Source organism: Agelaius tricolor, unplaced genomic scaffold (assembly GCF_023055355.1).
Source record: "Agelaius tricolor isolate 1412-34295 unplaced genomic scaffold, bAgeTri1.0.p SCAF_8, whole genome shotgun sequence".
Classification (NCBI taxonomy): Eukaryota; Metazoa; Chordata; class Aves; order Passeriformes; family Icteridae; genus Agelaius; species Agelaius tricolor.
The window spans coordinates 8,330,302-8,402,390 of NW_027269268.1; the positions used below are offsets into that span (position 1 = coordinate 8,330,302).

The 72,089-nt window shown below is 41.9% G+C and overlaps 1 protein-coding gene across 1 annotated transcript; it reads right to left on the reverse strand.

Annotated features, from left to right (window-relative positions):
• Window positions 1-3,295: 3,295 nt before the first annotated feature.
• Window positions 3,296-32,175, reverse strand: RASGEF1B (RasGEF domain family member 1B). The gene is made up of 14 exons (XM_071431582.1): window positions 32,013-32,175; window positions 18,282-18,464; window positions 16,718-16,840; window positions 15,802-15,939; window positions 13,025-13,240; window positions 12,851-12,925; window positions 11,457-11,552; window positions 10,774-10,876; window positions 9,986-10,065; window positions 9,503-9,598; window positions 7,985-8,080; window positions 6,163-6,286; window positions 5,455-5,527; window positions 3,296-4,655 (listed from the first exon to the last, which is right to left on the reverse strand). Exons 2-14 carry the CDS (start codon window positions 18,456-18,458, stop codon window positions 4,631-4,633), a joined length of 1,422 nt encoding a protein of 473 aa, XP_071287683.1. The 5' UTR covers window positions 18,459-18,464; window positions 32,013-32,175; the 3' UTR covers window positions 3,296-4,630.
• Between the last annotated feature and the right edge of the window lie 39,914 nt (window positions 32,176-72,089).

Genomic DNA, 72,089 nt, shown 5'->3' on the forward strand with positions numbered 1-72,089 from the left:
TTAAACTTTTATTGCTTGCCCTTCCCTCTATCCAATACTGCTGGCTACAGTTATGTGATATGCCTCAGGAAAGGAGTGCCAATTCATTTCTTACCAGACTCTCTTTTCTATTACTCCATAGAATAATAAAATAGAATACTGCATAGAATACTCCATATTGCTCTTCTAACTTTTTTAATTGAAAAGCAGAATTCAACTCCTCTGAACCGTCTGGAGGAGAAAAGGACAAGGGAAAGTCTAACTTCTGAAATAATTTTCTCCCAGCCCTAATTATTTCTGACTTCCTACATATACCTTTCTCCCAAGAAAAACTAATTTAAAAAGCAGTGAGGCATTCCATATGTAAATGCTTGTGAGTTGTCAGACACTAAGGACTTGTTAACGCCAGGAAAGTTATTTAACCTTTTGACCACTATGCCAGACTTGGGGGCCTGCAGAAGATCCTTCTGTAACACCAACAGATATTTTTGCTTGGTTTATTGTTTCCTGGAATACACTGGCTCCAGATGCTGCTTTGCCCTGCAGCTGGAAGTCCACATAAGAATCATTTCCCCTTCTAACCTCTGGACTTCTCAAGACGGGAGAAAAGCATTAGGACAGAGCAGGTAATCTGGCCCCACAGAATCACTGGTACTCAGACTTCTTTGGCTACATAAATAGCTGATAAAAACCAGCTGCTTTATTCACAATATCTTTTGCATTTTTCTTCCTGAAAAGTAATCTCCATGAAGGAGGACATGTATTTAATTGGCTTACAGTGAGATCTCCTTTTGGGTCACACTGTAGCTAAAACTTTCTACTGAAGGAGAAAGAAAAAAATCCTATTCCACAAGAACTTTATGCATCACAGTGTAGTGATAATGAAGTGTCAGTGGGTATCAAATGATGCCCTTGCTGGCACCAAACCCTCACTGAACTTTATTAGTTCTTGGAGTATGAAGTGACAGCTTAGCACATGCCTTCCCTTTAAGCAGGAAAAATCTGCTACCAAGACTAGACAGAGGAGCTGAGAGAAAAAGCAGACATTGGTGCACTACAAAAGGATTATTCTTCTTTTCCAACAAAAATACTGCAGGAAGCCCACAAAGGAGCATACCACACACATGTAGTAAGTGTAAGTGTAGTGGTTTTGGTTTGCTAATTTGAGATTTTTGGCTAACACACTAATTAATGTAGTAGGTTTAATGCTGGCTAAATGCCAGTGCACCTATTAGAATTATTTATTTATTTTTTGCTGTGAGATTAGAATTAGGAGGAGAGCAAAGCAGGCTTAAAACTTTAAAGGGCATAAAGAAAACTTTATTAATAGAATTAAAAGACAGAATAATAAGAATTAGACTTTTAGAACACTTTTCTTTCTCCTATACTTTTTTTTTAAATTGATAATTTAAAGAGACAAAAATCTGGGACTTCTAGTTAGTTTACTATTTTTAGAATAGTTTTTTTTAGTTTTTTAGGGAGAGAGGTGTCTCTTGTTATGCTATGGAGATTTTTCTACAAGAAATAGTTTTCTTGTGGTTTTAATGTCAGCAAATTAGCTGCTTGGGAAAGGAAAATTTGTTTGCAGTGTGAAAGGTTTTTTATGCTTTATCGTTTTAATATGGTTTATGTTAACTTATGGGGTATTAATTTAAGGATAAGCTGTTTTAGCATAAAAGTTCGTCTCATCTATCTCTGAGAAACAGAGATTTTCTTTACTTTTGGAGCAAGCTTTTTGGTTTTTTTTTTAAGCTTATTAGATCATAATTACTTTAACATCTGTTTGCTTCAGCACTAGTGCTTTTACTTATAGCTGTAGTTAGAATGTTAGATTGCTCTAATACGTTTTATGAGTTATAATAATCTGATAAATCTATTATATTTTAGTATAGTTTTATAAGAGAACTTTAGCTTGAGACTAAGGCATCTTTTTATTTTCTTATCTGCAATTTTGACTTTTTAAATTGACTTTGTTTTTTTTATGTTGTTTTCCATGTGTTTTTATTTTGTTTTTTTCTTATTTATGTAGTAAGGAAAGTCTCCCAAAATGACAGAGAATATTCCCTTGAGTAGCAGAAGTCTTGGAAAATGAATGATGCTTTCCCTGCTGGCCTATTTGCCTGTTTTAGTGCTAGATCAAGTAACAGTTTCAGCTCTGTCAAGAACATCTGTCTGGGAAGGCTGACAAAATACAACACAAATGCAAAATACCCACGTGGATGTAAAGGTTCCTACTTGTTCTTTTAGACATGACAGCTGCAGATAGGCTCTTGCACGTTTTCACATTCATCTGACTGCTCTTTTCATGGTGACACCATGGAGATTTTCCAATTGGGAGAGCAGGGAAATAGCTGGATGGTAAGGACAGGTATTGCTTTTGTGGGCTTAGCCAGGCATCTGTAGATTCTTTTGAACAAGCTGGCTCACATGGGTCTGTAAGAGGCAGATTTTGTCTCTGCACCATGAGAAGAAAGTGCACCACAAAGAAATAAGTAATGTTTGAGCCATTTGTACAGGAGACATCGTTGTTGCCTCTGCCCCCATTAAGCACTGAGCATCTGTCAGCACTGAGCTGGAATTTTCAGTCCTGCCTGAACACTCAGCTTGTAGAGTTAATGAGTTCTTGTGACTCCTCATTTCTGAGAGTCTGTGATGTTTCCTTTGGGAGCTGCTCGACCATGGAAGAATGAGTCCTTTTCTCTCCCATTTGCTATAGACAGGTGTGAATGGCCCTTTCCACGCCAGTGGTTCAACAGCCTGACACAGCCTGGCATGCTCAAAATTAAAGCCCAGCATGGTTTGGCTGCACCAAATGATGGAGCAGAGGGCACAGAGCATGGCAAGGCTCTAACATCAAACACTAAGTTAAATAATGGCTGAAGGAGCAGCTCTGGCTTGCCAGAGTTTGGGATTTGCACTCCCCTCTCAAGCACCAGACATAAGCCTCAACAACAGGGGAGGGATGTAGAGGGGAGGATGGGAAATACCTCACCTGATGAAAGCTGGGAGGCAAGCCTTGCACAGCAGAAGCAGTTTTCTCCTTTCCAAGAGCTGGCCTCTTCTTCCTCCTTTAGCCCAACACAGGGAATGGGAAAGGAGGAGAGGAAACCTTCTCTGGGTGAGAAGGGAATTCCTTATGGAATATATAACTCAGAGACTTCCAGTACCTTGTTTCAGCAAACAGGCTGTAGTTAAGGACAGTAATCCCATTAACAAAGGCTACCTCAACATGTTACTATGGAATTCAAAATAAAAATATATGCCTGAAAAGGTACAGACAGAACATAAAAATCACCTCACCTGAAAACTCAAGAGATACAGTGCAACAAATAAATATATTTATTCTTAATTTTTTTTCTTTTTTTTTTAACAACAGCAGCAGAATAATTGCAAATAGGGGTTTTTTTGCCAAGTATGTATTTTGCTTATTGATTTTTGCATCCAGGGTGATCTACAGCTACAGCTTAGTTTTGTATTTCTTTTTCAATCAGGTTCCTTCTAGGATAGATAGAGTGACTAAGTATTCAGAGCTACTAGAAACTTATTAGGTGTGTAACACAGTGAACTACTTCACAGTCATAAACATAATCCCTAAAGCAAACACACAGGAAGACTGTTTTGTTCATAGCTGAGTGGAGAAGAAGACTCTTTTTTTCTTTTCAGCATCTTGCTGTTTCAGTCAAAGTAGATTGTGTTCTCCACTTTTACCCTTTCAAAAAAAAAGCAGTTATAAAAATTACTTAATAAAAACATACTCTCATATTTCAACAGTTTTTATGCCAGTTTCTCAATGACTATTCTAGAAAAGTCAGCTTGTTCAACCTAATATAAGAAGAAGATCAAGTATGGAAAATCAAGAGTAAGAAAACCTCACAGTAAAAATAAGTGTGTCTGTAGCATGTAGTGGTTAGTTGTAAAGAAGTGAACAAAAGAAAAAGCCTCCCTAGAAGTTGTAGAGCTACATAGCTACTACCTTTTTATAGCAGGTGCATTTTCTACCACAGCTTAGATTTTTATTAACTTTATATTTTTTAAAATAACTTAAAATAATAATGAGTTTGCCTGCCAGCAGCCAACTCAAAAACACATTGGAAAAAGACAAAAAACCCAGCCACCATTACAGTGGTTGGGAGAAATTCTCCTCAGCAGCCAATTTTTGTGTCCAGTCCTTTCCCTTCTTAGCAATCCCAAACTTTTGGGATATATTCAGCTTATTAGGAATGAGAGCTCTTCAATGCAGACTTGGGTTTCACTGAAAGGAATTGTGAACATTTCCCCTCTGTAGCCTCCTGTGAGTCCTTCCAGCAGCTCTGCAGAGTCCTTGTAGCAGCAAGCTGCAGCAAAAGGAAAGGAAAGAATATTCCATCCAGGTGTGAAATGATTCATAGGCAGCATCTGAGATCTTCAAAGGATTCTCAATCAATACTTCAGCCTGAATGCCAGATGAGTGGGCTGTGATTTTATCTCATCTGTCAGATGGGAGAAGCTGCCTGTTTGTTCTTGAATTAACTTCTTTCATCTTTGCTGCCACAATATTGCAACTGACTGCACATCTTTCATCATTCTGAGTGCCACTCAGTGCACAGAAAAGTAAACCAAGCCATGGCCCTTGGCAATCCATGTAACACAGCAACAGCAGACGGGGTGTGCTCTAGACTCTGCCCAGAAGCGCTGACCTGAAAGGCAGAGGGAAATGCAAATGGGTAAAGCAACCATTAGAACAATGTAAATCTTCTCAGACAGAGTGACTGTGATAAGGAAGCTGTGAAACTGAGATTCCAGTTGCTGGTTTTCACCTTGTCACCCTGTGGAATGTCTGTGCCCTGATGTGAGTAACTCTCTTCTTGTCTCCTCCTCAAAATGAGTGGAATAAATCAGATGGAATTGTTACATCCCCAGCCTCAATGGTTCATATATCCTTCCACAATTAGTAAAATCAAAGAGCTGCTGAGGCTGCATTCTAATAGAAGAAACACCAAAAATATGACTTTGCTGAATATTTTTCCCCAGCCTGAACTCTAAATTGTTAAATGGCTTCATTAATACATTTGCCCCAGAGTGATCTTTAGGCAAACCTCAGCCCTGTCTGAAAGGCTGGTGCAGAAAGGGATGCAGAAGCTGTGAAAACATCAGTGGCATCCAGAGTGCTCTGTATAGTACTTGTGAGGAAGTAGGGATTTCTTGGAGTTTAGAAAGCACTTTCTTTCTTGACTAAGTAACACAAGGCATTAAAATGTAAAATTACTTATTCTAATTTCCATTTCCTAAGGGAAAGAAGGACTGAGAGGGTTTAAGACTGATTGTTCTATTTTTTCCAAGAGTCTAAGAGATTGGAAGGGGGGGGGGGGGGCATTTACAACCATGCTGTACCCCATCTGTTGAAACATGTAACACTCCATTTGGTTTTAACTGCTTGATGCTTGCTCTGTATCCCATTCTATTTATTTATTGATCTGGGTAACCTCTGACACAAACCTTAGTGTCTTCCATCTGTCCTTTTCAATGTGGTTCTCAGGACCTTCACTTTCATAGGAAGCCAAGTAAAGTGCTGCAATCAGAAGCAAATACATTATGTTAGGCCTACTGGCATTTTAAAATTTGTTCTCCCTGCAAAGCAGTCTGAGTTAAATGAAGCAGGCATGTATTATCCATCCCTCAGTTTAGGGCTTCAGAATCCCATTAGGAAGTATAGCATTGCTTATAACTGCACCCAGACAATGCTAACAAACTGTGCATGAGAACAAAGACTACCCTGAGGGGGGAAAAAACCAACCAGCGGAAACTCAAAAGCACGAAGAGAAGAAAGCACTCAAGAGAAAATAAACTGAGCCCAGGGACATGGTGCTTTGTAAGCAGCCAGTGAAGTCCCTATTTTCTTCCTTAAGCAGCACCCTTTAGTGCACAGTATCCTGAAAGTCCACATAAATACATTTCATGTGACATTTACAGGGACCACATCACATTAGTTCATTCTATTTCAGAACCAATGTTGATCCTCATGTGCACATAAAAGAAAAATCTTATCTTCTCTGTCATTTGTAAGGGAGGAACATTTTTCACTTGCCAGACAAGAGATGTCCTCAGGACAGTCTCTCCTTATTGTGAGGAAGCCACAAATTAACACAGAAAGAGTTTAAGCAGTAGCCAGTGACACCATCCCTGCAGAAGCCCAGAGCTCCTTACCATCATCACTGAAGACTGGGACAGAGAGCAAGTACTGCAGAATCTTCCAATCCCTTTCAAAAGGACACTCCACTTGCTTCCATGTCATAAATTCACTGACCTGTTTTGCCAATTCCCAGAACTTCTGTGAGAATACAAAGCAGAAGAGGTTGCTATACATTGAACAGCACTGCTTACCCTGAATATTTTTTTTAAAAAGAGGGAGAGATCTTGGTTTGGAGACCAAGGCTTCGATTGTCCTTGGCTTTTAAGATAGAATTGAACACGATCTGACTCAACATCTCAGCTTCTAACTTGTGTGTTCCTGTTTCAATCTATGGTAACTTCCCACTCCTTCACCTTGTTAAAATTGCTGTTGTGAATACAAATATAGTAGATCATGAAGTACACTTAATTTTTTTCTTTCAAGGAGCTGGTACCACTCCTTATGCCCAAATTGTAACTTCATTGATGCTTATGCTTTTTGTTTTGCAATTAAATACATAGTGATTTTCACATCAGATGCTTAATACTGACATTTCAAAATCCAGATGTTTCCTGTCAGTTAGCAAATATGAAATGCTCTATTTTCTTGCTGGAAATGTATGCCAAAAATAAACACTCCCCATGTAGTGTGCTGATGCCATTATTTGATAAGCTCTTTCAATTAAAGTTTAACATGCCACAAGTGCAGGTGGATTCCTTGAGCAAAAGGGCATTGCACAGCCTAGTTTTAGATCCTTTAGGCTAATTCAGGCCTATGACTACAACTGAAATGTACTGTACTTTTGTGTGGATGACCCAGCCTTCTTGAAAACTGAAAATACCAGGAAATAAATCATTGGGTAACTCCCCCTGTGTCAGATAACAAGCATGAAATCAGAGGCAGAGAAACTACTGGAAGACAAGAGAGTCAAAACTCCCTCGCTGCTGCTCTATCACATATTTCTTCAGAGAAAATCTGGGACTCACATGCATGAAAATGCTGCCTATATATCTTGATAAAGGAAGAATTTGCTTTTTATGTGAGGAATTAAAAGATAAAGCCCTAAAATACTAATTTGAATGTCACCATCATATTTTCTGGAAAAATCTCTTTGCCCAGGATTCTTCTCCTGGGAAGCTGAGAAGCCTCAGAGAAAAATGAAAACAATAAATATCTGATTTGCTTCTCCTGTGTTTTGCTGCTTTGGAATGAGGTTTTGAGATTGTTTGCCAACAGGTGGTTGTTTCACTGGTTTCATGTGAATTGTTTTGACTTAATGACCAATCACAGTCAGGCTGTGTCGAGACTCTGGAAGGAGTCAAGAGCTTTTCATTATTATCTTTTAGCCTTCTATAAGTATCCTTTCTATTCTTTAATATAGTTTAGTGTAGTATTTTTAATATAATATAATATAATATAATATAATATAATATAATATAATATAATATCAAATTAGCCTTCTAAGAACATGGAGTCAGATTCATCATTTCCTCCCTTCGATGGGGGACTCTAAAAATACCACATTTAAACATTTTGTCATTAACTATAAAAACCTGTGAATTGAAATAACCATGAATTGAAATGTTGAGACGAATCTGAGTACGGGGAAGAAGTTCTGACTTTTCTTCCCCCCACTAAAAAAACTGGGAATATTGAAAGTTTCTATAAACACTCCATCTTTGATAAAACTGCTTTTTTCTGACTACCTCCCAGCTCCCTTGAGAAGTAACAGATATACTCAAATTCCAGTCTATGTTTGCTCTCCCAGAACCCAGAGGAAATTGGACAGTGATCTGCTTTAGTTTTCTGTTAAAGGGGCTGAGCCTGCACTAAAACCCCACTCAGTGCTCCCCTTACCTCAAAATTGACGTGGCCATTGGGAAGGCGATTGGCACAACCCTCATTGAGGAAGTAAATATCTTTGATCAAGAGGCTGAAGAAAGGTATCACGATCTAGGGAGAGAGCAGCATTATTGTCAGTCTGGTCCTGAATCAAGACACAATGGTCTACAGAGAAAAATTAAAGGAAGTCAGGTGACCCAAAAGATAAGCACAATTACACAAGGACTAAGGATTGTACATCTTTACACAAAAGCTGTGCATTCACTACATTTTAAAATACAAGTCTCTCCATGAAGTCCTCCATTTCTATGTCATGTCCTTCTTGTTTTCATTTTTTCCTTCTTCCTTGCAGATTCCAGATGATAAATGGTCAGAGGGACCTACTTGCATGTAATTCCTGCAGGATATCTCATAGTGTAGCTCTTGACAGGACTTGCTTGGTAAACAAAGGGGAGAGGCACATTGAAGCACGGCAGGGAATGCTGGGGTAGCAGCACAAATGGCTTGACCTACAATTCCCTGAAATCATGCAAGTCATGGAGCCTTGGTACTGATTGGCTTAAAATTAAGCATTTCATGCCAAATGAACAAAGTATTTTCTTTGGAGAATGCTGGAGAATTTTACTTTCTTAAAATGGTTCTCTTTTAATTTTCATCCTATGGAAGTTTTCACAGCTACACATTCTTGTTACAACTGGGGATAAAACAAATACCACTTATTATTTCCGTGGAACACTTCACTGCACCATATTTCAATATCTCTAAGTTCTTTCTTTGAAGTCTTAAAACTGACTTTTCTCTGAAAAGAAGTAAGCCTCTTACATTTAGACTTCTGGTACTTTGAATGATATGTGAACAGATCCTGAGGACTCAGAAACACATTGCATGTTTAACAACAGTATAGATCAGCAGACTGCAGGTGGATTTACTTCATCTGCCTGGTAGTTTATTCCATGAACTCTAAGACCATGTTTATTCAACACAACATGAAGTCCTAATATCATAAGGAGTTGATGAGCAACTGCTTCCAAGTGGGGAGCAGCTGGGAAGCTATTTGCTTCCTTTCCACAAGAACTACCACTGAGATTCTGCATCTAAAGACTATACACAGGAAGGGAACGCCACAGCTCTGTCTAGATTTGAGGTTTAGAATACCTTTTATGAATAAGTTTTAAAGCCTTTCCACCTTAAGCCATGAATTACTGGAAGTTTAGCACAAGCAGCAGCTTTAAGAACAAATTACTAGCAACCTCATGTCAGTCCTTAGCCTTTCTGTTTGTGGTATGGGTTTGTGAGATAGAGGTGTCTGTCAAACAGAAAGGAGCTGAGGGCAATGTACTTCTTTCACTTTAATCAAAGTGATCATTTAATGTTTGGACTTTCAGCCAGCACCAAACTGATCTGGCAGCTTTTTATAAATAAGCCCACCAGGGGCAGAGTCGCTGAGAATGAGAATTCCAGGAATAAGGTTTACTATGCAACTTAACAAGCAGATTTCCCTTTTGCCCACTGCCAATTCATTTGCAAACACACCTTCTCCCTGTTGCTGTGAGCTGTCAGGGACCTCTGAGTCGCTCCACGCAGAGCAGTTCGGTAATTGTAAAAATTGCTGGAAGGGTCCATCTGATGCTGCAAGGCATGAAAAGATGCAAATAATGAGGTACACACAATCCTTTTTCAACTGAGCAACTCTTAAATAGGAAAAGGTCTTTTGAACAGCCCCACAAATGCAGCTTTGTAGAGGACTGTGGAATCGCTTTTGTTTGATGAGAAGAGAACCTTATTTTAAAAAATGTCTATTCAGCACAACAAGGGATCCAATACATTCTCTTGGATAAATCACAACCTCATATAGTGCTGCACCTGCATGATCTTTGACAAAGGTCAGCTGGACAATATCCATTAAGAGCACAAATAAACTAAATTAAATGTCATAATGAAGCCAAATCACATTTTTGAGCAGTTAAAAGTAACATGGTATTAACAGCCTCCTGTCCAAATATTAGCCAAACTTACCTCAAGAATATCAAATTTGGCTGTCTTCACTTTTGCCCAGGTTTTCTTTAATCGAGACACTGGACTCATGTTCATGCCAGCTTGATATAAAAGAAAGAGATTTTTGGAGTATTTAAAAGAAAAAATCTTTCAGGTAGCTTGGACCAGTAAGTATTTATAAAGCAAAGAATATATTACCAATAACAAGTATTTTCAATGGAGCTACTCAAGAAATCAGAGTCATTGTTTCCTTCAAATTCCAAAATAACCTTGGAAACAAAATCTTCATCTCTTACAGAATGAAAGCTCCAAAAAGTTGCTATGACATTATTTAATGTGGATTTGATAAAACATGTATATACACCAGGAAAATTCAAATGAGTGTTCTGAACACCATCTCTTACATAATTCATTGAAAACTATGCTTAACTATGAAGCTGTCATATTTCAAATGAAAGAAAAAATATTCCCAGTATTTTCCTACCAGATATAAAGAGGTGTGGAATTTTTAAACTACTAGGATGTGACAGAAATGATGGAAGACGTTTCAGTTCTCCATATTAGAGGGAAAGTTACTATTCCAATTAAGCACTGAAGTTGGTTTAAAAAATTGGGGATTGAGGTCTCTGAAGAGTTGCAAAGAAAACTTTGGTTTATACCAACTTTATACTACACACATAGCACTACAGCAGTGTTGAGTAACTTCATGCTGCTGACCAAGCTCAGCAGTAGTCTTCTGTGAGAAGCACTCTGCTTCCTTTATCCAGATGTAAACAGGGATAAAACAATATCTCAGTACACATACTTACAAATAATAGCCATTAAGGAGTTGAAGTTGCCAATGTTAAAACATTCCCGTGCCACATCGATGAAATATTCTATCACTCTTGCTCTGTGCTTCTTCTTCACAGGCTGCAAGAGATGCATTTGTAGGGTTATGCTCAGCAGGAAACAGCACTTGGACACATCCCCAAGGAAATAAGACCCCTGTTAAAAGTCTTTTCCATATGTAGCACAGCTTCACACTATCCTTTACGTGTAGAAGAAGTTACACTATTGTGTTCAAAAGCATTCAGGATGGCAAGGACAAACCAGATCCCTGGCAGGCAGAGAGCAAGGACAACAGGCAAAGAGACTGCCAAGAAGAAGGATATGAAGAGCAGCAGAGCAGAGCAGAGGGTCAGCCAGAGGAGAGAATGTACCTCAATTCACAAGGGCCTCCCAGAGAAGAGAACAGCAGGCCAGACGCACTCACGTACCAAGAAGGGCTAACCCAGAATAAATCATCACTGTCACACGAACAAGGCTGAGGCACCAGTATAATGCTAAAAACACTGCACTTATTTCCTCTTCAGACTTGCTCTGACTGCATCCAAATGTCAACAATTACAGAACCAAGTGAATGGAAAGTCCAAAAGGCACCAAACTAAAAAAGGCTTCACAGTTTTGGATAACTAAACAAAACCTTTCAGCACAAAGAGTCCTTGCTCACCATACAGATTTCTGTTGCAACCAAGTAACTGAGCCTGTTAAACCACTCCACATAGGCTTCAAGATTCCGAGTCTTCTTTCGGTCTCCGTAGCAGCTCTACAGACAGAAATAAAATAGCAACTTTTAGCACCATTTTTATCTTTTCCCTGGGAGACCTTTTGGCTTTCTGCCTTTCCATTCCCAAACATTGTCAAGTAACCAGGAATAACTCAAATTAGCCAAAGTGACAAAAAACCTTAGAGGGAAAGCAGCAGTGGTAATATTCAAGCATGTGTAACTTCCTTCTGAGCTGCTGGCCCACTAAAACACTCCAGCAGGCACGTGGAATACTTTAAGTCCTACTGGGATGCTTTAAGGACCTAAGACAGACTTATGCAAACAATCAGGGATAAATATCTGTATAAAGCTCCCTTGAATATGCACACTGTTTCAGTCCTTACTTCTGTCCCTCTGATAGAGTAGATAAAACATTAGGCCCTCTGCAAGTACAGCAGGAAAACAGATGTCAGGCACATTATGTTTGGCTGTTGATGATAAATGGACATACTGCATCCTAACTTTGGGAGATCAGCTCTACCATTTTGATGGGATTATCCCTTTCCTGAGCAGTGCTATGCTGTATCACCTTGCAATCATTCCCACACCACATCTCAGGGCTGCCTAAAAAGGGATAGACAGCAGTTTCAGCGATCTCTATCTGAAAAAACAATTATAGAGACCATCTGACTGAACATCAAATTGTAAACTTGCATCATTCTATTCTGTTTGTCAGTTTAAGGATAATTCAAGTTTTAATGGACTGACTCTGTCACAGTTTATTTACAGAGGTTAAGTCATCTTGAAAAACATAAAAAAATTAAGTCATTTTGAAAACAGCACTCAAACAGATGACAACTCCATCGTGGCTGGTTAAAAACACTGCATATTTGCCCTCTATCTCACATAGACCTAGAGCCCTCTGTGGTCTTTTTGTTATGTCTATTTGCTCTACCTGAAAATTCCCCCATGTGCCACTTGTCTGCAAAGAGTTCACTTTACTAAAAAGGAAGAACAGATCTTGAAAATGAGTAATGCAGAAGGCAAAGTTAAACTCAGCTTCTTCCAGCTGTTGGCCACATAAATGGCCTGGGGAAAACACTCACAGATTAAGTTCTCCCTTAGCTTAAGTCAGAAAACCCAGGAAATGTGTTCATTTAAGTCAATTTGTTGGCCGAGTTCTCGAGCTTCAGGAGTTGTACTCCAGAAAGAAAAAAAACATTAACAAAATATTTAACTAAAGGTTGTTTTCTACTGGTCCTCAGGTCCTCATTTATTGCTGGATCTAACTTCTAGCTCATGGTGCACCTGATGGCAAATGATGCATTTCAGAGCTGCTCCAGATCTGCTCCCATTACCTTGTCATTATTCAAAGGATCCTTTTGCACAAACGCCTGGATAAATTCTTCTGGTCCAATATAATTGAGTCTCTCCTAAACAAAGCACAGAAGCAGCCAGGTCATATCCCCTGTCAACCTGCACTTCAAAAAGAGGGGAGGGACGAAGTCATCCCCGGGAGTGTAACAACTCACGAGCTCTATGTGTGTCAGCTGCTGAGCTAACACATAGGGATCATTGCAGACTGTGATTATGTCCCTCTGCACGGATTGGGGCTTGGTTTTCAGGAGTGTGAGGCGATCTGTGGACGTGGTGGCATCGATTTTGGCCAGCACCTCCTCGTACTGGGTCACCGCGGCCAGCTTCCGGAGCAGGGTCTGGAGGAGCTGCTGCACGCTCTTCCTGTACACCTGTTAAACATCAAACTGTCAGAAAACACTTCCAAAATGTGAGAATACAGCACTAAAGCCTGCACAACACCACAACAGATGGATGCTGATACCTATTGTCAAGATAAGCTCTATTATGTGAATTTGTAATATTAGCATCTCATCAGACTAAAAGGAATCCAGCTGAGGGTTTAAGCAGTGATTGTCTCACAGGCTCAATATTGACCCAGTCAGCTCAAAGAAAAGATGTGTTCAATCCACTCCCTGAAAAGTACCAACCACCACTGGAGGAAATACAAGAAATGAAAATACTCCATCTTCTGCTTAAAACCACAGAAAAAACCATGTGGCCATTCAGTGATAAACAAAGGGCCTGCTTCTCTCTGCAGCAAATCATGACCAGGTTCACCAAAGTCAGAGCTCAAACTTGCAGTGAATCTGAGGAAAAGGAGAAGATAATAAAACCATCTCTCTCTTCCTTTGCCTTTGCAGGCCTTTCCATGCAGTGATTTAAGTTACCAGGAGGGGCAATTTAAAGTAGGAGCAGAACTCAACTCTTAAGTAGATAGATCTGTGTAACCAAAGGGGTTACTTTTCCAGATTCCTCATATCATCCTAAAGCCATTAAACCAAAACCTAACTGGCTTCAAAAAGGATCATCCAAAAACTATTGTCTGCACACTATAGTATGATCAGTCCAAGGCAGCAATATTTCCTTTATTCTGATGAATTTCCTTTTCTCCAAAGATTTTTCCAAATAAGTTGTTTTAAAGGAGCAACATGTTACTGTGGTGAGAGGTTTTGGTTGTACTTTTACTACCAGCTCTTAAAAGAACTGGAGTACAATAATTCAGGAAGTGAAATAAGAAGCTATAAGTAGAACTGTAGTGAACAGGAGTAGGAAACTGCTTCTTTTGTAATGACTTAAGGTAATGACTCACAAAAATCCAAGTGATCTGTAGAAAGGCAAGGTCAAGGAAATTGCCATTTACTGTTCCAAGCAGTTCACAATAAAACAAGTCAATTTATTGCAGTGCTTGGTTTAACTTTGTCTTTTTAAAGGAAACATCAAAGTCAAAAAACCCTCAAAGCTACCGCTAGAAAGGATTTATAGTTCTCTCAGTAAGATTGCTCCCTTTGCACGGTTTCTAGCAGCTTTGTACATCTGCCTTTCCCTGCAGTAGACGATTTCACTGTTTAAATAAACTGTCTGTAGTGCCAGAAACTTCATTGCAAACAACCCTTCCCTCTACTCATTTCATTCTTCCATGCACCAACTCAACTTCCTCCAGGCTAAGCAGCTCTTTTTCTTTGTGCCAGTGAGTATTTCTCAAGTGGGTGTGAGCCCTCAATCGCAACTACTTTGCCTGGAACTGAATTCAATTTCCTACCTTGCTATGAAGAGTATCTGGAAACAAAGCAACCTGGCACCCCTGGAGTGAGGGCACACCTCTTGCCCCTTCCCAGCCCAGAGCTCCCTGGAGCTACCTTGCAACTTTCAGCTTGCACATCAAATTGTGTCTCTTTTTCATTTGTATTTCATACCACATCTCACTCTTTTGTCCCATCTTCTGTCCCTCCCCACTTTGACAACATCAAAATGTATTTCAGCTTCCAAGTTCAGTTTAGGTTTGTTCTTTTCCATGCTTGTGTACAGCCTCTCAAGGCCCTTCCAGGCCTTTGGCAGCACTCTCAGCTTCTCTGAGGCCAGCTTACCTCCATGCCTGTTAAAGTGCTGTTTGCTGCCTCATCCACACCATTACTTAAAAGCTTATATAAGGAACACTGGTCCCTGAGGAACACTGGAAACACAATGCCATTTAGCAATTGCTACTTGTGTTTATAGTTCTTCCAAATGCCACTCCAGTGTCTTTTGCAATCGCAGTATTATGCCAGCTACACAGGATTTACTGACTGAAACCTTGTTAATTTCCCTTCCACTAAGTAAATATAACTCTTGGCTTTTGGCCGAGTTTATTTCAGTACTTAAAAGACAAGCATCAGTTAAGTGTCAAAATATTTCATAATACTCATGTGGAACTTCCATCTGAAAAGTGGGATTTTGAGATTTCCTTGTGTGCTCCATCCACAGGAAGGAATAGGAGACTTCTCTGAGTTGATACGTTAAGCTCAAGACAATTCTTCCTGGTCCATTCCTCTTTTGGAAATTTCTCCCCAAACCTGCTCTAACTTTTCCATTGACCTACAGGTCAAAGGCCCAATTCCAACACACCTTACTCAAGAAATGATCAACACTGATAGGGATTGCTCAGCTATTGTCCTAGCTAGCTTCTCCCAAGTAAAATGATAAATACTAACCTACCAAATTGTGCCTGTCTGCACAAAATGGGATTATGTTATGGGCTTAGAGGTGGAGAGAACCTTGCCCATGCTTTGGAGAAGATCTGCTTATGCTGTGTAGTTTCATCCTAGGCTTAGGTACCAGACAGAACTTTTTGCCTACCAGCACCTTGGTAATAAGTTTTCCTAAGCACCCAGAGCCACACCATGTTATTAACAGCAATATCAAGCAGTAATAGCAATGCCTTTTTATCCAGTAACTTTGTGTGCAGACAACTTACCTCATCCCCACTGGCTATTCTTTGTGCCAGCTCCTTTAAGTTCCTCATCATTCTTTCATCTCGGAAATCGTAAGGAAAAGTCTCTGTCCACTCAGTCAACAACTGTAGGATTTTTGGTGCAATTTTCTGGGTCCAGTTCTATTTGGAAACAGTAGTGAAGAATGTTACATGTAACACCAATGCAGGAAATATCCAGCTTAAAGGAAACAGAATTCTGCTCTGCAGGATACTGTGGAGCATAAGGGTATGAATGTCAGGTACATTTTAATCTTAACTTCATTCAGCATTAGATTATAGGCCAGAGCCAATGGCCATGGAAGCCAATAAAGAGACTCCATTGGTTTAGCTGACTGGAAATTAGGCCTCAGGTGGGTGGAAATGACTCCCCTCATTATCAGGAGTGCTTCAGTGCAAGGCATTGATTAGTGTTTCCCTAAGTTATGACTAACCCTCAACAAAGAAAGTGGCAGATTGCAGTTGTTCCACAACCTATGCACGCACTGCACCTTATAGGGAGAAACCTGTGTACAGACAGAGAAGGGCTGGTGAGGAGATGTGGTGGTCAGAGGCTGCCTTGGGCATAGTGACCACAAAATGATTTTTGATTCTTGGTGAAGTAAGGACGGGGGTCAACAAAACCTCTGCCTTGGACTTTCAGAGGGCAGATTTTGGTCTGTTCAGGACCCTGTTTCACAGATTCTCTTGGTAAAACAAACAATGCAGTAGAAGCAGCAGCCCTCATGGAGGACAGGCTGAGCAGTATGGAAATTCCCCATGAATCTCACTGAATAAAGGATCAAATTCTAATTGCTTGTGTCAGGTTTTCAGTCTGTTCTGTCCCACTGAGGGCCCTCTTGAATGGGAGCATTTTGGTTTGGGCAGGGCCTGGGAAGTCCCTGCGAGTGTGGGATCTCACCTTGTCCAGGCCAGGCTCACTGAGCCTCTGCTGCTCAGTGCACAGGTGGCAGACCTTGGCCATGAGCTCGTACGGGTGCATGAAGAGGCGGGAGCTGAGCAGGAAGGTGAAGATGTACGTCCTCTGTGAGCAAGAGGAAGACAGAGAAAAGCATAAATTACCAGGATTTTTATATTTTCTTGAAATGCCTTCCTGAAAAATCTGCTCTTTGTACTTTACTATCTGCAGAAGAAAACTCTACATGTGGCTGTGCCAAAAGCAATTACTACAGAGGTAAGCATTTAATTTAATGCTTATCATTTGGTCCAGAACCAGTATTATAAGTTGTGCTCGAGCCAAGTTATGAAAGATTAAACCAAAACAAGGCAGGGCAAAGGTGGTTTAGCTCTCCTATTGCACACAGCCTTATTGCAAGCTTGTTACCTGAAATTACTGAGAACAAAATTTCAACTCATCTTCTCTTGCTCTACAGTAAACCTTTATCTCCTGGGTGAAAGCAGAGGGAACTACACAGCTTATTTTTACAGAATAAAAATCAGTAACTGATTCTGAGGTTACAAGAAGAGGCTTCTTATTTTGCTTTGATTTTCCATGAGTCATGATTCAAACCCATTGTGAGATGGATATTCAGAATATCCATTCCATTTTCCACTTTCCCAGTAGTTAAGTATCCATGGCACCCACTCTAGACTCTACAACGTTCTTGCTCTAGAAACTTGGAATAAATCATCCTGTTTGACCAACCAGTATCTAAATTGCTACATATTTGAAGTTTACTAAGCATTAAGCGCTAGCTTAGGTAATGTGCTGCTGTTAATTCTGACCCAAGTTAAAAAAGATCCTGTCTTGGAAACATGAACAGATCTCTGACAATAACAGAAGCTGAATATAAGCAGAGTTATGTCTTCAGCAGAAGCATGTTTACAAGTAAAGCTGCAGTTTCATCATCCACCAGTTCTCCCCAGCTGCCCTTTCCTGCCACCTTTTGGCACCATTCTTTTTTATCACCTTTTCTAAGAATTACAGAAAGTGTTTCAATGTGTGGATGTGCCTGCACAGGTCAAAAATTCTCAGCTGACAAACCTCCTGTTGTCACATCCAGCCTCTGCTGATCCTAAATAGTGTGGTACTAGTTCAACATTTTGGTTGCTTATTGCAAGTACACGTTGACCTCAGATGAACAATGGGAAATATGCACTAAAACCACTTGGTTTTGCAATAAATACTTTCATTCTGTCACAATGGTGGTCATGCCTTTCTCTTCAGCTTGCCTGGCAGCATTTTTGAGGGTCAATGGTACACACAGTCCATCAGGCAATAAGCCAGTCTAGGTGTGTGCTTTATAAATGAGTCACCAGGGTTGCTCACCTTACAACGGGAGTAATAAAGCTTTGGACTTCCTAGGCTGGGTGAGTTATTGCAGGATGCACTCAGGTAAAGCACATGTTACCACTGCTGGTCAGCCACCTGAACCCCTTCCTCAGCCATGGATGTGACAATCTGCTCTTGCAGCACATGTTTCCCTTTAGGAGACACATCAGGCCTGGCCACACAGTTAACTTACATCGGGATAGTAATCCACATTGGGTACCAGGTGCTGGATCAGAGCTTCCAGAGACCCCGACAGGAGATTGTTGTCATGGTAATAGAGCCCTCCACAGTTGTCTTCTTTAGCCTGATACAGGTTCCTGTTGTAGCTGCTGCTGTCAAACATGGCTGCAAAGGGAGGTGTCTGTGGCATCTTGCCCTGAGGAGACACACAAGAGAGATAAGGGATAATTCAGGGAAGGTACTACGTAAGGGGTTTTCTATCTCCCAGAGATAATACAGCACTAGAAAAAAAACAACTCAGTTTCACACCATGGGTTATTTGCACACAGTAAAGATGGCACTGTTTTCAAGCCTGTGCAGACTCCTCAGGAAAGGGCCACACAGGCTTTCACCACTGCCTGTCACAATTGCCAGGTGCTTCTTTCATATCTTGCTGTTTCTTTATTAAATGACAGATAAGATGTCCAGCATAAGAGTTAGAAGGAAGTACAAAAATCCTAACAGGCTTTGGGAACTCAGACTTTCTATAAAGCTTTTGGGGATGTGGCATAAAGTTCACTTTGGTCAAATCCTGAAAGTAGCTCCCTAAGAGCAGCACTCTGAAAAGGAAGCAGGCTCAGGCTGTCCCAGGCTGACACACCCCCCCAGTGCCAGTGCAGAAGGAGAGAGACTGAAGCGAAGCCCTGGAAAGGTTATGTGACAGGACAGTCTCCTTTATGCAACACGACAGCCATGTAACTGCAATCCCAAACCTCCCATTTCCCAACTCCACCCTGGTAAATTGGTGCTTGGTTTTCCCAATAACACTGTGACAGGTGTGACCCAGGCTAAAGCCTGATGCTTCAGTGCATCTGCCTCCACCTACCCTCTGAGTGGCTCTACAGAAATTTGGAAAAACTTGCCTGGGCATAGTTGCTTACCACTGTTCACCAATGATATAAAAGATGAGACCAGATTCAGAGTTTTGTTAAACCTTCTCCCCAGATTCTGTGAAAATGTGAAAAAAATCCAGCCCTGTTTTTTCCCAGCTTTAGGAAAAATAAAGCAATTACTCATCAGTCTGCATCTCAGTGCCTGTGGAATCAAAATGTCTTTCCAAGGAAAAGATCAGTCAGTGCTGCAGGCTGTTTAGTCACTCAGAGCAGTGGGTGGGCAGCAAGGGGACCATGATCACTCAGGAGCTCTTCTGGTAATGCAATATCTGAAAAGGCCAAAAGATAAAATCTCTCTGATTGCTTGAGTGTTGAGTTATAAACTCCTTCCTTCTCCTTCCTTCCCTGCTTTCTGGGAGTAGCAGTTCTTGTCAGTTTAAGGAACTTAGGTTTTATAGGCTCGATGGGAAGCTAAGTTTGTGCCCAGTTTTAACCCCAAACATGCCGGTTTTAACTCTTCTGCAGCAGTTACTTGTGGGAACCTAGGAAATTCTTCTGGCTGCCGTGGAGGGCTTGAGCCCCTGCCCAGGGGGCTCAGAGACCTTGGCACAGAGCCCAAGACCCCTGTGCTTTTGATTTAGCCCTTGGAAAAACACAATTACCAACCTTTATATGAAGAATTACAAGCCACGACAGTTTAAGTAGAATAATAGTGAATTTATCACAGGGTGAAAAATAGATTTTTTTAGGGTTTTTAGAATGGGGGTTCAGGAGGCAAGATGGAGGAATCTGGGCATGTCCAGCCTTCCTCCTTCTTCTTCTTGGCCTCCATCTTCTGCTGTGATGTTGGCACTTTTAGATTGGTTTAGAGTAGAAGCTCACTGTCTAACATAGATGATAGGCATTGGAAAGTAATTGTAAATATTGTACATGTAGTTTTTAGTATAAAAAGGTAACACTGCCCCAGAGGCAGGCAGAGTGCCACCGACTGTCTTGCTGAGCGGACCTTGACAGGCCAGGAGAAAGAATTTTATAAATAAGAAACAATAAGCAACCTTGAGAATGAGAACTGAAGAGTTCTGACTCCTTCTTCGACCTCTGGGCTGGGAAAAGAGACTTTTTAACGTATCTTGGGGTCACTCTGATCAGCTAGAGAACCCGAGAGTTACTGGGTGCTGATGGGCATTCAGGGAGAGACAGATAAAGTGCAAAAGGGGACGGCACTCTGTTTCCAACCCTACCCACAAATTCAAGGCAAGGGAGATCAAACTGAGAACACAATATCCACAGGCTGCTGTGCTCATGTGTCGACATGTGCATGAGAAAAGCACTAATGCCTCTGAGCCATCATTGTAAGAGCAGATGCTGTTTCTTTTCTCTTCATTGTATCAAATCCTATTCGGGAAAGGGTTCTTTAAAGCCACAGGCCCCAGTGAACACCAGCCTGTGAAGGCACCCCATTTTGAGAACAACTAGTGATGTGACAGCCTGGAGATAAATAGAGTGCTGCCATCTGTGTGCTCCCCAGCCCACAATAAAGCACTTTTCAGAGTGAGCTCGGTGCAGATGAGAAGCTATTAAGTTATTAGCCAGATTCCTTAGCTCGGACCTGGAGTACCACACAGACTTGCTGCTGCTGCTGGCAGTGTGTCCAGACAATGGAGACATTCAAACCAGCACAAGCCTGAGTGGTTCAGTAAATAAGCAGCAAAAGAAAGCCAAAAACAAAGGCAGAGAAGGACAGTGGAGAGAGCCTCCTGGCCTACAGGACCTGTGCTAATTCCACCTTGAGAGGTGCCAAAAGATATCTGCATCAAAATGGGAAAGACTGAAAAGTCTCAGTGCCTGAAAAGTGACATCAGACACTCTATGCAGCTGTTCAACCAGTGTTTCAATTCCATTCAGCCCAATGAACGGGGAGAAGAACAAAGTAAATACACATGCCACAGTGTAAAGTGCAGGACTGAACTGAACTGGGTTCCTGTACAAGGGAGTTCAAGTTACTGGGCAGGTGAGGTGCAAGCCTACCATGGCCATGCTGTGCAGCAATAAAGCATCCTGATGCATAAAGACTCCTGGTCTTTCAGGTTCTTTGCAAGGCTAACCCAGTTTAAGGAACAAAACTTTACTGAGGAGCTGACAGGAACCTTCTGCAGCGTTTCCTAGGTTTTCATATCGTGCATGTAAAGCCACAGACTTGAACCAACTCCAAAATATTTTTCAGCCCAGTGACACTGAAAGATGTCCTGTTTGCACCAAAATTCAGATTTTTTTTCAGCTACTGTAGCATGGTTATTCAGTCAAAATGCAAGTGGTAGTGAACAGTGTGTAAACACTGCAACCCACTAAACATTTGCAGCACTGTGGCTCCACGGTATTACTCCACAGGGAAGTGAGAAAGGCTAGTCTGAATCTGCAAAACAACTTGACATCAATATTAGCACTTGTAAAAAACCAAGGTGAGTAGTTGTTCCAACCCAGATCTCGTACTAACCAAACCAGCCTGATTCAGGGTGAGACTGGAATCTGCAGGGAATTTAGCCAGACTAGCCAGCAATTAGTTTTGATTTCATGCAGTCCTCAAACACAAATCAGGCAGGTTGAAGACAGTCTCCTAGGGCCTCATCAACAGGAAAGAAAAAATCATCAGGCCATTAATTTGTAACCATGAAATAAAATTCTCAAAAGTCTGTCCCAAAGGGCACATATTGTCTCACTTGTTTGCTATCTATTTCTGGAAGCTGCTTGACAGAGAGGGTTCAGTCCTGCTTCAGTGAGACACCAAGGTTTGGTGATGCTCTGTGTGATCAGAACTGGGTTTCACTTGGAAGTGAGCAGGACACAGGACATGTTCCCCACGCGATGAAAAGGGCTGATAGCAAAGTGTGACAGAGATAAATATAGCATAGCCAAGGGGGTGATTCATACAACACATGTGCTTTTCCAGCATGACTCCTTTATTATCTTGACTTTGACTCCTCTTCTGTATTTTATTTGGAGGTGGAGACACAAAGCAGCATGCTTAATTCTAATTAGAAGCTTCTTTAGCTAAAGCTTCAGCCGAACCCTGCCTTCAGAATAACTTGAGTGGAACTGAAATTTGGTTGCAGAGCAGATAATGGTCCACAAATCCATGGCATATAGAGCAGAGGTATCTTGGAACCTAAAAATATTGTTGACAAAGCACAGCAGGGCAAGATCTGACAAGCGGGAATTGGGGAAAAAGACAAGAAATATTATTCCAATGAAAAATGTTCTGGGAGTTAAAAACTGGAACTTTTTAACTGGGCTTTGGAAACACTTGGCTAGCAATCACATGGAAACCCATTTATCTCTTCTCTCTTTATTTTTTCTTCCCCAAGAATGAAAAGTGTGGGATTTTTTCATTTTGCTTTGTTTTGTTGGTTTTTTTATTAAAGATCTGACTTGAATAAAGAGCAATGAAATAATTTCCTGGCTTTACCAGTGATGCTCTCCTGTGACAGAGAGAAGTCAAAAACTCTGCACTGTGGAAAGAGGAATATAACATTTATTTTCTGCATTTAGTATCATTATGGAGAACAGGAGACCTGGAGCACTGGGGTCCATGTTCTGCCTGTGAGTGGCCTCTGACAAGAAAGAAGCCCCAACCTTCCCAGTAACAGCACTGTAAATAGGGAGTGAGAGCCAAAGACGATGTACTCAAACCCCCACCATCTCCTGCAGGAGCCAAGTTTCAGTTTGGCAAAACTAAAGGAATCAGACGTGGCTTCCAAGGCTGCCAAGTGCTTTTCCAAACCTTTATGTAAAAAAAAAAAAAAAAAAAAAAAAAAAATCTGCTTTCTACTACAAACAGTGGAAAGTTGCATCAGTTTGCTTTAATTTATATTGAAGAGCTCAGGCTGCACATCAGATTCATAAAACAAACCAAATAATATGGACAGCTGGTGTCCTTCATAGAAGCACCCACTGAGAAGTTCAGTAGTAGCCATAAAAGTCTTTAAGGCCACTGCCAAACATTTTCAGCTCCTCTGTTAGGTACAGTTTTCTCCCACACTATATCTCTCAGGCAGAGGAATGGTCTGAGTCCCAAGGCACACCTCCCCTTAAAAGATGCAAAGTTCAGAAACCCAATTACATCCCCTCAGAGCTGTCCCCTATACAATCTGAAACTCTTAACCACATTTAACAGGTGATTACCATCCACCATTGTTATTAAGGATGCCATCATAAAACTGAGGTATGGCAAAACAAAAGACTGACTTCATGCAGGAGCTGAGCTCCAGAGAGGGCCCTCATTATCCCTGCTCTTTCTTTTGTTAGCAATAAGCCTACAGAAGCCCTTACTGGTCCTTAGCTTTCTTAACCTCCTCCCTAACCTCCTGTACAATTTCCCCATATTCCTCTGTCATGGTTTGATGCTGGCGCAATGCCAGTACCCCCATGAAAATACATTCTCCCTGGTGTCTGCTGTGAGATGTGACCAGGAATAAGCAAAGCAGGCCCCCACTTAGAAATAAAGAAAAGAAAACTTTATAAACTAAACTACAACTCTAATCACCAAGAAACACACAGGGAAAACGAAAACCTTCCAAAAACATTTCCTCCTCCCCCCACCAAATTTCCAATACATCTATCCCCCAAATTTCAACTCTCAGTCCATCACCACCCTTCAGACAATCACTTCTCAGTTCATCAAGAGGAGAGGAGTCCTTCTTGTGCCATGGGCTTCCCCTGGAAACACCCTTGAAACCTCGTGTGTTTCCATGTCACTCGTGGCACTGCCCGGAGATCATCTGCCATTGTAACATCTTCCTTCCATGTCCAGTGCTCTCACCACTGCACATGGACCAGAGCTGCTTCCAGGGTTGTCCTTTTAAGGATGCTTTGTCCTCTTCCAAAAAGAGCACAGTCTCACCTTTGGGACACCTGTCCCCCCCAAATTTCACCCCCTGGGGCCGAGGGGTCTCAACACTGAACCCTCTTGGCTCTGAGCCATTGCCTCCCCCTGGATGCAGTCTCTGTGTCACAGGAAACATGGTTCTGTCCATGGCTATAACAAGAAGAGTCCAGCTAAGGCATCTGCTCTGGATGCAGTCTCTGTGTCACAAGGAACATGGTTCTGTCCATGGCTATAACAAGAAGAGTCCAGCTAAGGCATCTGCTCTGGATGCAGTCTCTGTGTCACAAGGAACGTGGTTCTGTCCATGGCTATAACAAGAAGAGTCCAGCTAAGGCCACTCCATCATCTCTTCCCGCCTAAGATTCTTCTCTATTCTTCCGACATCTTTCACTTGCCTTCATCACACTTGCCCATTTCTTCTTCCATTTCATCTCTATCTCTCTTCTAGGAAAGGCTAATGTTCTGCACAGTTTTCATTGTCCAGAAAAGGGTTAAAAGCTCGGGCTCTGCCCGCCCAGAGCTCCCACAGCGGCCAAACACCTTCGCGGCCAAACACCTTCTCGCTGCGCCTCACCCCTTGTTCTCCTTCTCAGCCATGCTGCCGGCACATGTTACCAAGTTTCAACGTAGCAGTCACAGGCACAGGCTGTACTCTGTCTCTCTCTCTCTCTCTCTCCTGGGGGGCTTCCCGGTGCCTCCTGGTACTTCTCCCACCCTTCCATCCTCGGGGGCCTCTTCACCTCCCCTCTCTGTCCAAGGCCCGGCCTACCTCACCCGGCCACATGGCTGCCCCTCCCCGGCCCAGCAGCAGCAGCTGGACGGGAGAGATCCGAACTCTTTCCTCACCGGAACCCGAGAGAGCTTCCCCCGGGAGTGCTCTGCTTTTAACCCCTGTGTTCTCAGAGGCATATCCATTGTCCCCAGTGCCCACACCAGGGCCAATATTAAAACCTGAACACCTATTGGTGACCACAGCATATCCCAGAAAACCTACTTCCTCTCAAACCACGACATCCTCCAGACTTACACCCCCTCCATGTCTCCCCAGCCTGTCTTCCATGAAAAGCCAGGAACCATCCATTCCAATGCTCCAGCCACAGGAGCCACCCCACCACTGATGCCAGTGATTTCACACCCATGCAGGCATGTGCATGTCTCTAATTCTCCTTGTTTGTTCCCCATGCCTTGTGTGTTTGTGTAGAGGTATCTGAGCCAGGCCCTGGATAAAGCTGACTGGAGCAGCTGGAATCCTTTTGCAGAGCTCAGGGCATCCACCCAGGCTGCCCAAAACAAAAGCATACCTGACACAGGGGCCACCCATGGCATTCCACACAGCTCTTCCTGGTGTGTGCGCTTCACTCACAAAGCCTTTTTTGGTTTTTTTTAGCACTGAAAGGTAAAGGGAAATTTTACAGCTCAAGCTACTGAGAAGATAAGAAACCTGAAAAACTCCCAGATAGGTGTTTCATGTGTCTTACTTGCAGAAATTAAGATCACAGAACTATCCCAGCTCAAGCCTTCTTGCTTCCAACCTTTGTGATGAATTTGCCATACAGTTCTCAGAACGTGACTTCAGCACCAACCCTGAGTTATAGTTCCTTCCTAGAACTACTTATTAAGTATAACTTTTAAGGCAGAGTACAGAATATTTTTTCATACTCACATAGGAGATGAAAAGGAGAGTGGTACTGGCTTTTTCCAGACTGAAATCAAGAGGAAAATTACGAACCTCTCATAAGGAATCCAGCCCAGAGGAAGAAGACCAAAACTATCCATGCTGGACAATGTCATAACAATAGAAAATACACCTTGCACAGTTGCTGGTGGGGCAAGAAAAGACCTGAGGTGCATGTAAGAAACCTGATTCAGCCTTAAAGCACTCTTTTGTTTTCACTAAAACAGCAGAGTATGAACAATTTTGTAAAGTTTTCCAAAAATCACCCAGGCAACAATAAGCTGTAAAGGAAAATGAAAAATGCCAGTAAGCAAAGAATAAAACAGGAACTGAATTTCAAGTAGGGGCATTTTCCTCCTGAATGTGCATTTTTCTTGGGTCTATAAATAGACCCAGCTGATGATTTGGGAAGGTCAGATGCAGCACTGCTGACTGATCACTCACGTATGAGAACTTTGGCACAGTAATTAAGTGAATCCTGAATGACTCGAAATTAAAGTCCTTGGATACTGAACAGCAAAGCAAACATTTGTAGGTTTACTTGGGAGCATTAGGAACATTGTGGGGCATTTAAGAATGGCTTGAATTTCTCCAAATCTGCAAGCATAGAAAAAGGGAAGGAAACAAACAAGTTCCTCTTTGTTGCTGATGTGCTGTAAATCCATGTCCCCTTCTTAAGCCCCACAACTCAGCTCCCCTTCTATCCTTCCCCTCTTCTTCAGTGGGGCAGGAAGAGAGAGAGAGTGTAATGATGCTGAAAGTGGCTGTGACAGCATTGCTGCAGTGCCAGAGGAGCACATGCAGGCAGACTGCATCACGGCAAAAATCCCAGCTGCAGGAAAATTACTCAGTCCAGGGTGAGGACAGGACATGTGTTCCTCCCAAACAAAACACATGATACACTTTGTCCGTGTTGCTGCACACAAAAAAGCAACAGCCTTGAAACACAAGACACTAAAAGGATGCCACACCTATAACATAATTTCTTAAAGCACTTGTCTCTTACCATGACCACAATGCTGCTGAGATTTCTGTCTGTAGGTTAAAAAACTGAATAGACCACAATTATTTAAAAAGATATAAAGCATGCTCCATTAGTGACTGATTAATCTTTTTGTTAAGTTCATTTTAAGTTTTTTTTAATTTTATAGGTAATCTGGATGCTGTTCTTTTATCATTTGAATGCAAAATAAGGCTTTCCCCATATACATGTGGGGATTTTGTACCTTGTACATCTTTTTGCTAATCCTAGTTTTAGAAAAGAAGTTTAAAACATGAATAAACAGGGTAAGGATATAATATAAAGTGACATGATGAATTAGCACAGCAGTAATTAAATGTCAGAAAGCACAAGAGATTCTATAAAAGTTCAGTCCGTTGCATTCTCCATAGTGACTCTGTAAAACTTGAGGGATTTACATAATGAATGAAAAGGAAAAAGATGCACAAGAGTCTTAGGCCAGCCAAAAGATGCAATGACACACCTCCCATGTTAAAATACAGACAACACATATAGCTACTCTTTTCTACCAAAATTTCTGAGCTGACAGCTGGACTGAAAGCAAGAATGCTACTAAAACCTTCCAGTTCTTTACCTTACTGAAGCAGGGTGGGGATTTTAGAAGCAAAGCATTCCCCTTATTGGACCCAGTGAAGCACAGAACAGTTTTGCCATTTGTTCTTAAATATTACAGCCATAAAACACTAAAATCTCACCTCTCTACTCAGCAAGCTGCAGACTGGTTTGTCAGGGCTGCCATCCACCAGCAGGATGCAGAAGAGCTCCAGAGCCTGGAGGAGTTCACCAGCCTGGCTCCCCCACTGCAGAGGGGCAGCTGGGATGCTGCTCCTCACTCAGCTGATGGGCAGCTGCAGTTCTGAGGTCAGGAGTTTGAAGGCAAGTGAACAGCAGTGATGTTTTATTCCAAAACATCACACTGTAAAACCAGTGATTCAGCAGCTGATTCACGGTGGCTGAGATGTCCAGGAATGGGGTGTGGGGTGGGGTGGACAGATGGGGCCTGTGATGCCACCATGCTATGCTACCCCACTAGTGAATCAGAACTCTGACATGGGTCCTGTAGCTCTGTATCTACACAGTTCTGCACTCTACATTCTTTCTGTAGCACACTTTGTGCCTCCTGCATACTTCAAACTGACAAAACTGAAATCTGATGTTTTCAACAAAAATGGGAGCAGTTTCCCCTACACTACCACCAGAAGAGAATCACTGTGGTATTAGACTTTCACTAACCTTGGGGAGTGTGATCCATTCCATGTGGCAGGGATGTGAACCCTGGGATGTGACAGGAATGTAATCCTAACCCACCCTAGGTGATCCAAGCCAGAAGATCCACCTTCTCTATTGGCATGGGCAGTAGTTAAGCACGGTTCTGGACCATTTCAGAGGGATAACCAGCTTCATCAAGAGCTGTTCACATATCCATCCACAGAAAACAGAATTATTATGGCATTATTTCACTGCTTAGACCTGGCACCTGGTAGTTTGGATCTGCTTCTGACTCTGCTACAAGCTCCTCACGTGGCTTTAGTCAGTTTCTCATTACTGCATTCCTCTGCTTGACAGTACAAAGAGGGATAAGTATGGGGTTATTTCCTTTCATTAAGCACTAAGATCTTTTTTCAAAAGGTGTACAGAAGGTGTATCTTATATTACTGCCAGGAGCATGGTACTAGCCTTAAGCATGAAGCTCTCTTGACATGGTTCCTTCTTCAACCTCATCAAAGCAAGGTATCTTCTGAATCCCAAAACTGTTGCTCTTTGCAGACGCCCATGCTTGGCCTTTTGGTGCTTCCTACAGTACACTTCAAAAGAAAACACCTTTCCCTTTTGTAATCATAATAGGCAGCCAAGTTATAATTTACAACAGCAAGCTGCTGTAGTGTTAAATAACAGTACTAAATTTCATTTAACTGTTTCTACCTAAAACCTCATTGCCAGATGTCTCTGCCATTTAGATGATGCAGAAAAATTGCTGGTTTTAGGGCAAACAATTAATATGATCTTTTTTCCCCAGTCACTGAGTGCTTATGTTTCCATGAGCAGTACAGAATTTTTACTGACACTTCAATATACAGCAGGTTGAAAGCAGTATATTCACAGTTTCTGCAACAGAAATACTTGAGTTAAAGTATTAACTGATCACCCCACCATCACCACAACAACAACAAAAATACACTTTCCAATGTCTAGATTGAAGATAAAAATGGATGGTTGCACTTTGTCAGCTAAGAGAGGAAGTATAGCTCCATATCTGCACCAGCTACACTTGCCTCTCACCCATTTATATCTGGGCTGGGTATCAGCCAGTGGCTTCTGGCACAGAGCTGGGTCTGAGGCACAGAGGACTTGGAAACAGTCGTCTGCAATCAGCTTGACTGAATCCTTGGGAAATCAAAGAGAAGCATCTTATAGCCAAAGTGATGAAAAGATCTTTTCCCCCGGTCTGGGCAAGGCCATAGCAGCCTGGTTTGTGTCAGCCTTTGAGACCAGCAGCAGTTCCCGTGCCCGACTCAGGGTGGACCCCTGGGATTTGCAATCGATGGCCAAACGCTCCTTGCCCTGAAACAATTACAGCTATTAAGTCACCACCCAGTAGGTATGATATTGAGCAAATGGACACCACGCTGGGCTGTGAAAAGATCATTACAAACGTGGCCTAACAGCGTCTGAATCCCTGCAGGATGTTTAAGGGAGGATCAACTCTAGTCCTGATGGACAAGTACTGTCAGTTCAGCACGCTACATTCATGCAGAAAGCACCTGGCCTTGTATCAATGAGAGCAATTACCTCAGAGAATACCCCACTCCCCAGTCTGACTCAAGCTTATTTATCCTCTGTCTTACTCCTCACGAATCTGAAGGTCTCACAGCTCCCAGGCTCCTCTCTGCAGGTATGTTACCTGGCATTTCTGGCCCTATTTCCAGGTGTGACCAGAAGCAGGCAGAGTGCCTGACCCCATGGGAGGGGCAGGTGACCTGGGCAACATTTTATTCCGGGGAGAAGATGCATTTTGATGAATCAAACCCAAAATAGCCAGAATGCATGGATCTGAGTCATTCAGTGCTATTCTGGAGCCGCCTAGGGAGAGTGAGCTGGATTGTTGTCATGATCCTGCACATTTCCCATTTAAAAATACAGCCATACTAAATGCCACCCATCCAGGTTCATCACAGTAGCAATTTAGTTTTTTAATACTACTTCTTACAGCAGCTAGAACAGAGGAGAAATTAGCAGCAGCTTTCAGCTGGAGTCTTTGCCTCCTGTTTGTAAATTAATGTATTGTCTTGCTGTGGCTGCAAAATGCTCTCTGGAAGCTTTGTTTACAAGCTCATTTTCTATCAAAGTGTTTATTAGATGATGTGGCTCAGTCCCTCATACCCATGCCAAGCAAAGGGCACTTGTCAGTACTTGCAGAGTATACCTGTGTGTTTACTAACATTTGAAAAAAATCCTTAAGCATGTGCAATCACAGATTGTGCCTCCTCCCCTGAAATGCAGGCAATGCATCCCAAACAGCCTTTGGGGTACACCAGCAGACCCTTACAGTGATGTACAGCACAGACTGGCAATACGATCCACACACAGCTCCATCCTGTCTTCGCCCCGAGAAAACCTCACTTTTTAACCACCCAGCTAGAAAAGTAAAGCCCCACATTCTCAGCTTTTCCAGCTTTTCATATTCCTCCACTGATCACGCTCCAGGGCTGAGCTGTGCCTGTCACTCCTGTCACAGTGTGCCAGCAGCTCTCCCCACAGGCCGGGAGCAGGCACGGTGACCCTGCACTCCCCGAGGAATGTTTAGATAACTCACACAGCCGGAGCACGGGCAACAACACACAGAGATGTCCTCCAAAACCTCGGCAGAAAGAAACCACAAAGAATGCAAACCAACAGGGATTCAGCACACCACATAAAAAAAGCCTTTTACTCAGTGCGTGGCACAGCTGTGAGCTTAACCCCTGCTAAATCAGTCATTTCTTTCCTCTTTTACAAAGATTTAACAAATCCTACAGCGGCGTGTTTCAGTCCTGCTGTTCAAAGGAGTGATATCCCCACTGCTTATCCAAAATCAGAGCTTGGTCTCAGCTTATCCAAAATCAGAGTTTGGTCTCAGTTCTCTCCGGTACAGCTCATCAGTTAGCTACTTGTCTTGAGTATATTTAGCATTGATTTTCAGCTGATTAACAGCTTCTCTCCAAGGCATCTCATTTGGAAGCCCTAAGATAAGCCTGAGGAAGCTGTACTTCAAAAAGCTCTTCTCAGCTTTCAAAACAGACAGCCTAGAGACCCAGTCCTGCCTGCCCAAGTCCCAGTTTGTCACAGATGGCACAGATGACATCTCAGCCCACCAAGGCGCTAATCTCACTGAAAGCAGCCCCCTCAACATTCCTGGCTTAGAAATAGCTGCCTGAGGTACAGAGCACCTCTTTGTTCCCGGCTCTTTTGATTTTTCAGGCCATTCTTGCCCTTTGAGAGGAGCCAGCCCTCCTCCGCTCTGTTCAGGAGAGCTTCTCTGGAAGAGTTCCTCATCCCCCTGTGTTGTATTTAGCTTTACGCACGGGCAGACTGGGAGGCACTGCTTGTTAGGGCTGCCTTAGTTTACAGTCCGGACTGGCGCACTGGTCTTGGGTCATTTAACACTGATTTGGGGTCATTTAACACTGATCCGGGGTCATTTAAGAGTCCTCACTCGCCTCGTACCCCTGAACTGCTGCCGCCCCACACAGCGCAGGAGCCTGAAGTTTTATCATACTCACACTCGGCAGATGCCCAGCGAAAGACACACACACACACACAGACACACACACAGACACATCCCGCCCACACCCCCATTTTACTCAGCCCTACAAACACATTCTGGTAAATCAGTGCTTTTTTTAATCCTTCCCACCCAAGAAAACCAGCGAACAGTTGAACTGACGGGTGTAAAGAAAAGCAGGGAAAGCTTCTCCAAGGATTATAGCCACAATCAAAAAAAATCACATCGTGCAGTTGTAGCACTCTGTTCTATCTTACTATAGAGAAGGAGATAAGGAGAAGGACCCAAGCACTGCATCGCCACTGCTGGGTTGAAGTCTTCCCCAGTATGCTGATACCCCCCAAAAAGTAGCTCTGTCCGTACAGAACCGGGTAGCCAGGAAGGAGATTAAACACTAGGAGGAATGAGACTGTCCTGCCGGGGCTGGCAAACGAGACAGACATGGATGGATGGATGGATAGATAGATGGATGGATGCACGGATGAATGGATGGACGGACCGACAAGACGCACCGCAGATTCACGGACTGTACCTGGAAGCGGCAGGCGCTCCCGGCCCCAGACGCTGCTTTATGGCTCTCACGCACTCATCACCCACGACACAGCACAGGACACACGGCTCGGCTCCGCACGGACTGTGCCGGCGGCGGGCGGAGCGCCGGGAAGCGCCGGGAAGCGCCGCTCCCGCCCCGTCCCGCCCCGTCCCTCCCGCCGCAGCGCCGGTGCCGGGGGAGGCGGAGCGCGGTGAGGCCCGCCCGGCCCAGAGCGGCCCTGCGGAGCCGCCCGGGGCAGCGAGCGGCACACGGGGTGGTGTCCCAGGCGTGGCCTCGGCTGGTGTGCCGCGGGCCGGCACCATGAGTGTCCCAGGTCGTATTTCTAGCACAGAGGATTTCCTCTTTCCTCAGCCCGGTGCTGTGTCTTCTCTCTCCCCAGTTCTCATCCAGTTCCCTCTCCAGCTCATGCACGGTAATCTTCAAAAAAGTTTTGTACAGGTCCACTACAACTCCTCACCCACGCCCTTAGTTTCCTCTGCAACTTGGTTTAATAGCTTGGATCTGGTGCCCCATTGCCCTTGGATGGAGTGACAGACACTTTGCTTCTTTGTGCTCTCAGCATTCTCAGGCAGCACTTTTCCAGCATGAAAAGTCCAGGGCCCAAATCTTGGACAAGCCTTGTTATCCTCCACCAGTGTTTTTGCAGTACCTCTAAACCTTCTGGGATGAGGGAGCTGCATCTGCACAGTTCAAGGTGCAATTGAACCTCAGATTTAGGGAGCAATACTTCAACTTCCCCTGCTCTCTACCCCCTCTCCTAACATTTACTGATCTCAATTCGCTCAATTTGCTTTTTTTGACCCCTCAGACCATCCAGCCAAGGTCTTCCTATGGAGTGGCAGCAGCCAGGTCAGATCCTGCACTGGACAAGTGAGGCCAACTACATGCACCAGATCTTTCATTAACTGAAGAAATATTGTCCCTGGTAGTTAAAGGCTTGAGAGACAGATGTCTCTAGCTACTGTTTCTACATTCAAGAATAGAAGGAGCTTGAATAAACCTCATATCCTGTGGCCAGGATGATTTTGGAGGCAATCAAGCAATCCTGCCTACCTGCCTTCCCATTTCTTTAAATAGAGGCTATAGAAAGAAATACTTGTATAAACTAGTTTAAAAGTAATAGTGCTGTCAATGTAACCAATAGTAAAAGGAACCCCAACACAAAAGGCCTTTGTGCATGCAGCTTTCTCTCTCTGGAATTAGGACTTAAACACCCACGTGGTCTTACTGTGGATTCTAGAAATTACTTGCAAGTCTTTATGTTCTGGATTCACAAAAAAGCCTGCTCTGTCTGTTTGGCAAGTGTCACATATAATGTGAAATATAACAAAATGACATTGCAATGCTGTTTCTGAAAGAAGATGACATACTGCCAAGTCATGGGTCCCAGCACTTGCACACATATCCTGGTACTTTTCCATTTTGGTGAATATGTCAGAGGACGGTGCTATCAGAGGATGGTGATGTATTTTCTTCAGGCTCTGCTTTGTGGTGGTTCTGCCTCCAATTCCTGTCTGTGACAGGTCTCTCAATGCAGTACACTACCTGGCTTTATTGATTCCTGTTTACACCTACAATTTCCTTCATCAAACAGTCCATGTTACAATACGTACAAGAAATCTACTGGAAAAAAGATTTAGACTTCATCCAGGTAAAGAGGCTTCAATTTTTTTTGCTTCTATTTTTTGCCCCTCTCAGATGCAAGGGCAAACATTGCTTTTCTCTCCCCCTGTCTCCTGTGTTCTCAGACAACATCTTTGATTAAAGTGGAAATATTTTACTGAAGTAATTGCAAGTACAGGCACATTTATTCTGCTTTGTTTTGGTGCAGGCTGACAAGAGTGAAGGCAGCCCTTGGGCTCCCTGGCAGGGAGGAAAATCCCAGGGAAGTGACTCTGTGTGGTGCTGCTCAGGCCTCCTTTGCATAGTGCAGGTGGTTATGAATCACTTGGCCAGAGTTGAGAGGAGATCAAAACTTGGAAGGAGGGAGAGAATTACAGTTATGAGTCAACACTGCAAGCGCAGAACATGCCTGGTTTGTGCTGCTCAGATGTTTTGCTTGTTTATTTTCCCATTTTGATACGGTGGTCCTCACAACAGCAATGCAGATTAAAGGAATTAAGCATAAGCAAAGCCTAAAAAATGACATGGGGAATAATTGAACCAATTAAACAAATTCTTGCCAAACAAGTTCTCCTAAAATCCAGGCCTAGTCCTCATGGATCTGCCAGTATGAAACCCAGCATCTGGGCTGGGCTTTAACATGAGACCATCCACCATGGCAGTAATACGGGCTGCAGGCTTGGACTGCAAACCAGGCTTTGCTTTGTCTGTGCATTTGGGCTGTGGAAAATGTCATCCACAGCCCCACCTGATCTCTATGATTCCTATAAAACATCAGCATGTGAGAACAATGTGTTACTTCAAAAAAAAAAAAAAAGTTTTAGGAGGGAAGAGTACTTCTCTGTGTTGTAGACATAGAAAATTCCTGGGCAAACAAACTACAATTCTGGCTGATTGTGACCAGGCTCCTGGGTTTTTAGACCCACTCCAGAGAAGGTGAATTTGACAGTAATGCCAATAGCAACTGCTGAAGGAGTGGGAACTTTAAAATTTTGGTACTTTCATAGAATAAAAATGCATTTTTTCAAAATATTTCTGTTTACTTTTCTGGTGACTAATAAGTGAGTTAATATGCTTCAAATCAGCATATTCAGACTATTCCATCTCTCTTTCAGACACAAGAGTTACAAGTTATAAAGAATGGAGAGTAGGGGGAAAGCAAATTTAATGGTATCAGATAACTTGAGGAAATGCAGCTTTAGAAAACTCACCAAGCCTGGACATAGTGAAAATAGAGTTGTTAACTCTATGCAGCTTGTGTTGTGGCCTAACTTCTGTTACGTGGTTGAAAATCTGTGTACTGATAAAGCAACCTGCACTCTCCCCATCTCCAGATTTATCCTGACCTCATGCAGGTTGGCTTGTGATATGTGCCCCAGCCTAATACTGATCATTTCCAGGTGATAAATCAGAAACCATGTCCCTCAGTTTGTCCAGCAATCATTTGCTGGCCAAGCAAGCATGCTAAAACAATTAAATGAGGGTGAACTTTAAACATCAAGAGAGAACATTCTCTCTTGTTTCAGCAAGTAACTGTCTGGACAGTTCTCTGTCAGAGCCATGTAAAACAATTGGCCAAACTAGCTGCTGTCTGCCTCCTGTAACTCCAAAAGGTCACCCAAGAGTAATAAGAGAAAACAACCAGTACCCATAATTTTTTTTTCATTTTAGGACTTGTTGCTGTGCAAATAAATCAGCCCTTACCCTGTGGTTTGTAGCAGTTCCCTGCATAAAGCAGAAAGACATCAGGTTTCATTTTAGCCCTATGTTTATTCAGCTTGAACTTGAACTAGGATCATATTAAAAACAGATTACAAACCATTTAAGAGCTCTTAATGCTTGCCAAAACTAGCCTGTGGTTTTAAATGAGATGCAAGGCAAAGTAAATGAAAAGTAGTATTGAAGTCACTGTGGAGAAGTCACGTTACCTAAAACATGCACAACATTTGGCATTTCAAAAAGTGCTCAGCAGAACTCCATACACAAAGAGTACTCTTGTGCAAATGGATGGAAGGGAAAGATTTAGAATGTGAAGTCAATTGATTGAAATTCAAAAGTAAGCAATTGTCTGAAATTCAAAAGTCTGGCAACACTAGCACACGTTTAAATCTGTGCACAGAACTCCTGCTGGAATCATTGGGACACCTGCAGAATTTCACACATCCGTTATATTTCTTGCAGATCCAGATACCAAAGCTCTTGACCACTCTCAATTCTCAAAAAAACTGTTGCAATTTACTCTGTAGACATGCAGAGTAGATGAATCAATCCAGCAGATCACTTAAACTTTGCCTTGGCTACAAGTTTGAAATGAAGTGCGAAGATAGAGGAATTCAGACAACACTCTTCAGTGTTTAGATGGAGTTATGAGGCAGTGCAGGGGTTGTGTGTGGACATTAGAGATGTAAAAGCACCCAGGGCACTTGAATAATATGCATACAGCAGTCTCTGTAGCAGATCTGTTGTAATGACACTTTGATTTTAGCTGTTTACAACTTTGTCAGAATTTAAGCAATTGGAGCTCAAAGTGTTGGTGGCAAGTTCCTTCTTCAGGCTAGGACAAAATTCAGAAAATATTATTTATACTCTTCTGAAAAGGTGGTGGACAAAAATCTATTGTTATTGCTCATCTTACTGTATTAACTATAGCTTCCTTATTTCGTCCTGTTACCCTCTGAAGGAAAATTTGTGCAAAACCTTGGACAGGGTCTTGAAAATTGAAAGAATACACTCCCTCTAATTTTCCTTAAATGTTTTGCCTTTAATGCAAGAACTGCCCAAATTCAGACAAGCTCTGTGCCTGCCCTGTGAGCATGTGTGAAAATTTGTCAGCCTGATTCTCACAGACCTTCTCATGATGGCCAAAATCAGTCACAGGTTTGAGGGGCTGAGCTGGACTTGCACCACTGTGATCCCCTTCAGTGCAGTGGGCACCAGAGCTGAGGAGATGGAGAGACTCTTTTATATTCTCTGTGCCCTCCATGTTAACACCAAGACAGTGTGAAAAGGAGGGGACAAGTTGATCCTGACTCAGTATGGCTTAATCCCAGTTTTTATTGCTAAAAGATGCTGGTTTTTAATTGCAATCACTTGCATTATCAGCGACCTCTATTTAATTGTCCCAACGGAATAAACTGTCCAGGATGAAATAATTAAGTCTTCCTTTTATTTCTATAAAACTTCCTCAAAGTATCTTAACTATTGAGTCGTTGCAAATTTGAAAAATATTCCAGTTTGTCTTACAGATGAAGGAATGGAGGCATTTTCAGAGGCAGATGATGCAGCATGTGAACACCTGAGAACAGAATCCTGATCCCCAGGTCCTCTGTGGCTTGGGAGGTCAGAACCTTGTGGACTGGGAAGTGTGCCTAAAAGCAGATTATCTAGAAGAAATAACATATTTTGCACAATCACTGTCTTTAATTATGGATAAAACCACTCGTTTAGGACCTTGCCTCTTTTTGTACACATGATGTACAAATATGGGAGAACTGGGAGTACCAGTAAATATAATCTATCATCTTTCCTGATGGAGAAGTGGAAATACTTCCAATGTCAATGCCATCTGCGCCAAGCTTTAGAAGACCTAAACTGCTCCTTTAGTAGCATTATCCCAAACCTGGATGTTGGGATCTTTCTTGCTGTTTAAATGTTGATTTACCGTGGCTATTGCTGGAGGTTTCTCCCTCACTTCCTCAAGACCAGGAGACATTCGCAGTTTCTCCTGCCTCCCCATGCTCTCCTCTTTCAGTCTGACATCCTGTCACCTGCTGACAGCAATCACACTGTGAATGGCAAGTCATTTGCTTATTGACAGCCTCCCATTTACTGTGACACCTGCCAGCAGTCTCTGACCCCTGAATAAACATTAAGACATTAACAACCTGACACAGGTTCAAGGGTTTGAATAATAATGTCCTGCAGACTCACTACACTCACACAGGCAGCCAAAAAAAACCCCCTTTGCCCTAAAGTTTGCCATCCTGGGGGCTGGGAAAGGCTTGCTGCAGGGATGAGCAGCCACACTTTGCTATTCCAGGCAGCGAGGCCTCGTCTCTGGCCAGTGAAGTTTTGAACATCTTTGCCTGTGCTGCAGTATTGGGATCTGGGCTATAAGAAACAGACTCAGTGGTTTAGGGAAACAACAGGATACAGTTGAGGAGAAAAGGATGTCTGCAGAAAAAAGCCCTCAAAACAAAACCAACAGCACTATCCCCTATCCCTCAAAAGCCAAACCTCAAATTAAAACAAATAAACCACCTCATCCCATACCCAAAACCAGTCCTTCCTCTGAATTTTGGGATGTTCAGCAGTTCCTTGCTGAACTGCTCTGGAACTGGAGGGCTCTGAACTGCTTTTGGAGTGCAGACTCTTGTGCTGCAGGTGTCATGAGGATGAAATAGTGTCCATTTCAATGGATTGTCAAACGGAGAAAGTGATCCCACTATGTTTGTTTTAAGTTTTTACTAGCACTGAGTTTGTTTCTCTAGTGTGTCTGCCTGGCATGTAGCCAGTCTGGAACTGTGCTATATTGGATGATCTATTAGCTTGAAAGACATTCCCTTCTGTCACTTCCAGCCATCCCAACCGTGTCCCAGTAAGTCATGGAGGAAATGAATCCTTTCAACTTGTGACAGCCATGGCTCTTAGGAGCTGTAATTGCAAACCTCAAAGCCCTGGTTAGAAGTAAGAAGCTTCTGTACCAAATGACTTGCAGGAAACCTGGTCTGCCTCCCAGATGTTTAATAAACTTAGCAGTGCCCTCTTGAAATCTCTGGCTAGAGTTCAATCATCTCTACCCACAACCAGTGCACAAAGGATTCAAAGACTTCATAAACCACAGCTTTTGTTTTGAAGTGTGGGTAAAGTATGCTCACACATTTCCCTGGGCATGCTGTTTGGTGAGGGAAGCTGGGATGTTTTCCACCCTTTTGTGTGACAAAATAGACTCTTACATTTCAACAGAAAAGATGTGGAAGAAAAATGTAGAAAATTAAGACTTTATTACATGTAATGTGTTAGTTCAGTGCTGGTCAGTGCAGAAAAAGGAAAATTTATTCCTAATGAAAGCAATTTGACAGTCTAAGTGAAAGGAATTTGGTGGGTAACCTCTGTCAAGTGCAGGGAATGGATTCATATTTTCCAAACTCTCACCACAGCATCTAGCAGCTGTGTGGAGAATGGCTTTTGTATTCCCTAAGTATTTGTAAGATACTGAAAATCCATCCCAAATCAAAACATAAGTATGAAATCACCCCAAAAAACTCATGTTCATGAATCAACAATCCTGGACATATTTCAGACTGAAATGTCTATTTATATAGTTTATAAATGTGTAAATTTCAAATTAGAATTTTAGTATTATTTAAGATCTTATTTAAACATGTGAAAAAAAAGGTTGGCTTGGAAAAAAAATCCCCATTTTTTAATATTCAGAAATAACTAAGCAGAAGAAAAGAAGCTCAAATCTTTTTTCAATTCTCTCCCCGAAAGAAGGTTATCAGCTTGTTTTTGCAAGGAGTACATTTTTTTTTCTTAATTTTATTTAAATAACAGTGTTCAGTTTTGCAAATTTGTCTGGTCAAGAGGGGGAAAATCTGTCAGTGGAAAATTTCTTACTCTTTCCACTTAATTGAAAGGTTGCCTGCTGTGTCCCCAGCTGTCCCCTTGCAGCTTCCAGTGAAGAGGGGGATTACAAAGCTCTGAAGAATAAAACCTTCCTGGAGCTGCCCCCCTGCCCCCAACAGAGCAGCCACTACTCCCAAAGCAAGAAAAATAGCTGGCACTCAGCCTCCCACCCCCTTTATTTAGCATGGTGTGTATCTCCCAGAAAGCTGGGAGCTGCTGTTCCTGAGCTCACAGACTGCAAGGAAGGACATCCAAGGCAGAGAACAAAGCTAAGCAAACCAGAACCTTCTCCAGATACAGGCAGAAGCACTGGATATGTGTCTGTCTGGGTAGGTGTCTCTTCCTGCACAAAACCCCTCAGATTTTCCTTTCCTAAAAAATAAACCCGGCAGTGGTGGGGAGAAGATAGAATCTGTCATTATTTATGCTTTTTCTGCTGTTATTCTCAGTAAATTCAAAGACTTGCAGTGAGTCAATACCTTTGGTGGGCAGCAAAAGTCTAGAAGGAAACAACAGAGGCTTAGCAGCTTCACTGACACAATTTGACTCTTCAGGTTTTTGTTCTATTAAGCAAGCAACAGTAATTTGAAAACTGTTCACATGTTACTTCATGTAACAGAAATGGCTTCAAAACTGCCATTCTTGAAACAGAATAAATAGTGACTGCTTCAGTTCTTGTCTAAATATGGTTTAGGATGCTTTTACACCCATTGTAGGCTGCAGCTCTCTGCTGTCAGTTCACTACTTCTCCCTGGCAGTTTGCCTTTCCCCCTCTTCCAATGTAATAGAAAGGAAAGACACTCTGCCAGAAACCAAGATTCAGATTCTGCAAACTGTTCTGCACACACTCAACATTAATAAGAGCTGGCCTGAGAGAGAGTCTCACTAAACATTTACACAGTGCTTCAAATGGAGCCCATCAATGCAGGTATATAGGCACAGGCTGAAAGGAAGGAGGTTTACACTTAAGACTGCCATTTCTCCCCCAGATTTACAGTAATGTTTAAATATTATTGCTTTGTTGTCATCTCTACTTAGCAGAGCTGTGCTACTTAATAAGAGGATAACCTCAGCCAAGTGGGATGTTTCTCATCACCTCTGACTTCATTGTTGGGATGAACATCACTGCACACCAAGCAAATTCATCAGAAGACTAATTTTCAAGCAAGAGAAGCTCTGAATATAATTATTATTAATTTTTTTAATCAATTCCTATCTCTTTATTGTACTTAAACAATAATACAGCCATGGTGTCAGAATTCAGAAACATGACAGTAGTTAAATGTAGGAAGCATTTATGAAAGCATCTGAAAACAAGCCTCCAGAAACCAGAAGTGCCACATTTTCCAGTTTGCTGGAGTTCTGGGATAACTCTGTACTCACCTTTCATAATGCAACAAAAGCTAGAATTGTCCCTCCATTTTTGAGCAATTCAGTTGAATTTCCCAGCCCCAAGGGTTTTAACAGAAAGGTTGTAGCTTGAAAATTTTTGCTTGCTTTCTTGCATTGAAAGAAATTTTATTAAGCAAAAAAATCTAGCATTTCCTCATTCTGGTTTTATCTAAGCTTCATAGTTATTGGATGAAGCCTGTATATATGACCAAAATATGTATTTAAAGCTCAAAAAGGCACAGAAAATAACCCTATTTTTACATCAAGGTATTCCAGCTCATTTGTCAATTTTTTGTGAGAATTTGGAGGCAGAGATTCTAGGTGTTATCCACTTCACTCTCCTCACAACCTATACAGTAAGCCTTGTTTCAGACATTGGAAAGTGCAGCTGGAAAAACACCTCTGCTCTGGTTTTTTTTGGATGGTGTAGGAAAAATAATTTTTTTTTTTTTAAAGCCGTTTCTATTTCATATTTTAAAGAAAATGAAATATTTTAATTTTATTCCAGCTAGAGAGGTTTAATACAACATTGATTTTTTACCCATTAGTCAATCAATTATATATCAGCATAGCTCTCTATTTACGAAGAACAAGCATTACTTATTGAATTGATCTAGAGCCTGGTCTGTACCTTCCCTTTTCCAGCACAGGGGAGAAATAAGAAGTTAAGAAATATGTACAGATTGCTGAGGACAATCTCTGTAAGAGAGTATTTCCTCCTTCAAAATTACTAACCAGTCTTTGAGGACAGGATTAATTTAAGAGTAGGCTTAGATGCAATTCATAATGCTAAATGAGCAGGTGGCATTCTAAATAGTCACGCAGAAGTTTCTCCCTGTCTTGGCAAACAGAAATGTTTGATGTGAACAAAGCCAAAAGGGTTTTGTTATTTGCCGAACACTCCACTCTGGCTCCCATTTCCAAGGTTTCCCTTGGGACATATGGGCCTTCAGTTACTCACTCACACAGATTAGAGGTTATCCATAAAAGTGTTCTGACTAAGGCAGCACAAGGCTCTGAGGGTTTCCACTGCTTAGGAAATGCCCTCTAATATTATCCCTTCCAAAAAGGGAAGGAGGGAGGGCATTTGGATAAACAGGGAGGACTGGCTAAAAGAGAAGTCCAGCCACAAAAGTAACAACCAAACTCCAGGATGCAGAAAATAATGAAGGAGGATTGTAGTTCCTAAGAGGAAATCAGAGATCACTGTGTACAACTTTCACTAAACCGTTTTATTGCAGTTTAAGCTCTGTGTAGCTGTGCTGTAATCAAACAGCGGGAGCACAGTGTGAAATCCATGTGCATGAAAATCTCCTAAAACTCTTTGGTTCACCCACATGGAAAAGGACCAAGGCTGTACTGAGCAGCTTCAGAAGCACAGGCAGGTAGATGATAACATGCTGTTTTCCAAGAGTATATAACAGATTAGTGGATTTCAGTTTTTTTCCACAAGCTTTGTCCACTCTGCAGAAGATATCAAAACAGAACTGCAGAAAACCACAACCACATGGTGTGTGTCTGTCTTGACATGGTCAAAGGAAAGGATGTTTCACTAAACCTTGGGGACAGTGTTGCCAATGCATCCTGATGAGCCAGAGCAAGGTGGGAAGTCCTGTCCCTGCTCACAAGGCTTTCTACAGCTGTATGTGCATCATTGCCCTTCTATGCCCATTCCCCTTTTCCAGTTTCCCACAGGATAAGCCTTTCAATGCAGAACCAGCTTATTTCTGTGTAGCTGGACAATCCACAATTCCAAAGTAAGGGGCATCATCATGCACATAGAGTTTGGTGTGCTTTCAAATATAGAACCAGAAATCAAAAGCATCTCCTGAGCCAGTTTTTAACAGTTAGCAGAATGTTCATGAGCATCCTTTATAAATGCAGCCACCACACTCCAGTGCATCAAATGAGCTGCAGAGCACCAGTAGGACACAACCTCTTGAAATAAAAACAATGCTGGCAAAGTGGTGTGGTTATATCCTCAGTGAATAATCATCATGATAGTTCTAAATAAGTTGATGAAGGAATTTACTCTGGATTCTGTCATTCTTCAATGCCACGGAGTTTGAGGTGAAAATCACAGAATTCCTATTTCAATGAACATCATGGAGAATAATTACTATCATAAAACAAACCTCCTGGCTTGATTTCTGTGGCATTTGTTTTCAGAATCATTTACCAACAGGTCTCTCCTGCACTCTAGAGAATAGATTCTGTTTTCATCTGCCTGCACATGTCCTCTGCTACAACAGTGACAGTTTTCCCATCCTCAGTCTTGAAATCTTGCAAATGATGCATATAAAGGGAAACAGAGCTTGTTCTTCTAGTATTGCTGAATGACATAACATGGGCTAATTTGGACTGAGATATCAGTCACTGAAGGATGAACTCTAGTCTCATTTTAAAGAAGCCTTGGGTGTGAAGAATTCCAGTATCTTATAAGCTAGAACCAGTAGTAAGACGTAAAGAGGCTCAACTGGTGTTAGAACTGATAAAACAACTGGGTCCTGGGGGTTGAAGGAATATTCTCTCCTCTTCTCCCTTCCATAGTTCTAGTGCTACCATCACCCTGAGTGGAAGAGAAACTGCAAACGTAGAAAACCATTGTTTAGTAGAAGTCTTTTGTTGTAGGAACTCATAACTTTAAGTGTCTGCCAGTGCTGCAGCAGATCACCCATCTGCAGTGCTGCTGATATAAAAATTAGTTCAGAGAGCCGACATGTTGGCTAAAGGCATTATTTAATGTGGTTGCCAGAAATCCCTTCATAAAAATTCATGACTCCAGCAGCTGGTCCTGGTTGCCATGAGACTTCTTGTGTGTTCTTCCTCGGAAGGCAGAGAAACCAAAACCATTCTCCTTGTCTCCACAAAGATCTGTGCCTGATTTCAACTGAACTGAACAAGGAAAGGCTCCCATCACCACCCATTACAGAGATGGCTTTTCCATCACCTTACAGCTCAGAGCATCTTTCCAGTCTGCCCTCCTCTTCATCAGATCAGGCAGCAATGAGCTTTGAACATAATGATCAGACCCAGCAGAAATAACCCAGAAAGGTTTAGAGGTCTTACTGTACTCATCCAAAGGGGCACTGCTATTTGTATTCATGTCTTAACACAGCACAAATCTTTACCAGGAAATATAAAAATCATGTCCTGATAGTTACCTTCTGATCAAGGCCTTACAAACATTTCTTTTTGTACCCCTCTGAAGTTGTCAAATTGATCTGTTTTAAAGGAGAGGTATTCCAGCTTGTGTGAAGCAGAGGGAAAATTTCCCAAATTGCCCTACTCAAACAATGAGAAATAGGTGATAAAATTTATTTAGTTTAGCACATTGATAAGACCTCATCCCTCATCTGCAAACACTCTTTAGAGATTACAACTCACTGTTAACAGTCAGAAACTAATAATCCATGGGGAAAGAAGCCTATGGCTTCCACATCCTTGGGACTTGTGTCCATATGAGAGTTTACCACACTGCCTGGGATACCAGGATTCTCTGCATACACTTCCCTGTCCCTCCTTCCTTCACCACTATGAATTAGCACTGCAGAGCTCTGGAATTGCTCAGCTACTGTTTCAGAAACAGGAGAAATCTCATTATTCTGCAGAAGATACACAGAGCTATAATGTGGTGGAGTTCCTATGGAGTTATTAATTGAAACACAATAGCTCATTCAAAAGAACCTTTTTAAAAAATTGCTTAAAAAAAATTACCTGCTGGCTCAGATTTTTCAAAGGTTTCTTTAACTGTCTGTACCTATGAACACTTTCATTTGCAGTAGTTTTTCTTGGTGAATATTATATTAAGGACAATGAAATTTCAAGTTACATAGATGTTTCTGAGCTCAAAATTGTGCAGCACTGGAAGGAATTATGCTATTGTGATTGCTCAAGAATAACAGAAGCAACTTTGAAAACTGCAGCCTTTTCCTTTGTGGTATTTTTCTGTGGCTCTAAATGGAGCTAACTGGTTTCCTGTAGTATATGCAGTGAGGCAAAGAGATGTGCAGGGGCTTGTAAAACAAAGTATTCTTTAGGATGTATTTTTTATTAATATAACCTAATGTGGTGAAGTTTGGCCACTGATCTGCCAAGCATCAAAGTGAGTTAGGTCACATTTTCTGGGAGAGCTCCACAGGGAGAGCAAAGTGTCAGCCCTTTTTTGCCTCTTGCAAGGCCCTTACTGCTTTTGTAGAGTAAACAAACCATGCCTTAAGCACAAGAAATTGGGGATGGATGTTCTGAAGCTTCCTCAAGAAGTTAGATCACCTTATAAAACTATGAGGTACTCTGCCACAGGACACTGAGTCCTTCATTTACAACTGTACCCAAGGAGGGAGCTCTGGAATTCCTGACTATAACTGAAGCGTGGAACAGAAAAGGAGATTTCTCTGCTTCTAACAGGATCATGCTCTCCAGCCATTTCCTAAAACCATGTGTAGCCCTCTAAAAGTAACCAGAGGGGGGAAAAAACAAGGAGAAGCAACCACAGGAAGTAGCTGAATTCTGACTAGAAGTGAGGCCACATTCTGTTATCAGTTATCTTTCCCCAGCCTAAGGGACCTTTAGGCTACAGAACATACTGGGGGAGGCTTCTGGCTAAGGGATTATATGAAGGCTTCAGAGCACCTAGAGGGAGCTCCTTGAGGGATGGAGCTGAATTCCTGCTTTGGGGGCTGAGGATCTGTGTGAAAGACATGCTGGATCTCCCTAATGCTCTCTCTGCCCACATTTAAGGAGGCTTCTTTCTACTGCTCTTTGTTGTGACATGTGGATCCAATAAGTGTCCTCTTCCCTTCTGGATATCACATACTTGCTGTGCTTGAGTTTTACCACCCCACCCCACACTTCCTTTGAAAGCCTGCCTTCCTCTCCCTTGCTCGCTTCCTTCAGTTTAATAGCTCCCAAACTTTATCTGTGTTCTGGGCACAAAGGTTACTCCTGCAACCCCAGTCTGGACTGAAGAGCACTCTCTCTTTGCCACAGCAATGCTGCAACTTTGAATGGCTCTGAGCATGCGAGACAGGGCGAGGCTTAATGGCTCTAAGTCAATTAATGCTTTCCAGACTTTACACTCAACCTTCGTACTGTAGCTAAGGCTGGTTTATTCCGTAGTGCCAAAGGGCTGGTCTGGACGAGCAGGAAGAGGGGCAACATCTGGGAAAAGAACCTCCTTTTGTAGTCATGGCCAGAGCCATGAGCTCGGATGAGTTGTGTTTTGCTCAGTCTTTACACCTTCCAGCCCTGCTTGGGGCTGGCCATGGCTAGCTGCTTTCTTAGTGACAGTGCACATATGCCAGAGGAACTGTACTTTCCCCTGAGGTACTGACTCAGTTTCTTTTCAGGCTTCCATCGGGGATTGCCTCCCAATAACCCCTATAAGTCCCATGCCAGCTGCCTTCACCACAAGAAACTGCTGCTACTGCTGCTTGTGCACAGCAGAAAGAAGAAGTGGTGAAATGGTACACTGATTACAAAATGCATTTACTCCATAGAAAGCAATGGGAAAATTTACTAGACAGAAAAAAGGCAACTTTCAACAATTTATTGAGCAAAGAGTCTCCCCCATCCCAACAACCTCATTTCCCCCCTTGAACTTAAAGCTGCCTCTGCCAACATATGGGCTGGGTACAGATTGCCATGTGTAGGCTTAAGGTGTTTTAGCAAGTTCTCCAGCTAGGAACAGGTGTGTCTTTTGAATGCCCTTTCAAGTAACATATGGACTTCAGAGAAAATCCAGCAGGGTTTTCAGATCTCACTCTCCTAGCTCTGTCTGGTCAGATGCTGTAGGGAAACCCATCTGGGCCAGCTCTCAAGTTCCTTTGTTCTGTGCTGCCACTCCTGTTGTGACAGTAACTACCACAGTGCAGATCAGAGCTCCTATTTTAGTGTTTATGTAGGCTCATCTATGCCTGAGACTCTTACTACACAGAGAGTAAATTCAGGAGTTAACTGCTCTCATACCCAAAACTTCCCAGTGCTGTTAGGGACTGAAGTACAACAGCAAGTTACCACACCCTTTACTCCTCACCTGGTTTTCAGAGTTCAACTCTGACAGCTAATTGGATTTAGCAGAAGTGTGCATAAGCATCTAAATCTGGTGTGAACTGATGTCACTTGGATTATGGATTCTCGCCTTCCAAGGAAGAATTTCAAACTGGGAGAGAGCAACCTGATGAATGAAACTCAGGCCTGCAGACTGTCTGATCCATCTAGCTTGCAGGCATGCAAATCCAGGGATAAAATTAAGAATACAGAGCCTAGAGAGATTATACTTTGGTTCTCATTCCTACTATACACCTGCTTGTGATTCCCAGACTCTCCTTCCTAGCACATCTGCTGGGCAGGTAGGCTGTTTAATCTATATGTTATTCCAAAGGCAGGTTCCTCTTTTCCTGCCTTTGAAAGGAAAAGAGATGTGAGGCTTATTTTTCTTGCCTCCAAGCAGGGACCAATTTTGATTGCAAATGATGCAAAATTTATCAGAAAATTAAACTTAAACTGAGAGGCCTAAATTCCCAAATAAATGAAGTTATATAACTTTAAAAAATTGCATCCTGCATCCTTAACCCCAGGCATATTTTTGTCTTTTTCTCATGCCTTACATGCTGACATTCTTTCCATTACCTGTAATACTTCTCTATGTATTCAGTCCCTTGCTGTCCATATTTTCCTCTTTGGAAAATCCAGGTCAATGCAGTGATCAGAAAGTTCACTCAGATCAGAGTGAGTTCACTCCAATAATTTCAGGGGTTAAAGTCCTGTCTGCTGTCTGCTGTGCATTGAACAACCACATAAAAGACAGCACTGAAAGAACTTTAACTCTTTGGCTCATATCACCAATTACAGCTTGGAATGAAAACATCTTACTCATGATTGGAAAGGAACTGCCAGTCAAGAAGAATCTCCCAAGAGAAGAACTGCTGGCAAGAGAGTCACTGTGGGCCTGTGCTCACATGTCACACGTGGCAGGAGAAGCCCCTCCTTGCCTTCCTTCACCTTTCTTGATGCCTCTGTACAACAGAAATGAGACTTTGCATGTGGAGGGCCACTCAGGGGATGATGTGGAGGATGGTCCAGCTACACAGAGATGTTGTGAAGGCCAGACTGGCCTATGACATGAGGGATATCCAGTTTTAGAAATGTTTAGCTGCTGGGCAGCCCATGCAAGTCTTCATTTCCAGCCCCACAGAAGCCTTCATTTCTTCTCATTTCTTGCGTTGCTTCAGATTTCTTTAGGTAAAGCCGTTGTTATTGTTATTAACCAGAACCTTATTTTTTGCACTTCTATGTATCAAGATCATCTCTACAAGGAAGGAAAGGTGGGTTATAGTTGTAGGTGACTCCCTTCTGAGGGAAGCAGAGGGTCCTGCCTGCCAGACAGACACTCCTGTTAGGGAACTGCTCTGCCTCCCTGGGGTCTGGTTTTAGAACAGCGGTAGGAAACTTCTTAGCCTAGTCCAAGGGCCCTTGGAGCATTACCCATTGTTTCTCTTCCATATGGGTGGTAATAAAGCTGTGAAGAGTAGTCCAAGGACAATTAAATAATACTTCATGGCCCTGGGATGGTTGGTAAGCAAATCTGGAGCAGAGGTATTTTTTTTATTTTTCTTCTTTCTGGACACACCCTAACACCTTGATGTCTTTCTCGTATTGCGGCGCCCCAAACTGCACACGCTGCTTGAGGTGAGGCTGTACCAGTGCAAAGTAGAGCGGGACAGTCACCTCCTCCAGCCAGCTGGTGATGTGCTGTGCTTGATGCACCCCAAGACACAAGCTGGCACAAGATCATTCAGTGACATTGCTTTGGAAATGTCAGACTCACAAGTAATTTCATAGCCTAGTTCTTGCAATGTATGCCCCACTTAGCTGCTGAACTGTGAGTCACAACTTGAACATGGGGAAGGAAAAAATGTTGCTCTTACTTTTGCTGCAAGTAGGTGCAGAGACAGGATAATGAACTCCTATCGCTCAAACTCTGCTTTCAATTCTGTCACTGAAAATCAGCAGAGATAAAATTTAGAATGGTATTCATTGAAAGCCATTTTTTATCATTTTGATCCTTTTGTGTAAACATGGAGTTGATCAATCAATCAATCAATCAATCCATCAGTCTGCGGGTAGATGAGACAAAATTTTGGTTCAAGGGTGTCCCTGAAAAAGACTGCCACATGGAAAAGATTGATGTTCTCTGCTTCCAGTCAAGTCTGGTGTTCAGATTTTGGTAAGGTCTTGTAAGTCATCTCACTTCATAACCACTGAACCTATTGCTGATGGTGGGCAAACCTCAGAGCATAAGTTTTAAGAATCAAGGCAGTGGAAATCTTTTGTCAGTTATTCACATTTCTGACACTTTTAAATGGAAAAAGAAGTCACCCTCCTGGTTTAATAGTAGAGCCTTTACCTTTCAGTGCACCACCAAAGTAACAACTCTTCACATGACTATTGGAATATCTATTACTGAATTTCTTTATAAGATTTTATAAATTATACTCTCCAAGGACAGAATTTGGCAGGCCCTTTTCCATGGCTGAAATGAAGGAGAGTATTCCAGAGGCATCAGTGTTCCCACATGAATTTGCCCCCAAGCAGCTAAAACCACTGTTGCCAGCTCCTATGGAACAGGGCCATGATATGTTTTTTTGCTTCAAAGAGATGCTGAATGTTTACCCAAAAGTTCAAATATGTTTTGAATGTGATAACATCTAGAACTGCAATGCAGGAGGTAAAGAATCTCTATCAAGCAATCTTCAGATTGCTCAGAGCAACATCCTTGGAATACATACACTCATGCATGTTGGAGGGGAATGTAGCACCGAGTTAAACAGCCTGCAGAGTTCTCCAGTTGTTTCACAGTATTGCTTGTTGACAGAAAGTAAGCAGCTTTACAACAGACCACATGCTTGGGAAATTTTGGAGACCAGAATTTAGGAATAGGAGTGCTTGCACAAAACCCCTCAGGTTTGGAAAATCCTTGGAGGATCAAAAGCTAAAGTTAGCTCAGTAATACTGATCATGAGTAGGTCCTGCTGCTCAAATCCTGACTCTGAGAGGCACTCCTTTTTTATTGCCACAACGGATATTGATAATGCATTTTCCTAACCAGGCTTATTGAGGTTTTTCTAATGGCAGGAGGACTGAAATATAAATATGGGGAGGCCTGGCAGATTGACTCTGTCACACTCCCACAAACTCCCAGGGTCTTTTTCCCCCTCAGGTAGGTAAGGCAGAGGAATTTCTGTATTATGTACTGAAAATATAATTACTTACATTATGAAAAGGAAGAATGATAAACCATTGTAATTACTTACTCCTAAATAGGCAAAAATAATTTCCATTGAAGAAAGCTGACTTGGTGCCATTCTGTTTCTCCAGGTCAGTGTCCAGCCCACCTCCATCTCTGTCCTTCTGCCTTTATTAACACAGAGACAGGTTATTTCTTGAGCTTTAATTCAGGCATGGAAAAAGCTCATTTAGAACTAATATATAACCCTTATTTAAAGCCACCTCAAAACTCTTTTTTGTAGTGATGAGTAAAGGAAATTCTGAAGTGAACAGGGCACTGATGTGCCCTGACGTGCCCAGACTCTTGCAGCTGGCACTGATTGGTATTGGTTGCTCCAAAACCTGATTCTTCCTTTTCTGGGCATATGAATTTACCCTTCATCAATCCAGATAATTAGTTCCCTTATGATGCAAGAATTTTGTTCTTGTTTTACGCTCATGTGGTGCTAAGTACCATCATGTAATGAACTGTGATACATAGAAGTGCAAAAAATAAGGTTCTGGTTAATAACAATAACAACAGCTTTACCTAAAGAAATCTGAAGCAATACAAGAAATGAGAAGAAATGAAGGCTTCTGTGTGGCTGGAAATGAAGACTTGCATGTGCTGCCCAGCAGCTAAACATTTCTAAAACTGGATATCCCTCATGTCATAGGCAATTCTGTCATGTAGCAAAGACAAAATTTAAATGGTTTCTGACATATTGCTTCAACCATCAAACTTCTGTTTGCTGATTTGTACTGTATTTTTGCTACAACAACTTTCTAAACACCCAAGCAGCACTAATTTTTCATTTTATAAGACAGTAAAGCTATGATTTTGCTCCATGTTAGGCAAAATACTAATAAAACATTCTTGAACCACTGCTGAAATAGTTGATGGATCTTGAGTGCTGTGCTTGTTCCATTGAGGAGCTGCTGCCATGACACAGAGTAATTGTTTTCCTAGGGGAAGAAAACCCTTCCTTGTCTTATTGATTCTGTCATCAAGTATTAAAAAAATCCCTCTGGTTAGGTCACACTGATGAGAACCTTTGCAACAAGTTGCTCATGGTCTTAAATTTCTGCAGATGCCTCCTGTGTTAGCAGCAGAACATTCTAGAGGCTTTTCCCCTGCTAAACAACTGCCCTGGATAAAGTAAGAGATATACTGAGTATATTGGGAATATTTAATTGCAACAGAGTCACTGCCTTGAATAACAGCAATCTCCAGGTTGCTTTACCTTCTGCTCTAAATCCAAAGCTTGAGAATTGGAATGTTTTATCCCTTTTCTCCTAATCCACCAGGCTCCACTGGGGACAGCACATGCAAGCATACGAGTCCCTGGATGCTGAGGTCACCTGCTAGCCTAAGAAAAGTGCAAAATGTCCTGGTAGCACTTACACTTTCAGAACTTTTAACCAAATAAGATGCCATGAATTTCACACACAATTGGGTCAGAAAGGTTTTCAGGTCTGGTATAACTTAAATGAAAGATTTTTGTGAATTCGTAGTCAAAGCAAACAGGCAAGCAAACAAACTCTCCAAACAATAAACAATAACAAACACAAACCCCTCAAATAGCTAATGCAACAGGTGAATATACAAGGGTTATTTGCAGCAACTAAATAAGTTCAATTTCACTTTCCAGTCATTGAACCATGTCTTCAGCTAGTTTAAATTCACAGAAATTTGTCAGAGTTCTAATTACTATTCCATGTATATAATTTACCAAAAATGCAAAGGATTTAGAAGACTATTCATAAATCAAAACATGACTGCCTACATCCCTGCCCTGCATCTCAGTCACCTTTTCCTGGCCACAAAAGCTTCCCAGTCACCTTTTCCTGGCCACAAAAACGTGCCTGGACCTCAGGATCTCCTATCAAAGAACTTATAATCCAACATGCCTCAAAATGTTTTTGGGAGAGATGTCTTTCAGCTGATTTCCTAACTATTTTGCAAGCAGCTAAGACTCTGTTCTGACGAATCCCCAGTGAGTTAAAATAAAACTGAAAAGAAAAGCAGATTCTGGTAAGTGAAAAAGTATCATGGGTTGAAACCTATGATAAACTGTTTGTGAAACAGCAATGCCAGCTGCTTTAGAGAGAGCTAAAACCAGACTCTAAATGGTCCTCAATACAAGAAAGCTAGAACTAAAACAACTTTTCTACCTTTAACAAGTCAAAAATAATAATGAAGATTCTCAAGGTGGAGAAGTTGGAACCTGATTGGGAAAAAAAAGTCTTATTTCTTTTACTTACTAATCACTTTTTAAAAAACGTATCTAGGAATCTTTGTGGTTTTGAGGTTTTCTAGCTAATAGTTTGGAGACTTTAAAAGCCTTTCCTGCTTCAGAAAAACAAAACCAACATGTAAAGTAAATTCAAATTGAAGTCAAGAGAACCTGCATAGCCTTAACATCAAGGCAAAGAACTGCAGCCAGGAGCTGTGCACTTTTCCTTTTTAAGTGGAATCTCAGAGGATCAAAATCTGATTCTCTCCCTTATGTCCCCAATTATTTGACAAAGAAGCTCTGGCCTTCAGCTTGAATGAAAATACATGGGCTGCTCGTTTTGCTTATCTAGCAAACCCTACAGAGGAGCCTTCTCCAGGCAGTGGGGCAGAGCTGAGCTCTGAGCTGTGCTCTGTGTACGAGCAGCTCCACCTGACGCAGCCCCAGGTGACCCTGCAGTCCCCATTCCTGCAGCAGCAGCTGCTGCTCTTCTCCTCCATCCTGCCAGGCTCTTTGGGACACTCATCCCCTGGCAGCTGCCCCAGCCATCCCTTCAGCAGACACAGGGGACAGACATTCCCTCTGTTCCCCTCCCAAGTCCCACGGTTCTGTTGCTCAGAAGAACACACAGGAGAAGTTGGCACAAAAAAACCCACCAGGCAAGGCTCTTATAAAGACTACTTGCCTCACATCAAGTGGGCAAGGCTTACAAAAATTAATCCACTGCTGCTGACAGGGGTTCCTACCTAAAAAAGCCACCAGATTTTGGGCAGGAGAGTGTCAGCTAGGCAGGAGTTAACACAGAATCACAGTGCCCCTTAAACTCTGTGGCCTTAGTCTGAATCAGTTCAGACCCTATTAATCTGCCAATTTTCAGGAAGCATGCATGGATGTTGGGGAAAATTATTGAAGTTTTTCTGCTTTTTCCAGAAAAAAATAGCGTAAACATGTGTGCTTATTAATAGAGTGGGAAAAAATGCACATCTCTGCTACTTATTATTTATTCTTTGGTTATTTTCACCAATAAAATTTATTTTTTCCTTTTTGGCAGACATGCTATTTTTATGTTGGGAAGTTTGTCTGTATTTCAAAGGGAAGGAATTTCTTTGATAACATGAAAGAGAAGCAAACAAACTGGCAGAAAAAACATGTGGGTCACTAGGACTAATGCTGACATAAGCCTTCAAATAAACTTTGTCCCAGGTTTGTTTTTATCGTTTATACAAGAAATTTAGTTCTATTTTTCAAAATGTGCCTTTGGGCAACTACACAAATCCTGTTCCATTAGTGTAATTGTACTAATTTTAATCACAAGCAGCTTGTAATCACTGAAATACCTTCTGACTAAAACTATTAAAGCATTTGACAGTGATGCATGCAAAACAGCATCCTGTGATTAGGTTGTATCATTAGTGGGAGATGTTTCAGCTCATATGATTAAATCTTCCTGACATTTGGTATTACATTTGCAATGGCTGTTTGATCATGCACTCGCACACATGACAACAAATCTGTGCTCATTCAGACAAGGTCAGCACAGAAATGCTGTAAACAGTGTAACAAGCAGCCTTGCATTTGCCCACGTGGAACAGAAAGAAAGAACTTGTCTTGAAATTCTTGAAATATTCAAACCCTGTGCCTCTGTGATCAATTTTCTCAGTGCAAGCACTGGATTAAAGGAATTTTTTCCCCTAACAGCTCATTCCCAGCTCATCCTTGGCCTGCAGTTGTACCAGTACAGCTTGGACATGGAAAAGAACTGACAGGAAAACTTCTGTGTCAGTCTCCCAGTGCATTTCATGCTTTTATCTCACTAACTACTGTACAACTGAAGATGAAAGTCTATCCTGATGCTAAAGCAAGTTTCCTGTCTGACCAGTCTGGCAGTCACACTCCCACCCCCAAGGCACTCACTGTTGGGACTGAAGCCCCTTGGCAGTGGGGCGATTCCAGTGACCGAATGGGTGCCCCACTTGACTCCCCACACACCTCACATTCACACAGCCAGACAAGCTTCCCTCACTGGTTGGAGCCCAGATTTCCCATAGCAGAGTCCTAGATGTCAGCATCCTTCCCACTGTTTAATTGTGCTGCAGTAACTGCTGGACAGACACAGCTCCCACTGGTACCTCTGAGGAGGGACACAGGAAAAAAGGAACCCCTGGGCTTTTGTCCCCTCACAGTTTAAGTGTGCCACACTCTGGGTATTGTATTTGCTGGGAATGCCCTGATGAAGGCAGGACTGCTGCATCTGACTCCATGTTCTCAGAAGGCTAATTTATTATTTTATAATACTATATTATATTAAAGAATACTATACTAAACTAAAGAATACAGAAAAGATACTTACTGAATGCTAAAAAAGATAATAATGAAAACTTGTGACTCTTTCCTGAGTCCCAACACAGCCTGGGACAGGCCAAGGAGTCAAAACAACTCACACCAGAAACCAATGAAACGATCACCTGTGGGTAAACAATCTCCAAACACATTCCAAAGGAGCAAAACACAGGAGAAGCAAATGAGATAAGAATTGTTTTCCTTTTCTCTGAGGCTTCTCCGCTTCCCAGGAGAAAAATCCTGGGTGAAGGGATTTTTTTCAGAGAATGTGAATGCCACAGGCTGAGGTCTTCCTGCTGGACCATTGGGTCCTGTTGGGCTTGAGTGCCTGGTCACCTGGCTGGAGCTGCAGGTCCCTGTGCCCTTTGTGGTGGAAAGGGCTGGTGCCACCTCATGGCTCCTCACCAGGGGCTCCAGCCTTTACCCCAGCCAGGATCAACCTGCAGCTCCCACTGCAGCTCCTCCCTGAGCCACTGGCACTGTGTGTATTCCTCAAGCCAGCTGACGCCAGTTCAGCTGGCAGAGCCCCTGAGAGCTCCAGAACTACATTCCTTTTGGCAGCAGTGTGTACAGCCACACCAATGAAGCTGACCCACCCCCACCGCGGGTTTAAAATTAAAGCATTGTGTTCTGCTTCAAATAATGCCATGGATGTGGGGACAAACTGTTCTGAGTGTGTTCTCTTTGATACCCCATAAGCTGCAAACTGCTGTTTCCATCTCCCTAAAGTCTGGCCAGCATCCTGGTACAGATGGCTGTTGTACATGTGTCTGCCAGGACAGCCAAACTGCCAAGGCTCTGTGGTGCTGATGTCCTCACTCAGCCAGGGAGAAACCTTTATTTAGGCACACTTACACTGGCAGAAGATGAGTTTTGGCAGCACAGAGTGCACTGGCACAGGATGAAATGAACAGAATTTGTTTAAAGCACAGATTTGCTTTCCGTGAACGTCCCAGTCTTATCAAAGCACTTTTGTTAAATTCCCACTGCATGCATGGAGCACAATTCCAACAGGACCAGGATTTTCCTCTCAAAACCATAAGCTGTGTCATGAGGAACTGCTAAGTTCATTCCCACTGGGAGACAACTGTGATTTGAGAAACCTTGCAAATCATCAATTTATTTTGAGTATGTAATACAGACAAAAAGTCTCTACAGGCAACTCCACTGCACGTGCTGGCCCAAGATTGAAAAGCTGTAATTTTGGAGGATGCAAAGCTGTTATGAAGAGGTAGATCACAGATATATTCTGTTCATTTGCTCAAAGAGGAAACTTTCAACTTCTCCTTTTTCCTTTTTTTTTTTTTTCCAAAGTAGTTCCTTATCAGAAGCATGCAACTGACAATGAACCAAAGGCACATTTTGGTCTTAGGGATCTGATTAGAAGTGAAAAGTAACATGACCACTACAAGCATTCCTGAATTAGAGGTAATCAAGATCCTGAGATGATCACTAGAGGGGGGTCAGTCTCCTTAAACACTTTGTCATCTTAAAGCAATCAGATCCAATTTCATTTGCTTTCAGTCAAAAGACAGCCTTCAGCTAAAAGCATTTATTCAATGAAGACATTTACACTGAGTCTGTTAAAGTCCTGGCTGACAATGTTTGCTTACCCAGAAATTTCTACCTCGGTTTCACTCTCTAGCACTCTTCTGTCCATTTTTGTTTTTTTTTTTACAGGAAAAGCAAAGACCCCAAGTAGGGTGAATCAGCTCATTAAAGGATTGGATGAGCACCAGAGCCAAAGCCATGGAATCAGGCAGAGAAGTTGAGTGGTTAAACTGAGGTGGCCTTTGTCACTACTCAGAGAGAAGGAATACTTGTGGAACAAGATTTTGGTTTGCCCTTTCATTCTTTTTACTCAAGGGGTGATAGAGATGGTACCACAATAGTATTTCATTATTATTTCCAAGAAGAAAATTCCGGTTAAATTGTCAAATTAAATGCCCAGGAATTAGACAGGGAACGTAACAAAAACCAGGTGTTTTCTGCTACACACTGTAGTTCTGCTGTAACCTCAAAATTCAGTACAGATTCAATGAAATCACCTCAAAATCCAACCCCAATTACATGTGAACTTTTACTGAGTTTCAGATGAACCTTAGATTAATGTTTTTGGCCAGAAACCATGGGAAATATGTTAACTTCATATGATCAAACCACAAAAAGGATGAAAATAAGCAACTAAGGCTGAGTTTTGTTTTGAAGGGTTTTGCAAAATGAAGCCCAGTTACTGGGAATTCACATGATGCAAACTCAGAAATAAAACCTCTGCAAAGTCCCTGAGAAATGAAGCAGGAGTATTTGACACTGTGCTCCTACTCCCCTTTAAGTGCTCCTAAGTGGCAATTATTGCTACTCTGTCTTCTATGCTTCTTTTTCCAAGGTTGTACATGAAACCTCAGATCTACCTCAAACATCAACCCTTCCACTGAGGGATTATGTTGAAGGAACACAGCTTTGGGTTTGTATATTTTTGCTTGAGTGTCTTGTTTGGGTATTTCAATGTGAAAAAAGAAACACCTACAGATGTCTGTTTTGCAATTGAGTTTGTTTTTGGCAAATATAAGTTTAAAATTGAAAACAGGGACTCAACAAACCCATGTTATCATAATCAATATTCCTGATCCTAAGCAAAGGCAGAAAACACTTTTGAGTTTGATTTGTGCCAGCTTGAATTGAGATCATTGCAAAGTTGCTGCTGACATCAGAACAGCACTGGAGGGTGAGGCTCTGGATTCAATCTGTGTTAGGCTGCCTGAAAGCTCCTGAAATGCTGCATTTCCCAACAGTTAAGGAATAGCTGGACATGGCATCCTGGCAACAGCACAGACCCTGGTGGGTGGCTGGTACTGCTGGAGACACACACTGGGAAAAATGCTTCCACAGAGGCCAGGCAGCCAAGTCCTCAGAGATGAGCTGAAATCCTGAGGCCCAAAGGAATTTTTGACAATATACAATCTGCTGTATGCAGTTTGCCTTGGGAGCTAAGCATACCCTTGGTTGCTATTCCAGCACAAGCTGGTCTGCCCTTGCCTGTTTGCAGCATTTCACAGATTTCCTCAACCTCATGTGATGTCCCTATCCATAGCAGGGATCACCTTAAAATTTAGATGCCATGCACTCCTTGAGGCACTTACAACTTCTTACAGAGATCCAGGGTGAGACCCAGAGGGCCCTGGGACCTGTTTCTGTAGCAGAACAAACTGGCAAATGCTCAAATCCTCTTCTCCTCCTCCTCAAACACTAGCACTGCACTTTGTGCATCTTATGTCCTTTCAGTGTGCTGAGTGAAGGTGCTCTAAAATCCTGTTACAACAGGATCTGTTCAGTGAAAAAGCACATTGCAAATGCACTTCCATTAGGAGTTCTGGGCAATGCCTCCTTTTGCAATGTATTTACATGGCTCTGTAAATATCCAGGGCAAAGAGTAACCCTTGGCTAATAATACAACCCACTGATAGGGTCAGTACACTTCAGTTTACTGACAAGAGGCTGGAACAGTCTGATGCTGAGGAAAAACAGAAACCAGGCACCAGCTATGCCAGTATTCAGAGCTGCTGGCTGTACACAGTATTTTTCACTTAGCAGGCACCAGGAGCTATTATAAAAAACATTTATCAGGAAGACCCCATGCTCCTTTAATCCCTAAAGGAATTATTTAGATACACATTAGGCTTCAACTCTTCAAGTCAAAATTTGCAGAGACCTTTCAGAGAGAATGACATATGTTAGAAGTCAATTTAAATGGTATTACCAAAATCTGAGGAGTTAAAAGCACACACTGACATTGAATAATTTTTTAAAGCACTCAGGAGACTTTGAAGCTTGCTCTACCTGTGTCATTAAATACCATCATTTCTGAGCAAGCAGAGGATTCAGGAAGCTCCTTCAGAGTCATGGTCAATTTGCTGTTTATTTACTGTAAGGCAGCTCTTCCATGGAGGTTCCATGCCAGCTTAATAAACTCACAGTAACAACTGCAGGGTGATAAAGGGCTAAACCATTCCCCTGTAGGATCTTCAAACATAAGCTGGGCTGCCTAGGACACTTCCAGGGCTGCAAGGACCCTGCCAGGCCACCCAGGCACATCCCAAGGGATGCTCAGAAGGGGATATTTTCTCCAGTATTGAGCAGGGTGGAGCTTTGCTGGTCACTTCCATGAGCCAAACCAGGTTGTTTGGAAATCCCTGAAGAGCAGAGTGATAAGCTTTTAAAAATTATGGGAGGGGGATTTTCTCAGAAGAAATGAGAAAATATTATAACAGATATTATCCTATCTGCAGAAAGACCTACAAACAGAGAAAGGAAAAAAAAAAAAAAAGAAGTAAATCCAGAAATTTCACTCTTCTCCAATAGACATGCTGTAAATACACTGTACCCCACCAACTCAATCAGCTGAGTAGCTGTGCCACCCTTAACTCAGAAAACAAAATCACCCAACCAAGCTAACCCTTCTGGGCAGGGGGGGATTCACATTTCTGGTGAAATGGTCAGGGGAATTTTGATATGGTCCTATCTTTACTTAAAGGCACACAGAGATACAGTAGGAACCTGTGTAATCAGTCTAAAAGCTTACCCAATCAGGTGAGAATTATTTTTTTCTTATTTTATTCCTACACTGTGGTTGTGTTTTGATATTTGCCAGTGCTCAAAAGGACAAGGGGTGCCCATTGTCAATAATCAGTAATGCAAAAGACATTTTCCCAGTAGCACCATCAGGTGCAGGACTTGCCAGCTGGGCCAGTTCCTCATCTAAATGCCAAATCCATTCTTTGGACAATCCTGGGACAAGAAAGACCAGCCCTTTATGCCAGTGGGGCTGATGAGGCTTTTTCCAGGTGGCTGCTCAGGAGCTCTTGTGTCTATTTGAGAAGCAACTCCATTTCTGCTGGGTACCACGCTGTTCATGAAGTGTGTGATACCATCAAGGCATTGGGGAGATGCTTTGAGACTTTATAGCTAGCATAGAACAACAAGATGATAAAGAGGACAGAGGAGTTAATACTCAAAGGCAACACCACCAACAGATACTTTTGCTCTCAGGAAACATGAAGTTTTTCTACTGAGAATTTAAAAAAAACAAAGTTCATCGAAGTGGAGCCAAATGGATGCAGTAACTTCACCGAAGCTGCTTGCATGGAGCAAATTCAAAATAAAGAAATTGAAGGTCAAAATGAAATTAGTGCTAAAATTAGCATTTGGGCTGCATCTGGAGAGCTTTGCATGGTATTTTTTCACATTTTGTTTTCCAGGTTAATTTTTTTCTGAGGCAGCTAATCTTGTGATATTGTGTCATGCTAGCTGCCCCTCCTACAGTGACAGAGCTTCCTGCCTGGGAGTTGATATGAAGAGACTTCTTGAAAAGGTTTAATAATTTTGGGGGCTTTTTTTTTTTCCCCCTAAAGTGGATCTGAGGGGATGTTAGGAAGGATGGCCCTGCAGTCACTGATCTGCTTGTGAAATGAGAGAACCTGCAGTGAATTCTCAGCAAATTTGACCCCACTGACATACCTCCTGACCAACAAAAGAGGAAGAATAATGCTCAGATTTGTCATCCTTTGCCTCATGTACCAAAAATACTATTTTGTTGAAGCACAACATCTTCTCAGTTTTTAAAGAGCATAGTGTGGGTGCCTGGTACCAGATGCTTCACAACAGAAATTCTGAACAATGCCACCTCCCTCACCAAGCCTGAAGGACAGTGAAATGAAGAGAGAGAAAAAGCATCTCTAGGAAGGTTTAAGGCTGATACTACTGGGGATAATGACACTCAGGAGCCACACAAAACTGAGAAAAGAAAATAGAATCTCTGAAAGTTACTAATAACTAACAGGCTCCTTTTGAGATTAATGAGCCATGGGAAGCAATGGGTCTTACAGGCCAATGGGGCTGGACAATCCCCTTGCAAGAAGAAAGCAAAAACCCTGTTTTTGTAAATGGGCATTTTTCTGTCTCAGTCCCTCGTATGACATAGTTTTCTCCACAATTCTCCCCCATTATTTCTTCATTTTCCAGTGGATGGAGACAAATTTATTCTTGCTCTTTTTAGCTGTGTAAGTGACTTTCTGCTGCATGCAGATACCCTTTCTATGGAAAAACAAAAGCTAGATCGCTCTCCATGTGCTTTTTTTTTTTTTTCCTGCTGAATGGCCTTTCTATCCACCAGTTCATCTCTGCAATCATATGAGGAACACGGGAGTTTTTCCTGATAATTTACTTTTTTTTTAACCACAGTTGGGCAAGGCTTCAGTTCTATCCTATGAGAACTTCCCCTAATACTCTGTAAATTAGCAGTGCTTTCAGGCTGCAGCTCTCAAGGGGACCACCACATTTGCATTGGTGACAGCCAGCTCCTGCTCCAGGGTCACTCCAGTCACATTTCTTTTGCATCAAGTTGACACTCAGGGTCAAGTGACATGTTAGCTTTGACACTGCACTGATATTTGACTTCATCAGCCTCCCAAGGTCAGGCTGCTCTTGGCTGAGCAGCACAGACAGAGGAGTTTGTGCTTGCCTCCCTCTGCTTGGGTTGGGAAATGATGGAGCAGTTACTTCTACAGGAGGATAAATGGTAGGCAGAGGAGAAATGCTGTCTGAGAGCCAAGTTCGCTTTTGCCCTGCTATTCCTGTAGTAGCATAACAAAATAATTCACACCTTTCTTGCTAAGGTAGAAAAACTGAGTGCCCACCAGTCTGCCCAGTTTATCACCAGGCTATGCTAGTACCCTCCTGTGTTACAGATTATTTCCTCCTTTTAGGCTAAATGCTATTAAATTCTCAGGATAGAGTTCCCTCACTCCCATAGAATAAAGCTGTGTTATTTTCTGTAATGGTCACACACAAACCAGTGAGTTACATTCATTTCATCTGTTCGCCTCATCAAATTGTGTCCCACATCAGTTCAGAGAAATCAAAATCATTAACCCTCTAATATAAAAGCTGAGTTTTAATTGCTTGATAATAAGCAACAAACTGCCTTTACAGCCCCAGACAATCAAGCAGGTTCTTAAATGGGCAGTGTCAGGGGGGTCTGTGAGGCACCTGTGCACTTTCACAGCACTACACACATGATGGAGAACCTCTGTTTACTTTTGCAGCAGGAGGGATCTGGGAAAGCATCCTGGAAACAGAAATGTATTTTAAAATCCAGAACCAAAACAGGCAAAGGAAGAATAATCACCTTATTGAAGACACTGTGATTTAAACAAGTGACATCCTTCCCATCCTATAAAACTACTGCAAGGATTAACCAGCACTTGGATATTTATGTCTGACAGCAGTCCTAAAAATGAGTTGCACTGCATGCAGTCTGGAAAAGAGACAAAATGACACATTCAGCTTACATAACACCATAAAAAAAGAAAATTGCTACAATTCAAAACAAAAAGAAAAAAAAATCGATCAGGACATAGATGCCTTCTGGCTACCACACAAACAGCCACCTCAGCATCTTCTGCTGCTTTAATTGCATTTTGGTTCAAAACCTTCAGTATAACTCAGTAAATAGAAATAAATAGTAGCAGATGAATACATCTGTCCCCCTGTAAACACAGGAGAAAATCATCTACACAACACTTCACCTATTACTTCAATAAAATCTTTAGAAACACAGTATGTGAAGAAATGTTATGTAAGAAACAAAGTCAAATCATGATATTTGAAAACTGAAGACACTTCTGTTTGGTCAAAGTAATTGCTGTTTTTCCCATGTGTGAAAAATTTGTTCTGCAATTTGAAAACATCTCCATTGAATTTTATTCAATAACATTCTAGTTGCTGCTTCTTTATCATCTGGGCCTCCTTTTATTTGGTCCATCATACCAAAATACACTTATGTAAGCCAGAATTCTCTGTTTTGATGCCACTAGATCCCTCACTAAAGAATATCCAGACCCAGCTTACTTCTTTTAATCTTGTATCTTGAAAGTCTTTTCTCTTTCAGTACTCTAACCCAACATGCTGTTTTTTCATAGTGTTTGGCACTGAGTTGTCTTGCACCAAGATACCGTAAACCTCCTTTCTTCCACTCCAAATGGTAGAACAGAAAAGCAGACAAAACTTGATGATTAAAACCACTTGAAAGTAGTACAAAATAGCTTCTCAAATTCTACTATCACATGCAATATTCCTCCTGTCCTCTTTTCTACTCAGAATCTTCTGGTATTGATACCTGGGCAAGGAGAGTGTGAAATGTACTTTGAAATACTTTGCACAGAGGAAACCCTACTTCTTCCTTCTTGTGTGTTTGGCAGTTTCTCCTCAAATACTTGTGCCTTCCCCTGCCTGAGTTTCTGAAAAACCTATTCCTATTCTCTATTCCATTCCTTTTCTCCATCTTCTACTTCAGAAAGTAGACATGACTATGAGGAAGAACTTCTTTACTGTGAGGGTGACTGTTACATTCATATTTTCTGAAAAATCCCTTTGCCCAGGATTTTTCTCCTGGGAAGCTGAGAAGCTTCAGAGAAAAATGAAAACAATAATTAACTCATTTTTTTCTCTTCTGTTTTGCTCACGTGGAATGTGTTTGGAGATTGTTTATCCAACGGGTGATTGTTTTATTGGTTTTTGATGTATATTGTTTTCTCTCATTGGCTAATCAGTACTAAGCTATGTTGGGACTCTGAAGAGAGTCACAAGTTTTTATTATTTTTAGCCTTCTCTAAGTATCCTTTCTGTATTCTTTAGTATAGTTTAGTTTAGTATTATTTTATATAATATAGTATCATGGAATAATAAATTAGCCTTCTGAGAACATGAAGTCAAATTCATCATCTCTTCCCTCATCTGGGGAGAATGCAAATACAATAGGTGACTAAGCACTGGAGCAGGCTGCCCAGGGAGGTTGTGGAGTCTCCTTTCCTGAAAATATTCAAAACCTTTCTGGACACAATCCCAAGTCACATGCTCTAGGGGACCCTGCTTGAGCAGGGACATCGGACTAGATGTCCTCCAGTGTTCCTTTGCAATTTTACCCATCTGTGGTTCTGTGACCTAAATCTCATCTTCTGTGGATTTCCTGCTGTTGGACATAACCCACTAAGGAAATGCAGAATATACATTTCAAATGCATTGAGCTGACACAGAACCCTCTGATCATTGCATCCTAAAAGAGATTTCAGTAAGCAATAGAATAAGATCTGCATATTTTATATGCTGAGAGAGATCCTGGCACTGGAGAAATAGGGGTTTGCTGACCTTTCCTCCAAATTTCCAGAAATCATCTTGAATGAAATCTAACAGAAAGACATGGAAAAAGATTAAATAATTTCTCTCAGGATAATGTGGCTGAACCCATGGCAGAGTAAACACAGAGGTTTTGGGATGACTCTGATCCCTAGCAATTGTGTCTCCTGTTCCCTCATGGCAGCCAACTTATATCCTACTGCAAAACAGGGCAACTTCATTTACAACACTCTTCTTCTTAGGATTTCAATAATAGTATCAGATAATTATTCAATATAACCTAGGTCTGACACTGACACTGCTCCCAGCGTGCTCTGTAAAAACAGACTTCTAACTCCATAATGCAGGAATAGGCTCATTCCTAATCATCAACAGGAGATGAGAGTCTATTTAGAATCCTCTTGTAAACAAAACCACAGATGGGGAGAATTATTTCCTTGCAGAAGAGGCTGCCCACACATTTTGTGCTCTCAGAATGGTTCAGTTTATATCAGCTCCAGATGATCTGCTTTTCACCACCACTCTAAGCAAATACTGCAGAGTGCAGGCACTCACTGCAGAGAGTGCAAAAAACAGTGCAAAGGCAGCTTTGCCATTACACATTAAAAAATAGCTCTTCAAGCATTATCAAACAGGTCTGGAGGAAAACACAAATCTTGACAGGGTTGCAGAAAAAAGTAGAAGCTGTTCTGGCTTTGAGCCTTTCCTAGGATTTCAGGATTCTCAGAATTCATATTTAAATCTTTGATCAGATACTTGCTCAAAGAGAGCAATTATGACAGTTTAAAATAAAATAAATTAATCAACAATTAATCAATTAATCTACTAGTAGTCCCAGCAAAGCATTCTTCTTTGGATCTTAATAGGTGATAAAAACCTAGTAAGACAGTTATCAGTGAGATTGAAATGGGTTTACAGCTTCAGACCCTCCAGGACCTTGGGACCCCACAGTCCTGACCTAATGCTGAAAAGTTCCATCTTTCTCACAAACTACCTAAGCCCATCCCTAAATGACAAAGACACCCTGAAAGATCACACTTTGGTTTGTGCTAGGTTATTTCTTTCTTATTTGTCTCCTCAAAGCAGCTAAACTTTCCTTGAATGAGGGCCTAAAGCAAACATGTGAAGGAGGTGTTTAATTCACCTCTGAAAGAGAAAAGGTCTTTCTTGCTGTGTCCATCCCATCACAGAAGAAGACAGGCAGCTGTACTGGGTACTTTATTTCTTTTGTGTATTTTCCAGAGCCCTGTTCCTTGCAACCAGGGTGAATACTGGAAAAGCAGAAGCTTGGGGATGGCTCTGGGAGGAGAAGAAGGATAAACAAACTCCTCCTGATTTTCATTGAAGAGCATCTTTTTATAGGATGATGCATTGCAGCATGTTTGTTTTAAACTAAATATACTTGAAGTTCTTGGGTACATTAAAACGAACCAACTAAAGTACCCATTTAAGAATGTTTATTTATTTGGTTCAAACTGTTTACATTCAGGAAAAAGAATTTCCTCTATCTGTTGATTAAACAGATTCTGAGAGGGTGAAACTGGGCACACAAACAAAAATTCAAAGCTACTCCTTAAAATAGGAAAGCCTCAGCCTTGCCCAAGGCTTTCTGGGCATTTTAGCAAGCAGCAACAAGAAATTACTGTAACTAACAGACATAAGCCTGCAAAAAGTCTTGAGAGACAAGAGACTAAAGGTATTCATGAGAGAAAACAACTCAACAGGAGCAATCCTACCATCTTATCAGAAATCTAAAGAAAATTTACATCTTGAACTGTTTCTGGAAAGATGCCACAAGGGCACTGTGGTCTGAATTAAAAATCATGAAGCATTGTTATGAAACTAATTGTTTCTGATGTGAATATGTTAAGTAAGAATGTAATTAAAAGTGTTCTGCTTTATTTCCCCTCAATATGTTGAGCACAGCTAGCTCTCAGTAGACAATCTGGAAAACCATAAAAGCTTAGGACCACTGTGAAGTCAGACTTTTTTTTGGTTGTCACATTACTCCAGCTTTTATTATCCATGGGTAATTGTTGTAATCACATGTTTAGTTGGAATTCATACTTTTACCTGCAGAGGATTGTAATACTTCCATTCTATAAGCATCTTGATGCTTGACACATGCTCTGAAACACTCTCCATGAAGTGAAATATGAAGTAGATGACAAGATAGTAACTTTGGATCCTCATGACTGCTTGAGATCAGACTATATTTCCAATTGCATTTTGAGTAGGATATAATTTTAAATCCATAGCAAGGCTCCCACTGAATGAAATAATTGTCCCTTCAAACTGGAGTGTATGAGATGACACCTAGAGAGAGCATAGTCTGCAGAAGCTAGAAGCACCCTGCTGAAGGTACAGGTGAAAATGGGGTGATTATCTTCCAGAATGAACATAGCACCTAAAACAAAGGTGAGACACCTAAAACAAAGGGCATCTGGAGGCAGCTGAATGTGCAGGAGCCTCAGACTTAACACTCTGAAGGAATTTAAGACATTCTAAGTGAGGGTGATCTGCTCAGGCTGATTTCCCACATCCCAAGCCTCAGCCTGCTTATCTCACAGCAGACATTCCTTGAAAAAACACCAGTCCATCACTGCCTTCAGTCCACAAACTGTTTCACACAGCCTCGGAGTGCCAAGAGGTCGCTTTGGGCCAGAGGCATCACGGTGTCCTTGCCCTGTTTCTTGCAGCCTCCTGTAAGCGTGGCCACTGCCAGAAAGAGCAGAAGGGCCACTCTGCACTCACACTGCAGGGACATCCACGTGCACTTGTTATTTTGAAATAATTATGCCTATGAAGAAACAAGGTAAAGTCTACAGGCTAACCATAGACTAATGAAAAGCCATGTGCCAGATGCTTTAAGGAATATGACAAGTTCTCCTAAGGAAAGAGACTTGCCAGCAGTTGGTCACCAAGCACAATACACTTTTATATGGTTAAGATTTTAACTTGGCAAGACTGAGTGGAAATTCGTGTCAGGCTTTCAAGTTGGTAGCTGGTAAAATATTCATGAGTCAAAAGTGTTCTTTACTTCAGAGCAAAGCTTTTTTGCTGACACCCAAGCTAAGCAAAGTAAGTACGACAAAAATCAATGACTAAACAAAACTCAGCTGAGTTTAAACTCCTAACCCTGAACCACAATGAAGACCTTAAGACTTCCTTAAACTTTCTACTTAGCCACTGAAACAGTAAGGTCCAGTGGTCAGGGATGTTGCATTCCCTTAGAATGATTCTGTTGTCGCATAAATAACAACTTGTACCAGAATAAAGCATAAAACAACTCTCCAACCAAGCAGAGTTTCAAAGTTTTAACTGATTATTCTGGAGGTTTGTGTCTTATACTCATTTCAAAAGCCTCCTGAGGGAGCCCACATGTAACTTCTCTGCATTATTGTAATATTTGCAAAGACTGAGACACTCACTCAAATCTCAGGCTGTTTACATATTTTGAAAAGCAGAAGATCAAGTGCAAACTACCAACACTAGCTTGAGTCTGGGTCTAAATCTATGACTTTATTTGGATTTTTTAAAATAACCACATGGCCTAAAATTCTTGGTGAAAAACATTTTTGTGTGAATCTAACACATCTCAAGCCGATAGCTTAGTTCTTTTCTTAGCACCATCTTCTGTTGTTTCACAGGGAGGAGCCACCTAAGATACACAAATAGACTTTTTTTTTTTCTGTGTCAGAGAGGTGCTTAAAAAACACACCAAGTCAGTCTCAGAGGGTAGGGAATCCAGGCAGGTTCTCCTTGCTGCCACAAAGCAACCTTGCCACAGGGCTGGAACAGAACATGAGGTTGGCGAGGTGACTGGCAAGCTGCTGTAAAATCTTCTGTGAGGGAATTTACTCACAAAAAAATGGGCCCAGCATGCTGAGAAATCCTTATGCCTATCAGGACAAGAAATGGCAAAAAGAAAAGCAAAAGGGGCAGGCAATGATGGTGTGTGCCAATGTTTAGGCTGATGGGCCATGGAGAAATGCCCCCATCTTTCTCTCTGACAGAGCTAGCAACTCTCCAAGAGAGGCAGAGGGAGGGGAGAGGAAAAGAGGGAATCCATAGGCAAAGAAAGTCAGAGGGTAGCACAGCACTGACTCAGAAGTCAGCAGAGGTGCTATTCTTTCCACTGTCACGTGGAGCAATCAGGATCTTTGGACAGGGACACTTGCACCACATGGTTGCTCATACGACCTCTCCCACTTGTGCACACTCCAAGAACTTGTTCATGTGATGATCCCAGTCTAACTATTTCTCTGCAGGATGTGCTACCTCCATGCTTAAAACTATCATCTTTAGCTAAAGTCTCTTTTCATCCTGGCATCTTAAAACCCTTAAACAAGCATGGTAGTCCCCTATAAATACACTGCTTAAGCTTCCTGTATAGGTTTTTCTGTAGTTTTATAGCTGCTTGAATGTCTCTTGTGCTGTATTTAGCAATTCTTCTGGGTTTCCATAGCCCTTGCAGAGAAAATTCCCAACAACTCTACTCCCTTACAAAAACAGAGTTCAAAAGAAATTAATAATGTCCCTGTGATCACAGTAGTGTTTGGGACTGTTAGAAGTAAATTCCATTCAGTCCACCCCCACAATTTCTTTTGGAAGCCTACTGAGGTCCACAGCTGTTAAATACATGTTTAACATCAAAAAAAAACCCCTTTGGTCTCTTCACTTCCTTCTCTTGCTGTCACTGCTTCAACTTCTTCTTTCCTTTTATCCCCAATCCCTTTAAACAAGACCAAGCTTTTTAATCACTGTAAAGGACTGATTTTATTTTTAGCTTATTTTGTGGTGCAGGTGTTATTCTGTTTGGGCAGGCACTGAGCTGACCTTTCATTGCAGCTGGGACTCCTCTTTCCTATTTCTGGGGCAGAACCCTCACTTGACTTTGTTCTTGAGCCTGTCCTTCTAGATACTACATGGCATTCAAAAGACTGACCTGAATTTAGATAATTCTTCAAATTTAAAGCAGAAAGAGAAGGACTTGATTTGCACTGTCATTTTGGATCCCTTGATGTCTTTCTTGAAACAGGATAAGGCAACAGAGTCCACCCAAGGTTTCTACTGTACTATCACTTATGAACTTGATATTGTGGGAGGAGAGTTGAGGAGTTTCAATCACTTTAATAACTCTGCCTAGTATAGCAAGCAACTGCAGCTGTGCAGGAACTTCAGAGCTGCATCTTCCAACCAACCAGTATTTTCCTTGGTTTCCCTAAGAAAACAGCATTTCTGTTTATAAAGGAAGACCCAAGACAATTAAGCTGATCTTCAAAAATCCTTTCTGACACTCCCCTACTGTGTCTCTATATTTAGTGCAAACAGGGCTCTGCCAGTCATATGCCATTATCAGCATAACTCCTATCAGAAAACATTGTGGTAAATGTCCATAGCATGGTCATGGGAGCTTTCTGGGGGTCCTCTCTCCACCCTCACCACACACTGGCTGAGCACTACCATTTTGCTCTTGCACTGCCCTTCACCACCCAGGGATCCTCACTGTGTCTCACTGTTTATTCAAGTCTGTGTCACACCATTGAACAAATGATCCCAACACACAAATGACAGCCCAGAGTAACTTGAAAGCCACCTTGAACCCCAGAGCTGGCTAACAGCCTGCATGTGCTGAAAGACAAGCATTTCAATTTATCTGACACTTCTGTAGTTACCATGTGCTAATTTTCAGACTGCTGCATTCAAACACAGACACTTCACTGCCACATGCTACAAAATTTAAGAGAAAACTAAGTTCTAAGGAAGGAAGAGATACAAGAGCACAACTTTATCCCTAGCTTTGATGAGATAGTGTCTCAAGCCCCAGAGGCATTGGGTCTGGCTCAAGGTCCAGAATGAGCTTGTGGCATAATCAGAAGCTAAACCCATGTGTCTTATGTGTCATTTCTACTGGTGCAGAAAACAAAACCAAACTAGGAACTCGGAACTGAAAGAGTTTCTCAGCTACGGCTTTGCAGAAACAAACCGTCCCTTGAGAGAATTTGCCACATGTGTAAGAATGTTAAATAACTCCCTAAGCAAAGAACAAGTAATCTTCTGTGAATTCATTCTGAGAGGCTGTGTTCCCATGGGGAAACTCTGGTGTTTAATAAGAGGAGATCTCATGATACAACCTCTCCTTGTGGATTGATTCTTGTCTCTTCATGCAGAAGCTGAATATCCTTCAGCCTTCTGTTGTACAAATTTGTAAGTCAATAGTGACAATAGGGTGGGGAGAAGAATCACAAACATATAATAAACATGAAAAAAAAAAGAAAAAAAGAAAGGAAAAGTCTAATTTCCCTAGAAAACCAGACTGAAAGGAAATCAGCAATACTGCTGGTACATAATACACGTTCAAGTTTCCGTGATAGCTCCAGCCCGAACACAGCAAGTTTTTGAAAACTTTTTCCTTATTATAGACACCAGCCTGAAATCCTGAAAGCAATCAACCTAAAAAATTGGACCACCCAGAAAACATTAGGGAAACTTATTTAATTGAGTGATCAGGGCAAAGTCTTTCAGAAATATCAAAGAACAGGCAGAGGAAGTAATAATATTGCATATATATTTTATGCCTGGATATAAGAGCTAATACAAAAAGGTAACTTCATCCCCAAAATGAACTACACCCCCCAAAATGAGCTACACGTACCAGTGCAGATAACTTCACACTAATTTTAACTAATATAGGGAATGCAATAAGAAATCTGAAAAGCAGATGTGTGAAAAGAGAAAGTCTATATCCTCTCAGTGTAGATTTTTCTGCTACAAAATCATGGCTTCAGTCTTGTAACTAACATTCGTGGTCCGTGGCTGTTGTCCCAGGAGCTGGGCTTAATGTCAGAGCAGTATATATAAAAAAGAACTTAACAAAGAGAGGAGAACTCCTGAGGCTGCTGGCCAGGTCAGCCTGCAAACTCTTAAAGGGTCTCAGTACCAGGAGGTGTTGGATTCCAATATAAATTCAGTTTCGTTAGGCCAAACACTCAGACAGAGCAATACACAACTACCACACAGACTTCAAAGGAAGCTGACAAGTTCTCATCATCTGTCATCATCTGTCTCAAGAGGCTGTGTTTTGCTGTTTTGGACCAAGGGAGCATGCATGGATTCATGAACATACTGCTTTGTAGTCCCAGCACAGAATCAGAACTGGCACTGGGTAAAAGCAGTGACTGAATGTGTATCACCCAAGGTAGCTCACTCTTTAATTATGAAGAAGGCATCAATCAATACTTTTCTGGGGCAGTGGCTGCAGGGAAGTTCCTTTTCTCCACTGCCAAATCATTATCTTTCAACACCTACAGAGCTTCCCTAGCTGTTTACAGGAGTGATCTCTGAACTGTGCTGTGAGTGACCAATGCCAAGCTTTACACACCCATCAAGGGGAGAACAAAGCCCTTTAGAGCACGCTAAGCCCACCTTATGTCAGTCAGACCAGGCTCCTGCTGTTCAGTAAAGGCCAGATACTAAGACCTGCTGAGCACCTTCTGTTCAATTTAGCGCAAGACTCAAATGCTTGCCAGCTTTCAGGATTTAGCCCCAAGCTAAACTCTATTTTTGTACCCTCATTAGCACAGGAACTTTCTATCTTTCATGCCAGCAATACTTTTCATAAGGATAAGCCTAAAGACACTAATGCTGGCTGATTTAGGAAGAAAGAAAAAAAATCCTTTCTTGTTGTTTCTATCAAAACTTTCCTCCTTTTAGAAAACGGAATGATCTATTAAGTGGATTTCATCATCTGGAAAATCCACCAAGTGTTTCAGCTGGCAAAGATGGGCCTTGGTCTCTGCACCAGAGTCAGGCACTGCAGTCCTGCCCCTGCTAAGCTCATGTTATCTCTTGCAGGGCCTGTTCCCTGTGTGCAATGTGTATAACACCAGAGTGTTCCTCAACTGTACTGCTGTGGATAATCATTGCAGACTGTACTGTGATAGACTGACTGTACTAATCAGTGACTTGATTTCAAGGTGAGATTCAGGACAGAGTAAATATGTTCTATGCAGTTGCTGTTTTTAATACTTTGAAAAGCTGTATATATGTAAAATAACACATTATGTCATGGTTCTATGCATTTTTGCCCTGTGAGAGCAATTCCATAGAGCAAAGATAACACAAACAGCTCTGTGCATCAACTTTCACCAATAGCTAGGCTCCTGTCCCTATCCTTTGGAGCATTTGTGAATGCTGTAGCTCAATAGCCATGCCAAAACTGTGCCAAACAAGCTTCATCTTTGAGGTGACAAGGTGAGAATTCACCTTTAGGTTGCTGATCTCTATTCAACAGGTGCCTTTCCATTCTATGCAATGTGATTTGAATGGCCAGAGAAAGAGATCCCACATGAATCTGGAAAATGGTGGAAACCAGCTA

Coding starts and splice junctions, on each gene's coding strand:
- RASGEF1B (XM_071431582.1), bottom strand. CDS start 18,458: ATGCCACAGACACCTCCCTTTGCAGCCATGTTTGACAGCAGCAGCTAC. Junction 11,553..12,850: donor ATCCTTTGAATAATGACAAG/GTAATGGGAGCA, acceptor TTCTGTCTGTAG/AGCTGCTACGGAGACCGAAA. Junction 8,081..9,502: donor CTCACAGCAACAGGGAGAAG/GTGTGTTTGCAA, acceptor CTCTCTCCCTAG/ATCGTGATACCTTTCTTCAG.